This window comes from Hemiscyllium ocellatum, chromosome 24 (assembly GCF_020745735.1).
Source record: "Hemiscyllium ocellatum isolate sHemOce1 chromosome 24, sHemOce1.pat.X.cur, whole genome shotgun sequence".
Taxonomy (NCBI): domain Eukaryota; kingdom Metazoa; phylum Chordata; class Chondrichthyes; order Orectolobiformes; family Hemiscylliidae; genus Hemiscyllium; species Hemiscyllium ocellatum.
Genome location: NC_083424.1, coordinates 34,128,781 through 34,198,174, shown reverse-complemented (window position 1 = coordinate 34,198,174; position 69,394 = coordinate 34,128,781). Strand labels below are relative to the sequence as shown.

The following is a 69,394-nucleotide window of genomic DNA, read 5'->3' as shown; positions in this document are numbered from 1 at the left end:
CTTAAGTTCTTGGTCTAAAATTCACTTTTCTCTGGCATGACAGTTTCTGCGAGAAAGTGAGGACTGCAGATGCTGGAGATCAGAGCTGAAAATGTGTTGCTGGAAAAGCGCAGCAGGTCAGGCAGCATCCAAGGAGCAGTAGAATCGACGTTTCGGGCATGAGCCCTTCTTCAGGAATGAGCAGAGTGTGTCCAGCAGGCTAAGATAAAAGGTAGGGAGGAGGGACTTGGGGGAGGGGCGTTGGGAATACGTTAGGTGGAAAGAGGTTAAGGTGAGGGTGATGGGACGGAGTGGGGTGGGGCCGGAGAAGTCAGGAAGAAGATTGCAGGTTAGGAAGGTGGTGCTGAGTTCGAGGGTTGGGACTGAGACAAGGTGGGGGGAAGGGAAATGAGGAAACTGGAGAAATCTGAGTTCATCCCTTGTGGTTGGAGGGTTCCTAGGCAGAAGATGAGGCACTCTTCCGCCAGCCGTCGTGTTGCTATGGTCTGGCGATGGAGGAGTCCAAGGACCTGCATGTCCTTGGTGGAGTGGGAGGGGGAGTTGAAGTGTTGAGCCACAGGGTGGTTGGGTTGATTGGTCCAGATGTCCCAGAGGTGTTCTCTGAAACGTTCCGCAAGTAGGCAGCCTGTTTCCCCAGTATAGAGGAGGCCACATCGGGTGCAGCGGATGCAGTAAATGATGTGTGTGGAGGTGCAGGTGAATTTGTGGTAGATATAGAAGGATGCCTTGGGGCCTTGGAGGGAAGTAAGGGAGGAGGCGTGGGTGCAAGTTTTGCATTTCTTGCAGTTGCAGGGGAAGGTGCCGGGAGTGGAGGTTGGGTTGGTGGGGGGTGTGGACCTGACAAGGGAGTCACGGAGGGAGTGGTCTTTTCGGAACGCTGATAGGGAAGGGGAGAGAAATATATCCCTGGTGGTGGGGTCCATTTGGAGGTGGCGGAAAGAACGACGGATGATACGCTGTATACGGAGGTTGGTGGGGTGGTAGGTGAAGACCAGTGGGGTTCTGTCCTGGTGGTGATTGGAGGGGCGGGGCTCAAGGGCGGAGGAGCAAGAAGTGGAGAAGATGCGGTGGAGAGCATCGTCGATCACGCTTGGGGGAAATTGCAGTCTTTGAAAAAGGAGGCCATCTGGGTTGTTCGGTATTGGAACTGGTCCTCCTGGGAGCAGATGCAGCGGAGACGAAGGAATTGGGAATATGGGATGGCGTTTTTACAGGGGGCAGGGTGGGAGGAGTTGTAGTCCAGGTAGCTGTGTGAGTCGGTCGGTTTATATTAAAGTCCGTGTTGATTCGGTCGCCCGAGATGGAAATGGAGAGGTCTAGGAAGGGGAGGGAGGAGTCTGAGATGGTCCAGGTAAATTTGAGGTCGGGGGGTGGAAGGTGTTGATGAAGTGATGAACTGTTCAACCTCCTCGTGGGAGCACGAGGCAACGCTGATGCAGTCATCGATGTAGCGGAGAAAAAGGTGGGGGGTGGTGCCAGTGTAGCTGTGGAAGATGGACTGTTCCACATATCCTACAAAGAGGCAGGCATTGCTGGGGCACATGCGGGTGCCCATGGCTACTCCTTTGGTTTGGAGGAAGTGGGAGGATTGGAAAGAGAAGTTATTCAGGGTGAGGACCAGTTCAGTCAGTCGAAGGAGGGTGTCAGTGGGAAGGTACTGGTTGGTACGGCGGGAAAGGAAGAAGCTGAGGGCTTTGAGTCCTTCATGACAGGGGATGGAGGTGTACAGGGACTGGATGTCCATGGTGAAGATAAGGCGTTGGGGATGGTGGAAGCGAAAATCATGGAGGAGGTGGAGGGCATGGGTGGTGTCCTTGGTGGGGAGTTCTTGGACTAAGGGGGACAGGACTGTGTCGAGGTATGCAGAGATGAGTTCTGTGGGGTAGGAGCAGGCTGAGACAATGGGTCGGCCGGGGCAGTCAGGTGTGTGGATTTTGGGCAGGAGGTAGAAACGGGCAGTGCGGGGTTGTGGGACTATGAGGTTGGAGGCGGTGGATGGGAGATCCCCTGAGGTGATGAGGTTATGGATGGTCTGGGAGATGATGGTTTGGTGGTGGGAGGTGGGATCATGGTCAAGGGGGCAGTAGGAGAAGGTGTCTGCGAGCTGGCGTTTAGCCTCAGCTGTGTAAAGGTCGGTGCGCCAAACCACTACTGCGCCTCCCTTGTCTGCAGGTTTGATAGTGAGGTTGGGGTTGGAATGGAGGGAGTGGAGGACTGCACGTTCCGAGGGTGAGAGGTTGGGGTGGGTGAGAGGGGTGGAGAGGCAGTTAATGTCACGGCGGCAGTTAGCTATGAAGAGATCGAGGGCGGATAAGAGGCCAACAGGGGGTGTCCAGATGGATGGGGTGTGTTGGAGATGGGAGAAGGGGTCGTCAGAGGGTGGGCGAGAATCCTGGTTGAAGAAGTAGGTGTGGAGGCGCAGGCGGCGGAAGAATTGTTCGATGTCTCGCTGCATGACAATTTCTGCGACAATCTCAAGAGATTCCTTTGCATTTACTCTCTCCTGAATCCTACTGACTTGGTTACAGAGTCACAGAGTCACTGCAGTACTAAGGCCACCAATTTGGTCCATCTTGTCCATGCTGGCTCTCTGTGGAGCAAGCTTGTTTGTTCCAGTTCTTGATTCTAACCCAATTGCCCCTGCAAATTAATTTCTCTCAAGTGCCCGTATAATTTCCTTTTGTAATCACTGATCATCTCTGTTCTCACCACCATCATAGACAGTGAGTTCCAGGTTTTTACCACTCATAGGTTAAGTTAATCCTCACAGTCCACCTTATCTTTTGCCCTTTAAATCTGTGTTCCCTTATCCTTATATCATAACAACTTTTCTTTGTCTACTTCACTGCAAACCTGTATAACCTTGTACACCTATACCAAATCTCCCTTCAACTTCCTTTGCATTTCGGATACCTGTTGTATTATTCTACGACTTTATGACTTGACCAGTGAATAAATGTCCTGTATGTAATATGTATAATAAGTTCTTTATTAAAATTAGCCTTAAATGAATAATACTTGGATTTCTTTGTGGATTCATAAATATTGAATTACTAATTCCAACAACCTTCTGAGGAAACCTGCAAACAGCAAATATAAGAATAAGGATGAGCTGTTTATTTAAAAAGAGTTAGAATGACACCACTACTGCATAATCTTGCTTCACATCTATCAAGCTATTAAAAATCAACATGCAGACAGCAAAAAAAAGATTTACATCACACCAAATCAGACCACATTAAAACTCAAACATAAAGAAGAGCAATACCATCTTCTGAAACATTAACTTATAATAACCTCATCAAATATTTTGAAAATATCTGTAATTAGAGAGTCAGAGGAAAGACAGACCTACTGCCATGGAGCTCACCTTGCACTGGTCAAAAGCCCGTTGGATTTACAAAACTATCATAGATTCAGCTGTACATAATATTGATACCTTTGAGAGTGCCATGGTATTAATCACTGTTGTGAACAGTCTGAATACATTTAGGACCGAGATGAGGAGAAACTTCTTCACCCAGAGAGTGGTGGATGTGTGGAATGCTCTGCCCCAGAGGGCAGTGGAGGCCCAGTCTCTGGATTCAGTCTTCTGGATAGAGCTCTCAAAGATGGTGGAATCAAGGGTTATGGAGATAAGGCAGGGAGCGGATACTGATTAGGAATGATCAGCCATGATCATATTGAATGACGGTGCAGGCTTGAAGGGCAGAATGGCCCAATCCTGCACCTATTGTCTATTGTCTATTGATCTTTTTACTTTTAGTCCATACATATTGTGTTCGTTAGTATAATATTGAAACAATAGAGTAACCTGGGGATTTAACTACACTATTCCAATGCAATCAGGATCAGATATTCAGGCATTTTGTGCAGATGTTTCTTCAATCTCTCAAAAATCAGTCAGGATTAACAACAGATGAGGTGAAGTTTCATTCAAATCATGAGTTGCTATATTAAGGTGAAATGCACATAGCAATATGAACTGTCACTTAGTTCAATCAGTCCAACCTATAGTTATGTAACAATACTAAATAAAGAACACGCAATGTTATCCAAAGCAGCGGGTAGTCAGATCATATTAAACAGAACAGCGCTCTGTATTCTATCTGACAGTCCAAGGATTAAACCTTCTCCCTTTGAGGATTTTTTTCTGCTTGATTGCCTGCCTGTTTCTCAAAATGACATTGCCTTTGTTGGTGTCCATCCTCCACTTTGAAAAGCCTGTCATGTTCTTCCAAAAAGACTACCCTTATGGATTGACAAAGATTTCCAACTGCAATGGTAAGTCATTTTTAACATAACCCTGAAGAATCTTAGAGCAGCCCTTCTGAGTCATGTATGGACACGTCTTCCCAAATAGCACATGAATCATTTGTTTGACTCCGACCATCAGTGGAAAACAGTTAAGGCAACCAGATGTACTATTACCCTAAGCATGTTTAAATACAGATATTTTCAAAATATTTGATGAGGTTATTATAAGTTAATGTTTCAGAAGATGGCATTGCTCTTCTTTATGTTTGAGTTTTAATGTGGTCTGATTTGGTGTGATGTAAATCTTTTTCTTGCTATCTGCATGGATTGCAAGTGAAATCATTGTGAGTACACTCACCCCAGGTACTAATAAATGCAGAGTCTCAGCACAAGTGTAAATAATTTGTTATAAATAGCAAATTTAAAAGTTGATTATAGTGGGAATGAAAAACTCACAACCCAGTCCAAGGTGTAATTGTTGGTCTGAGGCTAAGACAAGTTATCAAAACCATTAACTTCTCTAATTATATAAAAAAGGAAAAGAGAATTTAGTCCTCTTAACAAATGAGGCTGGGAAATAATAATGGGGAACCAGTAAATTGCAGAAGAGTTGAATGAATAATTTGCCTCCCTCCTCATAGTAGAAGACCGGAATAGAATTTGAAAAAATATGAAATAGTCAAGGGGCAAAAGCGAAATGAAACAAATACAATAATTATCACTAGAGAAAATCTATGAGAGGGGAGAAAAGGCTAATAAGTTCCCTAGAACTAATGGGCTGCATCAAATGACATTAAAAATAGCTACAGAAATAGTTGAGGGACTGGTAATAAATCTTTAGATTCTGGAAATCTTAAATTCTGGTCATAATTGTTGACAAGATACTAATATTAGATAAGGGAAGTGACCATATTATTGTCAAGCTTGCAGATGACAAACAGGTGGAAAGGCAAGTGGCAAGAAGACACAAAGAGAGGTTGATTCTTCTTGTGTAGAACCAGTGGTCATGATTGCAGAGAAAGAAGACACACAGGAGAGAGAAATGTCTTCTCTCAGAGGGTTGTGAGCAATAGAGGCTGGGTCATTAAGACAGATTTTAATTGGTAACGAAATAAAAGGAAATGGGGGAAAAGTGGGAAGATAAAGCTGAGGATTATCAGATCAGCCATGATCTTATTGAATGGTCATGCAGGCTTGATGCACCAAATGGCCTACTTCTGCTCCTTTGCCTGATGGTCTTTTAGATAATATCAGTGGCTTTTGCATTGTGATGACTTGCAAGTTGCGTCATTAACATGTTTTTATTTCAACTCGTGGATCGTGGGCATCGCTGGTTGGCCATCATGCATTTCCAATCCCTATTTGCCCTTGAGAAGGTGATGGTGAGCTATCTTCTTGAACTGCTGCACTCCACGTTCTGTAGGTAGACCCACAATGCCACTGGATTTCCAGGATGTTAACCCAGCGATGGTGAAGGCACAGTGATATATTTCCAACTCAGGATGGTGAGTAGCGTGATGGGGAACTTTCAGGTGGTGGTGTTCCCATGTATCTGCTGTCCTTGTTCTTCCAGATGGAAATGGTTATGAGTTTAGAAGGTGCTGTCTCAGGATTTTAGGTGAATTTCTGCAGTGCATCTTGTAGGTAGTACTGCTACTGAGTGTTGGTGGTGGAGGGTGTGGATGTTTGTGAATGTGATGCCAATCAAGTGGGCTTTGTCCTGGATGGTGTCAAGCTTCTTGAGAGTTACTGGAGCTGCGCCCATCCAGGCAAGTGGGAATTTTCCATCCCACTCCTGACTTGTGCCCTATAGATGATGGATAGGCTTTGAAAAGTCAGCAGGTGAGTTACTCACTGCAGTATTCCCAGCCTCTGACTTACTCTTGTAGCCATTGTGTTTATGTGATGTGACCAGTTCAGTTCCTGGTCAATGGTAACCCCCATGATGTTGACAGCGGGGGATTCAGAGAAGGTGTTCTTCTGTGGACTCTTCAAGGAAGCCTTCTCCATAAGTTTGTTGGGAGGCCCTGTGTTGAATGTCAAAGGTCAGTAGTTAGATTGCCTCTTATTGGAGGCAGTCATTGCCTGGTATTTTTGTGGTGAGAATGTTACTTGCCACTTTTCTGCCCAAACCTGGAAATTGTTCAGATCTTGTTGCATTTGAACCTAGACTGCTTCAGCATCTCAGGAGTTGTGAATTGTGCTGAATATTGTCAAATCAGTGAACACTCTCACTTCTGATGTTATGGTGGAGGGAATGTCATTGGTGGAGCAGCTGAAGGTGGTTGGGACTTGGACACTACTCTGAAGAACTCCTGCAGAGATACCCTGCAGCTGAGATGACTGACCTCCAACTACCACGACCACCCTTCCATGTGCCAGGTATGACTACAGCCAGCGGAAAATTTGTCCCTCATACCCACTGATTCTAGTTTTGGTCAGGCTCCTTGATGCCACACTCAGCCAACCTTGATGTCAAGGGCTGACACTCTCACCTCACCTCTGGAATTCAGTTCTTTTGACAATGTTTAAACCAAGGCTGTATTGAGGTCAGAAGCTGGACATCACTGAGCAGGTTATTGCTGAGTAGGTACTGTTTGATAGCACTATTGATGACACCTTTGTCATTTTACTGATAATCGAGAGGAAACTGATGGGTGGTAATTGGCTTGGTTGGATTTGTCCTGCTTTGTGTGTACAGACCATACCAAGGCAGTTTTCTACATTGTTGGGTAGATGCCAATGTTGTAACTGTAATGAAACAGCCTGGCTAGGGGAGTGGCATGTTCTGGAGCACTAATTTTCAGTACTATTGTTGGAATGTTCTCAAGGTCCATAGCCTTCACAGTATAAAGTGTCTCCAACCATTTCTTGATATCACGTGGACTGAACTGAATTGGCTGAAGACTGGTTATCTGTAATGCTGGGGACCACTGGAGGAGACCGAGATGGATCATCCTCTGTGAAAATTGCTGCATTTGCTTCAGCAACAGATTTCAACATAAATGGATTTTCAGTCTGGATTTGGTTTAGGAGGAAAAAAGCAATCTCTTTACACTTGCCAGTTAACAGCCACAGGCTGGCTTGCATTGTACAAACAGAGAGGCAGGAGATATGTGAAAAATCATTTTTCAGTTTGTTCATACCTGCCCTTTTACAGTCAGTGGTGTTTAAAAAACAGGACTTATTCTGAAAACCTCATATTTTGTGCTTGGCTGCTGTCTTTGGATCACTGTGCTAAAGTCTGCCATGTTGCCAGTAGAGTCAGACATGTTTTCAGTGCAAAGTCCCAGTGCACTTCTTCCCCCCCACATTTGCAGCTTCAACTGGGGAAGTAGCCAGGTGAGCAGCAGGCTTTCATTGAACACATCAGAATCATTGGCCTCTCAAGTTGAAGAATATACTGATCTATTTGTCAGTTCTGTTATGGAATATGTGGTGCTATTGACCTTCTTGGAGGGTTTTATGGTTGCTTCTGGACTCTCCATGCTAGCCTCCTACATGCAAGCAAAATGAGCCTTGTCATCTGGTTGGTTAGCCTTCACCTTTCTGCTACTTATTCGAAGCATATTGCATTATTGTGGCATCTTTGATTCGAGCATGGTAGAAGCAGATGTCAGCGGCGAAGTTTCCAGGCTTCCTCCATCATAAAGACGGCTGTTAGAACAGTTGGGTTGTTCTCTTCTCTCTTATCAAAAACCTTGAATTTGACAATGAGGTGCCATTGATTGTTTTTTTAAATTCCTAATTGTCCCTAATCCATTAGCTGGAACTTCGCCAAGAACTTGTGGGGCAATGCCAGAATAATGTTTGAGGCTAGAATTATCCAGATACTTGGGGCAGTTGTCTGTTTTCTTCACTTTCCTCAGAAATGTTAGCACAGACTATGCAGTGAACTGCTTGAGAGGATTTGAACTAGTAAGGTGAGGGGGTGGGAGGTAGTGAGGAAAGAAATCAATCTGAGACTGGTACAGTTGAGAACAGAAGTGAGTCAAACAGTCAGGGCAGGCAGGGACAAGGTAGGACTAATAAATTAAACTGCATTTATTTCAATGCAAGAGGCCTAACAGGGAAGGCAGATGAACTCAGGGCATGGTTAGGAACATGGAACTGGGATATCATAGCAATTACAGAAACATGGCTCAGGGATGGGCAGGACTGGCAGCTTAATGTTCCAGGATAGAAATGCTACAGGAAGGATAGAAAGGGAGGCAAGAGAGGAGGGGAATGGCATTACAGCTGTGCTGGGGGAGGATAGTCCTGGAAATACTTCCAGGGAAGTTATTTGGTGGAACTGAGAAATAAGAAAGGGAGGATCACCTTATTGGGATTGTATTATAGGCCCCCCAATAGTCAGAGGGAAATTGAAAAACAAACTTGTAAGGAGATCTCAGCTATTTGTAAGAATAATAGGGTAATTATGGTAGGGGATTTTAACTTTTTAAACATCGACTGGGACTGCCATAGTGTTAAAGGTTTAGATGGAGAGGAATTTCAAGTGTGTACAAGACAATTTTCTGATTCAGTATGTGGATGTACCTACTAGAGAAGGTGCAAAACTTGATATACTCTTGGGAAATAAGGCAGGGCAGGTGACTGAGGTGTCAGTGGGGGAGCACTTTGGGTCCAGCAACCATAATTCTATTCGTTTTAAAATAATGATGGAAAAGGATAGACCAGGTCTAAAAGTTGAAGTTCTAAATTGGAGAAAGGCCACTTTTGACAGTATTAGGCAAGAACTTTCGAAAGCTGATTGGAGGCAGATGTTTGCAAGTAAAGGGATGGATGGAAAATGGGAAGTCTTCAGAAATGAGACAACGAGAATCCAGAGAAAGTATATTCCTGTCAGGGTGAAAGGAAATGCTGGTAGGTGTAGGGAATTCTGGATGACTAAAGAAACTGAGGGCTTGGTTAAGAAAAGGAAGGAAGCATATGTCAGGTATAGACAGGATAGATTGAGTGAATCCTTAGAAGAGTATAAAGGAAGTAGGAGTATACTTAAGAGGGAAATCAGGAGGGCAAAAAGGGGACATGAGTTATGTTTGGCAAATAGAATTAAGGATAATCCAAAGGGTTTTTACAAAAAAGTAGGGACAAAAGGGTAACTAGGGAGAGAATGGGGCCCCTTAAAGGTCAACAAGGTGGCCTTTGTGTGGAGCCACAGAAAATGGGGGAGTTACTAAATGAATATTTTGCATCAATATTTACTGTGGAAAAGGATAGGGAAGATATAGACTGTAGGGAAATAGATGGTGACATCTTGCAAATGTCCAGATTACAGAGGAGGAAGTGCTGGATGTCTTGTAACGGTTAAAGGTAGGATAATTCCCCAGGACCTGATCGGGTGTACCCGAGTACTCTGTGGGAAGTTAGAGAAGTGATTGCTGGGCCTCTTGCTGAGATATTTGTATCATTGATAGTCACAGGTGAGGTGCCGGAAGACTGGAGGTTGGCAAATGTGGTGCCACTGTTTGAGAAGGGAGGTAAAGATAAGCCAGGAAACTATAGACTGGTGAGCCTGACCGGCAAGTCAGGTTGTTCGAGGGAATCCTGAGGGACAGGATGTACATGTATTTGGAAAGGCAAGGACTGATTAGGGATAGTCAACATGGCTTTGTGCGTGGGAAATCATGTCTCACAAACTTGATTGACATTTTGGAAGAAGTAAATTGATGAGCAGTAGATGTGATCTAAATGGACTTCAGTAAGGTGTTCGACAAGGTTCCCCATGGGAGACTGATTATCAAGGCTAGATCTCATGGAATACAGGGAGAACTAGCCATTTGGATACAGAATTGGCTCAAAAATAGAAGACAGAGGGTGATGGTGGAGGGTTGTTTTTCAGACTGGAGGCCTGTGACCAGTGGAGTGCCACAAGGATTGGTGCTGGATCCTCTCCATTTTGTCATTTACATAAATGATTTGGATGCGAGCATAAGAGGTACAGTTAGTAAGTTTGCAGATGACACCAAAATTGGAGATTACCTTAGATTACAACAGGATCTGGAGTAGATGGGCCAATGGGCTGAGAAGTGGCAGATGTAGTTTAATTCAGATAAATGCAAGGTGCTGCATTTTGGGAAAGCAAATCTTAGCAGGACTTATACACTTAATGGTAAGGTCCTAGGGAGGGTTGGTGAACAAAGAGACCTTGGAGTGTAGGTTCATAGCTCCTTGAAAGTGGAGTCGCAGGTAGATAGGATAGTGAAGAAGTCGTTTGGTATGCTTTCCTTTATTGGTCAGAGTATTGAGTACAGGACTTTGGTTAGGTCACTGTTGGAATATTGCATGCAATTCTGGACTCCTTCCTATCGGAAAAATGTTGTGAAACTTGAAAAGGTTCAGAAAAGATTTACAAGGATGCTGCTTGGGTTGGAGGATCTGAGCTACAGGGAGAGGCTGAACAGGCTGGGGCTGTTTTCCCTGGAGCGTCAGAGGCTGAGGGGTGACCTTATAGAGGTTTACAAAATTACGAGGGGCATGGATAGGATAAATAGGCAAACTCTTTTCCCTGGAGTTGGGGAGTCCAGAACTAGAGGGGATAGGTTTAGGGTGAGAGGGAAAAGATATAAAAGAGACCTAAGGGGCAATGTTTTCACACAGAGGGTGGTACATGTATGGAATGAGCTGCCAGAGGATGTGGTGGAGGCTGGTGCAATTGTAACATTTAAGAGGCATTTGGATGGATGTATGAAGAGGAGGGGTTTGGAGGGATATGGGCCGGGTGCTGGCAGATGGAACTAGATTGGGTTGGGATGTCTGGTCAGCATGGATAAGTTGGACTGAAGGGTCTGTTTCCATGCTGTACATCTCTATGACTCTATGATGTTTTGGGCTCTTCCATCATTGAGGGTCGGGATATTTGCGGAGTGTCCTCCTCCAATGTGTTGTTTAATTGTCCATTACCATTCACAACTGGATGTGGCAGCACTGCAGAGCTTAAATCCGATTCTTTGATTATGGGTTGGCTTAGCTCTGTGTATCATAGCTGCTTATGTGTATGCAAGTAGTTCTGTTTGGTAGCTTTACCAAGTTGACACCTCATTTTTAGGTATGTCCGGTGCTGCATGCCCTCCTGTACTTTCCATTGAACCAGAGTTGATCCCTGAGACCTGATGGTAATAGTTGAGTGGGAGATATGCTGGGCCCTATGCTGGAGTACAATTCTGCTGCTGTTGGTGGCCTACAGCACCTCATGGATGCAAGTCTTGAGTTGCTAGATCTGTTCGAAGTCTGTACCACTTAGCATGGTGATTGTTCACACAACACAATAAAGGGCTTTGAAGGTGGGACTTTGTGTCCACAAGGACATATGATGGTCACTCTTACTGCCATGGATAGATGTATTTATAACTGGCAAATTGGTAAGGATGAAGTCAAGTATGCTTTTCCTTCTTGTTAGTTCCCTCACTACCCGCTGCAGACCCAGTCTAGCAGCTTTGTCCTTTCGGCCCTGACCAGCTCGATCAGTAGTACTGCTGCCAAGCCACTTTTAGTGGTGGACATTGAAATCCCCCAGCCAGAGTATGTTTTGAGCCCTCAGTGTTTCCCAAAGTGTCATTCAACATGGAGTAGTACTAATTCATCAGCTGAGGGAGGATGGTTATAATCAGCAGGAGGTTTCCTTGTTTAACCTGAACTCATGAGGCTTCATGGGGTCTGAGGTCAATGTTGAGGACTCCCAGGGCAACTCCCTCCTTACTGTCAACCACATTGCGGTGGATCTGGAGTCACATGTAGGCCAGACCAGGTGAGGTTGGCAGATTTCCTTCCCTAAAATATATTAGTGTGCCAGAATAGGTTCAAATGAAAAAAAAATCCTGGTTCAGTAATTCATCATCATAATTAGCTAACAAAAAGCAAACTTCAAATACTGATCCCTTGAACTTCAGCTGACCAAGTAGAACTACAAACAGGCAGTTTTGAGAGGAGTTTTTGAAGATTAAATTAAGGATAAGGATGTTGGCTTGTTTTCTGAAGATTTGAAGGCTGGGTCATTGTTATCTACATCTGCTGGAGGGTGCACTTTCAGCAATTAGATAGCCAATTTGATGTTGCTATCCTTCCTGTGCTGTCATTCACCTAGTTGTGGGTTTTACTTGAGTAAACATTACTGTGGACTTCATCAGTTTCCTCAATTCTCTCTCCCCCCCACCTTACCTCAGTTCCATCCTTCCAGCTCAGCACCGTCCCCATGACCTGTCCTACCTGACAATCTCCTTTCCTACCTAACCACTCCACCCTCCCCTCTGACCTGTCACCTCCATCCCCTCCCCCATTCACCTATTGTACTCTTCGCTCCCTTCTCCCACCCTCCTCTTTGACCTATCACCTCCATCCCCTCCCCCATTCACCCATTGTACTCTTTGCTACCTTCCCCCACCCTCCCCTCTGACCTATCACCTCCATCCCCACCCCCTGTCACCTATTGTACTCTTGGCTACCTTCTCCCCAGCACCCCCTTCCCTCTCCCCACCCCCCCCCCCCACCCCACCCCCTCCCCATTTATCTCTCCACCCTTGGAGGCTTCCTGCCTCTATTCCTCATGAGGGGCTTTTGCCCGAAACATTGATTTTCCTGCTCCTCGGAAGCTGCCTGACTGCTGTACTTTTCCAACACCACTCTGATCTGAAAACTAAAAAATTACTGTGTACACAATCTCTACTTTGTTCTCACAAAGCGACACCTAGTTATGAGTGGAGAGGCTGGTGAGAAAATTACTTTCATTGTTACCCTCTGATGACCACACTGGGGAACAACAAAGAGACACACCCATTGATACCACAGAAATCATAAAGTTATGTCAAACAGGTAAAAGCATTTTTGGGTTTTCTGGAATTCATGATCAACCTTTTGTATGTGCATGTTAATTATATGTAATATATATATTACTTTTGTAGGTAGTGTTGCCAACAGATTTCTTCAGATAAATTTCACAAATTTCTGGCCAAGAGATGTGTGGATGATTGATGCACCGACAGTACAGCCACATTGGTGTTCACATCTTAGTGCCAATATTATGGCCCGAACTTTCCCAGCTTACTGGAGGTGAGCTGACAGCTGGGAGAAATGGAAGTGTGATGGGGGAATGGGTGCATTGCACACCTGTCTCTACACACACTATGGCCACACTGAAAGGGCCACTGATGGGAGACTGGTAGGTAAACAAGGGGGCCTCCCAACAAACCCATAGAGAAGGCTTCCTTGAAGAGTCCACTGAAGAACACCCTCTCTGCACTCCCAACACCACCACTACCTTTCCAGCCTCACATTGATAATGGCCACCTCCATAACAACATTGACGACCTGGATTCCCTCAGGCTAACCTCTCTCTCCCTTCAATGCCATCTCAGTTTTAGGGCGTCCTCAACCTAACATCACAGCCTCAGCATTGGTCACTGGTAGCAGTGGGGCTGTGAAACTCCTGGCAGTGTTATTGGGCAGACAGCTCTTAGAGGTGTCTTTAATTGGTCGAATCTTAATATGTCACCCAGGGTCCTGTCACCCATTTAAGTGACATCAGCTTCCATTTTCAGCCCTGGATGCTGGACTTGCAGGTAAGCAGAAAAGTTCAGTACCATTAACTTCTTAAAAAAAAATCACTGGATCAAATCCTGGAACTTCCTTTCTGACAGCAGGTACCAGTGGTCCAAGATGGCGGCTCACTACCACCTTCTCAAGGACAGTTAGTAATGGGTGATAAATACCGGCTTTGCCAGCGACACCCACATTTCTTGAATGAATAGTAATAAAACAAAAGTGTACATTCAGTAAAATCTTCTCAATTCAATCCATTAAACAGTAAACAATGTTTCAATGGGTAAATCATTCAAAACATTTACAATTCAGTACAAAAGTTAAGTCACTATAGTCCCTACCAAACTATCAGGTTGCTGTCTGATTGCAGAGATGACTGGTAGTGGTTTACCCTGAGGGTCACTACACATCTGGTGAGGGGAGAGGTTGAGAAAGAGAGTCCTTCATAGTTGCCACAGCTAGTGTGAGAATTGAACCCACACCGTTGGCATCAACTCAGCATTGCAAACCAGCTGGCCACCCAACGGAGCTAACCAACCTCTAAGGTGCACTTCTAAGCTACAGTTTGAACATTGAATCCCAAACTGTACAAATTTATCAAGATTCTCTAAATGATGTTTTATTAAAATTATCATCAGATAGATGGGAAAGTATAGAAGGTAGAAAATAGATCACAAATCAACCCAAAATCACTCACAAAGGTTTACAGAAGCATACCAAGATACAATACGGAAGGCCTTTCCACGATCTTAACCATGGCAGCTCTATGCTTAGGCCTGCTACTTTATTCCCTAAAATCCCACACACTTTCACCCCTCAATTATTACTGAATTCCTTTTGGAACTGATTATTTTATCTGCTTCCACACACTAGGGCAATGCAGTATACAGCATTTCAGATAAGACGTCCCCATTGTTTTACAAAGGAGCCTAAAACCCGTCTCCTTTTGCTTCCCTACCCTTCTCCCGTTGAAAACAATTGATCGTTCCTTTATCGAAATCCTTTATGATTTGGACAACTGCACTAAAAAAATCCATCTCTGCACCGAGAGCAACCGCAGTTTTGTTTTTCTAGATTTACAACATAACTGAAGTTCTTGACTTTCTTCTTAATGAAGAGTACCTGCACTATACTATCCAGTTCGCTACGACTTACTGCAATTGATCATTCAGCAATACGACAGTACTGGAATTCTGCCATTAAACCAAATTTCTGTTGCAATTCACAGACACCTTAATGGGCGAGGATAAATATTATTGCAAATCCAAAATGACGCAGTATTCTATCTCGACTTCTTGTTAATTGTAAAGTCTTCAGCAACTTTACTCCAAAAAAAACAAATCGCTGGGAGGATTATAGAAAAGTTCCCTTTTGACTTACATCAGTTTGTCTTCGAATATGTTATCATAATAGTCTCCGAAAGAATGTGCCATTTCGTTCACTGGGCTTTTATAAAGGCGTGAAAGAAGAGTGATTGATATTCTGCAGAGTGGGGAATGAAAGCGCTGGCCCAGATACCGGGAATGTTGTGTCTGTTTCAGCCCGGGACCAGGTAACCATAGGGATGGGAAACCTCGTTACTTGGGCAACATGACCCATTTCCGAAACGCTCTCTCGTGGACAAAGGTATCGCTTAATGCAACTATGCGGTCAACAAGTAAAGTGCTGCTTGCAGTTCAAGGCTCACTTGTGTGTTGCGTAACCATTTATCAATCACTGTCTAACTTATGCAGTTCACTCAGTCTTCTCAAACTGGGCACTGCAGATGTCCCCTTGGAACAATCAATCGGGGGTGGGTATAACAGGAACATGGCTTAGACCTTTGGACCTGGAACTTTGCTCCTCCCCGTCTTTCTCCCAGTCTAGAATGGAAAAGCACTGCACAGCTGAGGAATGCAGTTTTCAGAATAGTTAAACATTGCGGGGAACCGCAAATTTTACATTAAAAATTAGGAAATGTTGCCAAGAGTCCCAGGGTAGATAGCATCTGATTAGGAACAGAACAGTCACCGTGCAAAAGGAGGCCATTAGGCCCATCGATTTTGTATCTACTCCTCAAATGAACGTCATTACATAACTGCCAATTTCCTGGTTTTTCTCTCTCCACACCCTTATACATTATCTCTTTCCTGTTGAATGTATCAATTGAATCTGCCTCCACCATACTTTCAGGCAGAGCATTCCACCACTCTTACTAAAACACTTTTTCTCACATCACATTTACTCCTTTTGCAAGTGACTTTAAGTTTATGCCCTTTGGATCCTGATACTCTTACCAGAGGGGACCGTTTCGCCCTATTTACTCTATCAAGCGTGAGTGTATGGGTCTGTAGGAGTGTGTGTGTGTGTGTGTGAGTCTATCTGTGAGTGTGCATCTGTCTGTGTGAGGGCGTCTGTTTGAGTGTGCGTGTGTGTGTGCAGTGGGGTCACCTGTAGTGTGACATGAACCCAAGGTCCCAGTTGAGGCCATCCCCATGGGTACCAAACTTGGCTATCAGCCTCTGCCCAGCCACTTTGCGTTGTTGCCTGTCCTGAAGTCTGCCTTGGAAGACAATCACCTGAAGGACCAAGGTCGAATGCCCCGGCCCGCTGAAGTGCTCTCCGACTGGGAGGGAACACTTCTGTCTGTTGATTGTTGTATGGTGTTCATTCATCTGTTGCCATAGCCTCTGCACAGTCTCACCAATGTACCATGCCTCAGGGCATTCTTGCCTGCAGCGTATAAGATAGACAATGTTGGCTGAGTCGCATGAGTACCTGCCACATACATGGTGGGAGGTGTTCCCACGTGTAATGATGGTATCCGCGTCGACACTCTGACATGTCTTGCAAGGTTGTATGCTGTTGTCCAGAAAGCTGGGCAGTTTGCAACAAACATGGCCAGAAGGAAGAGAAAAACAACAAAATTTGCAAATACTTACTTGCTCATCTTACACCCTTCAAAGTGGACCCCCAGTATAACCGGTCCATTCATTTCTATGTATTACTGAATTTTCTTTGCTGGTTTCTGACTCTGGGAGGGGACTATATTCACAGAAGATCGGATGAATGGCCTTCCTGGGAGGAAACAGTTTGTGACAATCAAGTGATTTCTGAGGTGATCCACAAAATACTGCTCAGTTAGAAAGTGAGGACTGCTGATGCTGGAGATCAGAGTCTAGATTAGAGTGGTGCTGGAAAAGCACAGCAGGTCAGGCAGCATTTGAGGAGCAGGAAAATCGACGTTTTGGGCAAAAGCCTTTCATCAGGAATGAAGCCTCATTCCTGATGATGGGCTTTTGCCCAAAAAGTCGATTTTCCTGCTTCACGAATGCTGCCGGACCTGCTGTGCTTTTCCAGCACCACTCTAATCTAGACTCTGGTTGCAGATAGAGTACAATGAAGGCTTACAATGGGGCTGTAGGACTGACATGTGAAGGAACATGGTTAGGATTATATTTATTGGCATTTATGAAAATGAAGGGGGGGGGGTCTCATCGAAACATAAAAGAACTGGGGAGAAGGGATCACTGCAAGAAGAATATTCCTGTTGACCACATAATCTAGAACCAGGGCTCATATTTTAAAGGCATGGGATAGGCCTTCTGGGAGTGAGATAAGGAGAAATCTCTTCACCTAGAGAATGGCGAACCTGTGGAATTCTCTGCCACAAGAAGCAGTTGAGGTCAAAACATTGAATGTTCTCAAGAAAAAGGTAGATATAGTTTTTAGGGAATGGAGAGAAAGTGGGAGCAGGGTACTAAGCTGATCAGCCATAATCATATTGAATAGTGGAGGAAGCTCATAAGGTGTACTCCTGCTCCTGTTTTCTGTGTTTCTGTGTATCTCCAATGATCCACCTTTTGGTGTAGCTGCAGTCACTGTCTTGCCAGGAAATTGACAGAGAAGTGTCAAGGTCATCCAGAATTGGAGTCTTAACAAAGTAAATGCAACTGCCAGTTTGTAACCTGCCTGGGAAAGACTGCCCCCTGAGGAGGTGCATGCTGGTTCAGTTCTGACCTCTTTTCCCACACTGCACCACAGGGCCAGGAAGATTCCGCGAACCAGGTTGCATGACGTTGGATGAAGTGCAGGTGGAAATCTCAAATATTTTTTGGTTGAAGAACCTGTTTTCAAACTGATCAGTAGTCACACAATCCCTTCATCCAGAATGAAAAAACCCAGTAAAACTTACAAATGCTGCATAACAGTTTAACCTGTATACATCAGAACAGTGCTACAGTATGACCAGTATTCTCATTTCCTAAGTATTACTGGTTTTATACTGGTTTTCACCAAACTCCAACAGTAACTTCCTAAATTATTTGTGCATTTATACGTAAGATTTATCAGTAGCCTATTAAAGTGATTTGCTTGAAATGATTCTGATGTACTGGATTTGGCTGTGAGTGTTAATGTGAAACCGTTTACTTTACCTAAGTAAAAAGTTGAATACTACACCAACATAAAAAAAAAGTCTTGGTCTTTTTAGAATGGGAAGAGGCTTGGTGGCTCCCGATTGGAAGGTTGATACTGTATTCTGTTGTGACCTGCCTATGCATCTCACCACCACCTTCTTAAGGGCAACTAGACATATGCAACAACAAACCCTGTTCCAGCTAAAGGTCACTAATCTGGGGTGTAGGTTTGCTCGCTGAGCTGTAGGTTTGATATCCAGATGTTTCATTATCTGGCTAGGTAACATCATCAGTGGTGACCGCCAAGTGAAGCAAAGCGGTTGTTTCCTGCTTTCTATTTATATCTTTCTCCTGGATGGGGTTCCTGGGGTTTGTGGTGATGTCATTTCCTGTTCATTTTCTGAGGCGTTGATAGATGGCATCTAGATCTATGCGTTTGTTTATGGCGTTGTGGTTGAAGTGCCAGGCCTCTAGGAATTCTCTGGCATGTCTTTGCTTAGCCTGTCCCAGGATAGATGTGTTGTCCCAGTCGAAATGGTGGTTTTTTTCATCCGTGTGTAGGCCTACGAGGGAGAGAGGGTCCTGTCTTTTTGTGGCTAGCTGGTGTTCGTGTATCCTGGTGGCTAACTTTCTTCCTGTTTGTCCTACGTAGTGTTTGTGGCAGTCCTTGCATGGAATTTTGTAGATGACGTTGGTTTTGTCCATGGGATGTACTGAGTCTTATAAGTTTGTTAGTTTTTGTTTGAGAGTATTGGTGGATTTGTGTGCTTCTAGGATTCCGAGGGGTCTTAGTAGTCTGGTTGTCATTTCTGAAACTTCTTTGATGTATGGTAAGGTGGTTAGGGTTTCTGGCTGTGTTTGGTCTGCTTGTCGTGGTTTGTTCTTGAGGAATCTGCGCACTGTATTATTTGAGTATCCGTTCTTCTTGAATATATTGTATAGGTGGTTCTCCTCTGTTTTCCGAAGTTCGTCTGTGCTGCAGTGTGACGTGGCTCGTTGGAATAGTGTTCTGATACAGCTTTGTTTGTATATGTTGGGATGGTTGCTGGTGTAGTTGAGTATTTGGTCAGTGTTTGTCGTTTTTCGATATACGCAGGTTTGTAATTCTCCCTTGTCCTTTTTTTCTACTGTGATGTCTAAAAATGTGAGTTTGTTGTCAGTTTCTTTCTCTTTGGTGAACTTTATGCCTGTGAGGGTGTTGTTGATGATGTTAAATGTCTCTTCTATCTTGTTTCGTTTTGTGATGACGAAGGTGTCATCTACGTGGCGGACCCAGATTTTTGGTTTGATGATTGGTAGGGCTGTTTGTTCTAGTCTTTGCATTACCACTTCTGCTATGAATCCTGATAGCGGAGATCCCATGGGTGTGCCATTGGTTTGTTTGTAGATTATGTTGTTGAAGGTGAAGTGGGTGGTGAGGCACAGGTCCACTAGCTTCATGATGTTTTTGTTGGTAATGTGATTGATGGTGGTTGGGGTGTGTGTGATGGTCTCTTCTAAACGTGTGGTAAGTGTTTCCTTTGCCAGGTCGATGTTGATGGAGGTGAACAGTGCTGTTACGTTGAATGAGATCATTGCTTCGTCTTCCTCTATTTTGGTGTTTTTGATGATTTTTAGGAATTCCTGGGTGGAGTGGATGGAGTGCTGTGACTCTTCTACTAGGTATTTCAGTCTTGTGTATAGTTCTTTGGCCAGTCTGTAAGTCGGTGTTCTGGGTAGTGAGACTATGGGTCTGAGGGGGGCTCCTGGTTTATGGATTTTTGGTAGTCTGTAGAATCATGGGGCGTTGGTCCCGTCGGGTTTCATTTTCTGGAATTCTGTCTTGTTTAATTGTCCGGAATTGTGTAATTTTCTTAGGAGATATGTAATTTTGTTTCCTAATTGTGGGGTCGGGTCTAGCGCCACCTTTTGGTAGGTGTTGATGTCTGCGAGTAGTGCATTGGCTTTCTCTATGTAGTCCCTTCCGTTCAGGGTGGCTGTGAGCCGACCTTTGTCTGCAGGTAATATAATGATGTTTTTTGTCTTTTTTGAGATTTTCTAGGGCTTTCTTTTCTTGTGTGTTCAGTTTGTTTCCTTCCCTTTTTCGGCTCAGAGTAGGTGCAACTGTCTGTCTGATCGTTTGTTATTTTTCTTCCGTGAGGTTGTTGTCCTTCAATGTGGTTTCTAATGCCGCTAGGAAATCCTTCTTGTCAGCGTCTCGGTAATTGAAATTTAGTCCTTTTACTAGTACTGCTTTTTCTGTGTCTGATAGGGTCCGGTCTGATAAGTTCTTTATCCATGCCCCTGTGTTATCAGTTTTGTCTTTTTTTGTGAGTTTGTCAAGTGTTTTCTTCAGGTCCCGATTTTTCTTTATCTGTGTTTATCGTTGTTTGGTGTTTATGGCTCGTTCTACCGCGTCTGTCCATTCTTGATTTGTTGCTTGTTTGAATAACGGTTTTTGGTGCGCAATTTCCCCGTTGTATTTTCGGAGTCTGTGGTGGGCGTCATTGATTAGTTCTCGGAGCATTCTGTGGCCGTTTTCTTCTGTTAAATTTCTGGCTTGAGGTGTTGTTATCGGCGGTTTATATTAGAGACATTTTGGCAGTACCTGTTTTCTCAAACATTCATGCAGGAAGTACAGTTGTTCATGGATGGAACTCTCTCGGATGGCATTCCTTTCCCATCTTCGGGCCAGTTGTAGCATGTTGCGCCCATAGGTTTTCACAAGGTTTGTGAAGGTTTGTAGTTCAGTTTGAGGTTTAGGGTGTATGTTTGCTCGCTGAGCTGTAGGTTTGATATCCAGACGTTTTATTACCTGGCTAGGTAACATCATCAGTGGCGACCTTCAAGTGAAGCGAAGCTGTTGTCTCCTGCTTTCTATTTATGTCTTTCTCCTGGATGGGGTTCCTGGGGTTTGTGGTGATGTCATTTCCTGTTTGTTTTCTGAGGGGTCAGTAACCTGGTACTCTGTATGTGGTATTTCTGTCATTGCTACGCTGTCCATTACCATGGCAGCGGCTTTAGTCTGGGTCAGGTGACAGGCCCTGCCTTTTTTCATTTATTTACTCATGGGATGTGGGCAGAGTTTGTTGCAAATGTTTATTTGCCCTTAAGAAGGTAGTGATGAGATGCCTTCTTGAACTGCTGCAGTCCATGTGCTGTAGGTAGACCCACACTTCCGTTAGGGAAGGAATTCCAGGATTTTGATGCAATGACCCTGAAGGAACAGCGATATATTTCCAAGTCAGGAAATTTGGACTTGCCTCCATTCTCAGCGAAGGAAGCTTGGTTTGATTGTCAATCCCTGGCCCTTGGTCAAGGCTGACTTGGTGATTCCATTTACTGCCCAATAGCAGCAAGTCCTGAGAGTCCAGCTTTGGGATCTTTGTGAATCTATCAGATTCTATCAGTCCAAGACTCTTAAGTATTATTATGATTTTTTTTGCCAGATCCAGCAGGAGAAAAACAAAGAAACATGAATAAAAATAAATAACAAAAAAATTAAAATCTTAAGGGAAGCATTGTGTCTAAATGCTGAGAGACTGCAGATTATACAAGAAATTGAAAACTGCTGGTTTACAGCAAAAAATTAGGAACACTAATTTATTATTAATTATTACAAAGGGAATTGAATATGGAAGTAGCGGTGTTACGCTTTAGTTATACAAGGCATTGCTGAGACTTCATCTGGAATATAGTGCATAGTTAGAGTCATATAGTCATAGAGATGTACAACACGGAAACAGACCCTTCTGTCCAACTCATCCATGCCAACCAATATCTTAACCTAAGCTAGTCCCATTTGCCAGCACTTGGCCCACATCCCTCTAAATCCTTCCTATACATATGTCCATGCAGATGCCTTTTAAATGCTGTAATTGTACCAGCCTCCACCACTTCCTCTGGCAGCTCATTCCATACACGCACCATCCTCTGTGTGAAAAAGTTTCCTGTTAGGTCCCTTTTACATCTTTCCCCTCTCATCCTAAACCTACATCCTCTAGTTCTGGCCTCCCTCAACCCTGGGAAAAGACTGTGTCTATTTATCCTATCCATGCCTTTCATGATTTTATCAACCTCTATAAAGTCACCCCTCAGCCTCTGACTCTGAGGGGAAAACAGCCCCAGCCTATTCAGCCTCTCCCTCCCAGCTCAAATCCTCCAGCCCTGGCATACTTTTAAAGAAAACATGTAAATATGTTGGAAGCAATTCAGAGAAGTATTACCAGACAGTACCTGAAATGCTTGTTTCATAATAAAGGAGAGGCTAAGCTTGTGCCACGGGAATGTAGCAAAGTAAAAAGTGATTTGCTTGAAACAGATAAGATTCCAAGGAGTATTGACAGGGTGAGTATGGCAGGGATCTTACAGGATAACCTCAAACTATCGGGTCAGTGTTTAAAACTTAGTTGTTGCACTTTTAAAAAAAGAGATTAAGTGTTTTTTTTTCTCAAAGAAGGTTGTCAGTGTTTGGAACTCCCTTCATGGAAAGGTGGGAGAGACAGAGTTCTTGTTTGTTTTTAATGCAGACACTTGTTAAGCATGGAGGGTGTGCCGTGGGTGATACCTGCTTAACAGGGGTAGATGGGAATGTAGGTTTAGAATTACAATCATATCTGCCAGAATCTTATTACATAGCGGAGCATGCTCACGGGTGTCACATGGCTTCCTCCTGCTCATTGTCCATAACTGATTGCTTATTGTGTCCAACCATGCAATGCACTAGGCTCCTGGGGTTGACACTGAGTCTCACAGTATTTGACGTCTCAGCAGTGTCACTCAAGTGAAAGAAGAAAACAAAAAATAACAGTTAACCGTGTATGTCCCACCCCCACCATCTCAGCAAGTTACCTTGCTCATATTATCGTGTGGAACCCTGGAAATACTCTACAGACCCCCAAGGATCCTCAGATTCCAGTTTGAGAACCATCAGTCCAACATCTTCCAGTTCTGTCAACTTGAGAACTATTCCATTGTTTGTGCTTCCCATACATCCACATGATGTTAGTGGGAAGCTAATGCAAAGCAGTGTCAGATGTTGCTCAGCTGTAAAATCTCTGCAGATTGGAGTGTGAATCTAAGCCAGTCAGCACTACTTAGTCAGGACTTGGCGCTAGATACGTTTTTAAAAGTGAGTTTAACCTGAGAAAGATCCAAGCTCCGGCCTCCAAGATTTACTAATGTATCACTGGAGACCTTCATGTAGGAGATAAATAGGAGAGAGATCCACTTTCCACAGGGGACCTGGAGATTCTCCAGGCAGATACTGTGAAGTTAGTCAGAGCTGTCAGGACCAAAGTCAACAGTGTAGGCACAAGGACTGGGGTTATAGTGCTGCAAGAAATTCAATCATTGACACTTATGGTCCATGTCTGTGAATATACTTTCAAATTTCAGTTTATCGCCAAGTGAACTAATCGCCTCAGACATTGCTCAGTTCACCATTCCTCATCACTCACAAGCTGCACGAATCACAATTCGGAGCTCACATTCATTGTTCACCCTCACATCCATTCACTTGCATTCCCCAAAACATATTGAACCACATCAAGTAACACACTTTGCTGTCTCTTACAGAACCACAAGCAGCAGCAGTTACCAGGCAGAAGACTGGCCTTGCTACAGGCCCTCACCCTGACAGATGAACCATTGGAATGGACATGACTGAGGCTGTAACCAGCAGTGGGGCTGACCCTATGATGGGAACAGCACCCTGATATCTACTCCTCACACTACATCTCCCTTATCCCACAATCTTTCCTGATTTACATACTTCAGGGAGTTGTTAGTTTTCTTACCTCTTGCCTTCCTCTCCCAGTTTTCCTGACACCCCAACCTTCGTGCCTTAAACATCTCAGTCAACCAAGAAGCGCAAACAACAAAAACAAGAAAAAGAGGCAATTGATGATGAAAGACATCGGTTTGCTCTGACATGTTTGAGATACTGACACGGCACCACTTTCTTTCATGGACAAAGTAGAGCTGATATCTGCACGTGATGAAACACATGGGAGTGGGAATAGATAATTCAGCTCAAAGAACCTGCCCTGCTATTCAAACTGGTCATGGTTGGGCATCTACCTATACCCCTGGCACAAGTGGCCTGCAGTGGAGGAAGGTCACATGAATTCTGCTCCAGAGAACTCAGATGGGAACTTTGGGGCAGAGTACAGAAGGGCAGCCAATGGGCGTGCATGGAGAAATAGATTGCATTGGCAGGCAAACCTACTTGGCAGTTGAGGGACATGGAGGATTCTGACACTCAACTTGGCACAGGGCTGTGTGCAGAGCTTAGAGCCCCTCTTTTCCAACATGGAATTTGTGCTGAACTCCAGTACAACCCTCATGAACCTGACTACCATGCAATGTCTGATATCACAGTTTCCAGCCAGCATAAGCAGAAGCCAACTAATGTCTGAACGCTACATTGGAACTCCAGAATTAGGTCATACAGAAGCAGTTTCTTGATGAAGGGCTTATGCCCAAAACATTAATTCTCCTGCTCCTCAGATGCTGCCTGACCTACTGTTCTTTTCCAGCACCACACTCTCCAGCATCTGCAGTACTCACTTGCTCCTAGACACAGCTTGTTGCCACAAATTTGCTGCCATTATGGCAGCAGATACAGGGATTCAAAGGAGCTTGCAGGCTGTCATGACAGCACAGCAATTTGGTGGATTGGTAGGATTTCTGCACTATTGTCCCAATGGAGTGACAGTGGCACTGAGTTGCAGGTCCCTCCTGACCTCTCTCTCTCTGGAGATGACAATATTCATTTGCCCGGCAGTGTCGCTCTATCAGAAAGCTTGTTTTTGCCTGCCAACTGGCCCAGTCAGACTGCCTCTGCCCTTGCTCATGGTGCAGTCTAAAGCCAGGCCTTTGGTCAGGACTGCATGGGCCAATACTGCAAAACCATCTACAGATCCACCCCCAATGGAATCCAGTGAACTCTGTCACCCAGGAATGTAGGTTTCGAGTTATAGAGAAAGGATGAATAGTCTGGGACTTTTTTCGCTGGAGCATAGGAGGTTGCGGGGTGACCTTACAGAGGTTGTTAAAATCACGAGGAATATAGGTAAGGTGTATTTTCCGTAGGGTAGGGGACTGAAGACTAGGGGGCAATCACAGCATTGCTTAAACATCCTAGTGGCTTGCTCAATGCTATTTTAATGTGTTTATCCCAGCAGTGAGTACACATAGTTAACAAGAAAGAAGGTAAGAAACTCAATGAATTTAAACAAAAACAAAGTGAAGCAGGTTAGAAATATCTTGACTGTTTGCAGCATCTTCAGAATGGATGAAACATCTCCATATCTCAACAAAATTAGGCAATATTTGTTTTTGAGCTGTTAGATTGGAGATGTCACAATGTAAGATAAAACAAGAGAAATTCCAGTTTCAGGTACTTGTTCTGTGTTGAGCAGTTAATCTCAACCGGGCAACGTTTTAGGATACAAGAATCAGTTTTAGCTCCTCTGGATCAATGACAGATAATTACACATCCTGACACCAATCCCATGCTAAAAATGTGCACTTATTACTACCAAGTCAGGACAGGAATGAATACAATTAGAATACCCCACTCCCCCACTCTTGGTTTTGATGAAAAATGAAAGAGCTGCCAGTCTTTGCATATGGAGAATTAAGAAGTTTGAGAAAGGAAAGTGGAAAGTGGCAGAAATGTAACAATGCAGCAAAATGGAAAAATACCATCCAAGTGAAAGATGCTATTCTGAGGTTCAGCCTATGACATAGACGACAAACGTGAGTCTTGCTCTAATTGCATTGTGCCTGATCCAGAAATAGTTGCTGGTGGTGTTGGGAATCTGAAATGGAGATTTAAGTGCCAATATTCTGTACCTTCATGAGAAGCAAATTAATTTTAAAGGAAGAAAAACAAATAAATAATCTACTTATAAAAGACTGATCAGGCAAAGCCTCCTTTCTCTAGAACATTAACAATCTTGTTAATGTTGCTCTTGCTTTGCGCACCTCCTGTGCAGCTGTAACCAGTATGACTCACTCTGTCCAAGCACTCTATGATGGTATGTCCTTGCTTAATATGATCTGCCCGTACTACTCGCAAACAAAGCTTTTCATTGTACTTAGGTACACGTGACAATAAATCAAATCAAATTAAAAATTGACCTGTTAGAGATCTCAAAAATTCTGCAGAGGTTTGATTGGGTAAATGTGGAGAAAATATTTCTATTTGTGGGATCAGGGTTGAATCTAAAACTAATGGTCTTAAACAGTCCCCCTAATAAACCCAGTAAGAAATTCTGTGTAAAAATCTCTGTCCTGAGAGTAGTAAGGATGTGGAACTTGCTGCTGCATAGTGATGAAGCAAATAACATGGGTATATTTAAACGCTGGGTAGACATAAGGTTGGAGAAAGGAATAGAAGGACATTTTGATTAGATTAGATGTAATAAGGTAGGAAAAGACGCAAGTGAAGCACAAACGTTAGAAGTGATGTGTTGGAATAAGTGCCCTATTTCTGTGTTTACTGAAGGAAGTGTGGTTTAAAAATTAGCTGAAACTAGCATTTAGATTCTGAGCTTTTGTCTACCATTACAACATAATGTATGTTTTGCATCTTGTAAAAAAAGTGTTGGAAGATTTCAAAAGAAAGGGAACATCTTAAAATAGTCTCCCACTTCTTCCAAATAAAAGCGACCTATCCATAATTCAGGAATAAATTCAAGGTTCCAAAAGATCTCAAAAATGTATATTTTAATTAGTTTTTGAATTAAAATTTGTACACTTTCTTTAAAAATACATCACAAACATCAATCACAAAAAATCAACACCACACTGTCAAGACCTCAACTGTAAACAGATTATGAAGTAATTCAAGATCTATTGAGCATCTGATGCAGTAAATCATCTCCTAAACTGGATTATAAAATATGCAGAATACAGCATCAGTCACATAAGCAGCTTCCATTCAAATGTAATTTTCTTTAAAAATAAATCTCAACATATTGCAGCACCAAATCTTGTTTTCAACATCAGCCAATTTGTGGCTTTAATTTTCATTGGTCTAGTTTTCTGATGACAATTCATATTGATTAGTCATTAGTTGTCTTTTTATCTAATGGGATGTATGATTTATATAAAACATCCACTAAAAAAGGGAACATTTCAAGGAATTAGTGAAAGTGTAAGTCATTTGTGGTAGATGCTTGACAACACACACTAATATGTATTCCAAATCATACCCCATGAGTGTTACTGGACATTTTAAATTATTTTAATACCATTCAGTGGCTTTTAAATGAACAATACATTTTCTTCCCTGTTGTCAAGCTTTAATAGAATATATAGGCATGTAAAAAACAACAATATTGTCCCATTGGAGGTGATAAATGGCAACATACTGTAAAATGTTAACAGAAAATATCATTTGTGCTTTGACTCAGCAGTAGTCTATCTTTGTATCAATATAAGCACCTGAAAATTGACACGTCAGAATGTTAGAAAAAGTGGAATTAATCCAGCATTATAATTACTGACAACAGAACTGGGATATTCTCAAATGACAAACTATTTTGTGATTCTGTAAATGGCGGTTAAAGTGCAACCTGCTACTATACATCTAGTAAACACCAATATTTCCATGAGGATGGTTACATTTTAGTTGAAGGCTAACGTTTGAGAAAAAACACTGATGATTAATTTTAATCTGTGCGGGATTTATGTCCAATTGGAATACAAGGATCCAAGAAATCCACGAGATCATCATTGTAAAGTGGAGATTTTAAGTGGCAGCATAATCCTAGATTCCATGTAGCGGATCAAGGGAACTGTAAAAATTGAGACACAAGGATGGAGTTAACCATTTCATCACAAACATCACTTATCCTTTGTCACTCAATGTAATGGGTCCATGTTAAATGAGATAAACTCTTGTATAATTTACGTTAAGACTTTAATCATGGATAAATAGGTTCACTTTGCTTGTCATCACAAAACGCATCAGTTAATAACACCAATAACTTGCATTTATGTTGGTTTTCTAACATGGAAAATTATCCTAATGTGCTTCATAGAGTTGTAAGGAAGAAGATTAAATAATGAACCAATAGACAAAATCCAAGAATGGTGACCAAAAACGTGGTCAAAGTCATGAGTTTTGTTTGGCCTACTTTGGTTCCAGGTGCCTCAATGCCTCAAATTTAAAGTTTCCACCCTCAATTCAAATTCCTCCATGCCCTCTCCATTCCCTTCGTCTGTGTCCTCCTCCAACAGAACAAGTCTGAAGTCTCAATCTTCCCTTCACACCACCATTTAACTTCAGGCATCCAGGCCACAAGCTCTGGAATTCTTGCCCTAAAATTCTTCTCCTTTAAGACCCTCTTCATTAAAACTGAAACTATTGGCAGGTTATCACTCCTAATACTGCCTCCTTTGACCTGGCATCGATCATTTGCTTTCGAGTATTGTCAAGATACTTTCTAGAGTCATACAGCATGGACACAGACCCTTGAGTCCTACTTATCATTGCTGACCAGACATCCCTGTCTGACCTAGTCCCATTTGTCAGCATGTGACCAATCTCCCTCTAAACCAGTCCTGTTCATATGCACATCCAGATGCATTTCAAATGCTGTAATTGTACTCGCTGTTACAGATATGTTGTTTTCTTCCAGGACTTTAAAGTAAACGGAAGTAGGAAGAATTCGAAAATATGAGGCCTAGGCAAAGGAAGGTGTGCCAATGGAAGGAGGAAAGGCACAAGAGAATGGAGTCAGAGGAAGAGGGTCAAGGCTGGAATGATTGGACATAAGGGCAAATACTGAAGACATGTCAAGGTAGGCTTTAAACAGAAAGATAAAACTTGCTTGATTCATGGAACAGGACCTTGAGAGTTAGTATATGTCATTCCTGAAGAAGGGCTCATGGCTGAAATGTCGATTCTCCTGCTCCTTGGATATTGCCTGATCTGCTGCGCTTTTCCAGCAACACATTTTCAGCTCTGATCTCCAGCATCTGCAGTCCTCACTTTCTCCTAGTTAGTGTATGTCAGCAAGATTTCATATGTAAGGATCAATAAGACTGAAGTCGGGAGGAAGACAGTTGTCTTGAGTCATACATAAAACAAAGGATGATGGTTATGGTTGTGGAAGTCAATCACCTCCATCCTTGGAGGTGGTCAGGGTAGTGTCCTTGACGTTCAATGGCATTATCATTGCTGGATCCCTCACTTTCAACATCCTGTTTCTTACCAAACATTAACTAGAAACTGAGCTGGACCAGCCACATAAATACTGTCAGGGGCATCAGAATCCCGCACGCAAGTAACTCACTTCCTGACTTTGCAAAGTCTGTCCATCATCTACAAGGTACAAAACAGGTGAGTGATGGTATATTCCCCATTCCTCTATTTCTTTGTTGTTCATAGAATCACAAAATTCCTACAGTGTGGAAGCAAGTTATTTATTCCATCGAGTCCACCCTGACCCACTGAACAGTATCCTACTCACCCTATCCTTCTAATCTTGAATTTACCATGGCTAACCCACCTGGTCTGCACATCCCTGGACATTAGGGGCAACTTAGCATTGCCAATCCACCCTAACCTGCACATCTTTGGACTGTGGGAGGAAACCCACACATACACTGGGAGAACATGCAAACTCCACAAATTCGCCCAACAGTGGAATTGAACCTGAGCGCTGTGAGGAAGCAGTGCTAACCACTGAGCCACCATGCTGCCTCATTTACAGTCACAATCCTAATACTCCCTTTCTAGTAACACTGTAGATATCCATATCCTAAAGAAGACATCATCACCTCAAGGGAAATTAGGGATGGGTAATAAATGTTAGCTTAGTCAGGACATCTTGTGACTGAATTCAAAATCTTTTCTTTCTAGTTGTTGTTTTGTATCCAGAATGAAATGTCATTGAGGACAAAAAACATGAATCATAGCAATGGCTTAGATGAATCCTGATGAGACCTTTATCCAAGAGTAACTTTACTGCACATTTATACTGGAGCAGAACTGTTGTCCATCATTGCTTAGTTTAGTGCATTATTTAATTAGCATGAAGCACCATTAGAATAGAAATTCCACAGAAATGCTGCAATTATCCCTCCTCCACCCAGGCAATCTTACAAGAAAAAAGCAGATTGTCCTATTTGAAAGTATTGTACCAGATTATATAGGGCAACAATATACAGCAGCATAGCTAGAAACATAGCATATATTGTAAATGTGTTTCTGATTCTGGCTGTCAGAGTTATAGACATGTATTTAACAGTAAGTGTATGCTGCGGGAATAGATTTTAAATATAAGGTGCTTAATTGAAAGCAAGCTTTTGACTTTTAAAATATGATATCTCAATGGACTTCTTTTATCTCCGCTGTTTCATCTTCATCTTATTAAAAGATCTGCTGCCACTTTATTGAGACTTGCGATTGTTTTTGTGTTTATTGTGGAAATTCTCAGTGCTTAGTAGATAGTCTGTGGGTTACCTGTATAATAGACACACTCATCCCATCCGGACTTTTGCCAGGCTGCATCCCGTGTTTCCTGTCTGGATGCAAGGTCTTTGTAAGCTAGAGTTGATTGGGGACATAAAAGGAAAAATAAAATAAAGCATTTTTATTACTTGTCAATTCTGATTGGTGTTGGTTGGCTAAGGAAGGAGAACCTATTTTCATCAGATGTTGGTAAACAGAAGATGCACATTTAAGTTTATTACTAAAAGAACCAGAGGGAAATAAGAACACATTTTGTTTTAATAAGGCAAATTCATAACACAGGAAATGCACCAACTAAAATGCTGTTGGATGTAGGTTTATTATTAACTTTCAAAAGAAAATTGGATATATTCCCGAGAAGGAAAGACACAATATGATAAATTATATACCACAGAAGGAAGCTATTCTATGAATTTATTCCAACTTTCCAAGGCTTAGCAATGAACAAATAAAGCCTTGTGAATTCTATCATGTCAATAAATCATATAATACTTTAATAATTAAAGTCAGCTTGTGTGACAAAGATAATTCTCTACAATCCAAACAGTTAAAATCAATAATTGCACAAACTAGGGTCATTAGATTAGATTAGACTTACAGTGTGGAAACAGGCCCTTCGGCCCAACAAGTCCACACCGACCCGCCGAAGCGAAACCCACCCATACCCCTACATTTATCCCTTACCTAACACTACGGGCAATTTAGCATGGCCAATTCACCTGATCCGCACATCTTTGGACTGTGGGAGGAAACCGGAGCACCCGGAGGAAACCCACGCAGACACGGGGAGAACGTGCAAACTCCACACACAGTCAGTCACCTGAGTTGGGAATTGGACCCAGGTCTCAGGTGCTGTGAGGCAGCAGTGCTAACCACTGTGCCACCGTGCCGCCCACGATATTCATTTCTTGAAAGAAGTTTGAGAAATTAAATATCTGATTCAATCAGAGCCATAACAATCCATTATGAAACTGTTTCCCACATGGATGGATACCGTTTTCAATTTATTGCTCCAGTGTTAAAAACAATTTGATGTTTTTTCAACTGATCCACAACTCCAAGTTATGTGCTGGGGTGGCCAATTTAAAACCTACCCCAAATTCACAAAGATTTTTGAGAAACATCATTTTATTTAACTTACCCCAAAGGTGATGCACCACGTAAAGGTCACCAACCAGTGAAAAGAATCCACCGACAGCTTCATTGTTTTCCTGACGGAATCGAATTGCTCGGGCCCTGAGGACAGTCAGAAAATTTAAATAGTTTCAAAAACAACTAAAAGTTGCATTATCTATCGTCCTGGTCAGGTATGAGACAAAGTAAATGCAGGAAGGATTTCCTGATGGTAGTGAATCTCGAGCCAGGGCTCACAGTCTATGGATACAGGGTAAAGCATTTCGAACTGAGAGGAAGAGAAATTTATTTCACCAAGAGAGTGGTGAATTTGTCAAATTCTGTGTCACAGAAAGCTGTTGAGGCCACGACACTGAATGTTTTCAAGATGATGTTAGATACAGCTCTTGTGGCGAAAGGGATCAAAGGGCAAGGGGACAAAGTGGGAATCGGGCAATCAGCCATAATTATATTGAATGGCTAAGCAGACTCGAAGGGCTGAATGGCTACTCCTAATCTTATTTTCTATGTTTCTACAAAATGATTGTTGACATATCATATTGTGAAGGAAAGGGGATGATGTGTTTCTTATTAATTATTTCCAATTACACTTTATTCATAATGTGCTCATGTCATTTCCCATCTACAATCTCTTCCTGCTCTAGTGCAAAAAAAAATTATGATTTAGAAAGGAATTGCAAATGAATAATGTCAGTGTTTGGACAAAATGACAACTAATGAACAACTAAATATACAGCCAGGCAGTAGAGAACAACGTTTCCAGAGATTGTGCCAGTGAAAGACATGCACTAGTAAAACCACATTTGCAGCAGTATTTAGAACTGGCCATCTTGTTGCAAAAATCATATATAAATATTGGAAAGAGTGCAGAGACAAACAATATGTCAAATGCATAAAGGATGGGCTAGGATGAAACATGAGAGAAGATCAAACCAAACCCATCAGCATGGATTTTAACAATGTCGCACATGGCAGCTGAGAATTATAGATTTATGAGATCCAAGGGAAAGTGGCATGTTAAATCCAAAATTGGCCAGTGTCAGGAAACAAGAGGATTATGGTCAATGGGTGGTTTTGTGACTAGAGGCTATTTCCAGTGGGATTCTACAGGGTGATGTACTGGGTAAAAAATGAGCATTTCAAACTAAGCTGGGGAAGGAAGGTTGGTGAACATAAATTTAAATGGAAAGAAGAAATACCACAATATTTCTGGACTCATGTTACATGAGATACTAAATCACAAATGAGATTCAAAGTGGATGGTGAAATAGGAGGCTGATGTTATTAAAAGAACAGGGACTGATATGCTGAATCATCTTTTCCTGCTTCATTTTTAAGTTGTTGAAGAACTGGCTTGTGGAGGCCCTGGTTTTGGTTAAGGGAGGAAGAGGGATAGCAAAGCAAAGAGGGGAAAGAAATTATATGTGATTGAGCATTTAAAATTTAATTTTGTTAATATTCATTCACGGTTGTTGGTGAACATCCCTAGTGGCTCTTGAGGATGTGGTCAAGAGCAACCATCTTGAACTGCTGCAGTCCATGCGGTTCCAGTATTCCCACAGCACTGTTAGCAAGGAGGCTTCAGGATTCTGATCCCATGACAAATATCACCCTCACCTTGACCTCCTTCCACCTATCCCACCTCCATCGCCCCTCCCCCTAGTCCCTCCTCCCTACCTTTTATCTTAGCCTGCTTGGCTACTCTCTCTTATTCCTGATGAAGGGCTTATGCTCGAAACGTCGAATTCTCTATTCCTGAGATGCTGCCTGGCCTGCTGTGCTTTGACCAGCAACACATTTGCAGAAAGGCAATATAACTCCATATCCAGGACACTGTGACTTGGAAGGGAACCTGTAGGTGGAGCTGTTTTCACTTGTCTGTTGCCCTTGTCCCTCTCAGTTGTAAAGGTCAAAACAACCTTTTGGACCAGAGCTGTCATGATGCATGGTGAAGCGTGAATGTTTTAGGACGGTGGATAGGTTCTAGCAGGCTGCTTTGAATGGACAGTGTTCAGCTTCCTGATTGTGGCACTCATCCAGGCAATTAATACAAGTACAAATCAAAGAATTGCAGATGCTGGAAATCTAAAACAAAAACAGAAATTGCTGAAGAAAACTCAGCATCCCTGGCAGCACCCACGGAGAGAGAAACAAGAGTTAACATTTCGAATCCAGTGATCCTTCTTCAGAATTAGTACAAGTATATTGCCAAATGTTCCACAACTGGGTTGGAGGGATTCAAAGGAAAATTTGAAGGCACAGAAATGCCATTTCAGAAGAAGGTTTCAAGATAGATTTTGAGGGGCTTAGGGAAAAAAAGTTTTCTGCTATTCTCGGAGAGAGATCTTCAGTTTCACATGAGCCTGAACATCATAACAAGTGAGTCAGCGTGCAATTTTAAATGAGTCCTCTAAATAATTCACAGACACCTGGAGATTGATTAATGAGTGGGTGAACATATTACAATGAACAGCCTCAACAACTGAGAACGTTGAATATTATCAAACCAAAATAATTAACTTATGTCTTTTTCTATAAATCTCATTAGGTAATACTGATCACATGACTGTACAAACAGTAACAGTTACACAATCTCATTAGCCAGCTTTTGTCACGTGACTATTTATACAATTGTTTGCACGACCTCATTGGTTGTTACCAAGGCCTTGCCTGATATGATTGTTCCAATAGCTATGGAGTAATGCGGTTACAGGCAGGCCAGACAGGTTTAGAATTTTTGTGGCTTTTGTTTCCATCGTTTTGGCAGCTGACTCATTTATAAACATGAACAGGAATTTAAGCTTCACAGAGAATTTAAAATAGAGACACTCCCAAAGTGACCTTTCACTTCAGGACTGGACTTTGGCCTAGCTCAATCTCTGCAGCACCGTGCAAATAGAAAGACCTGTCTGAGCTGAACAATCCAGGCAGCAGCTTGCTGTGTTTCATTCAGCTACAGCTGCTTTGCTCCCTTTCCCTTCGACTCTTGAACTCAGTCAGGGAAGTTGACAAATGGGACTGTAGACAGTACGTGCGTTGCTTTCTAGCATGACTTGGAATTTTAAACAGACTCACAAGCCAGCTCAAAGAAAGCCACTGACTCAGTTGATGTTCTGATTTGTTCAATAAATCAGCCGCTGTGACTTTGGCATTCAGCAAGTGTCCTCCACTAGTTGGAAAACAGCATTCTGAAATAGGTTTTCGACTTGACAGATCATTTGTTCCACTTTTGGCGATGAGAAAACTTCAGGCAACACAGAATCCCTACAGTGTGGGAGCAGGCCATTCAGTGGTCCCAGCCAGACCATCCTATCCCTGTAATCCTGTATTTCCTATGACTAATCCACCCAATCTACACATCCCTAGGCACTCTGGGCCATTCCACTTAACCTGCACATCACCGGACTGTGGGAAGAAACCAGAGCACCCGGAGGAAACCCACACAGATAAAGGAAGAATATCTGGGGATTATCTGTCTATTCACCCAGCAGCAAACACATGACATGTTTCTTCAGAAACACACCTGGATCCTGCTGGAATTCTGGCAAGAAACTGATGGAATTCCTTCTGGAACTTCAGCCCCACTGTTTCAAATCAAACTCTGTGAGGATATAATGCAAAAGGCTCTTTGCATTGTGCCCACGAACGGAAACAGTTATGAGGAAACAACAACAAAAAGAAATTTATTTATTTACTTGGTGTGGCTGAGGGGCAGAGGTTCAGTGTAATTGATTCATAATGAATCTATGAATTTAATATGACCATTGGAAGTCCTCTAATTCCAGGAAAAGGAAATGATTGGTCTTTATAAGAGATACGAAACAGTATTTGAGTAACAAAGATTTCCAGTCTCTACACGTTGTATGAAATATTGCGTAAAGAGGCATTTCGTGTTCCAAGCCTTGCTTACTCCTCAAGTTCACTGAAAATTAACTTACATGGCGTGGTTCAATTTTTTTCCTTATAGCCATAGAATATGTGCTGAGCCTATTCACAAAAATTACGTATATGTATGTATGTACATAATCCATAGTGTTATAGGATTAAAATGCATGAAGCAATGCATTCTTTTGCAGGAGGGACTGTCTTATGGAGGAGGGGGTGAGCAGTTTGGGCCTGTACTCATTGGAATTTGAAAGAACGAGAAATGAAACATACACGATACTTAGAGGCCTTGACAGGATCGATGCAAAAAAGGTTTCCCCTGAAAGAGAGTGTGGGACACAGGGCAAAATCTCAGGGAATGGGGTCACATGTGTAAGATCGAGATGGCGATGAGTTTCTTCTCTCAGGGATAGTGAATCAGTGGAATCCTTTACTACTGAGGGCTGTCTGGGATGGATTGTTAAATATATTCGAGGCAGAGATAAACAGATTTTTAATCAGTAGAGGAGTCAAGGATTATGGGAAAAGACAGGAAAGTGAACAGTTGATCAGATCAGCCATGGACTCACTGAAACGGCTCTGCAGACCTGGTGAGCTAAATGGGTCTATTTCTGTTCTTCTGTCATTTGGAGATATACAATTAGGATCTGTTTAATGAATTTACACATTTTTCAATAGGTTATAGTGGGATAATAAAAATGGCATTCATACAATTAAGATCAGAGATTTCATCATTTGAAAACTGAAGTGAAAATGTACAGAATTTCCTTGCCCTTCAAGACTTTCCTCTTTCAATGTTTCAAAAACTGATTTAAGAACTGCAGCGCACCAGTGTAACTTCAAACAACTGTAAGAAACTGAGTAACACTGACTGAAAGCAGCTTTAAATTTGACAGACATGCTGAAAGGATTGATAGACTGGGGAGATTACCCGCAGACAAACCCAGGGATAATGGTTATGTTGCTGGCAGAGAAATGGACAATGGTAGGAAACTTAAATTCCAATTCCAAGATGGCATCTGGAGGTTGTAACTTAAAATGTTAACAACTAAATCTGAAATAAATGCTAATGTCAGTAATTCTGGATGGAATTTTGTGCCCTGTGATAGTTTTGATGGCAGGAAGGTAGGCAGGTAGTGATTCTGCTACCTTCCCACTTCCATCCCAAATAAGTCCTGGGACAGGAATACTCATAGATGGCCTTCCAGGCCCACTAGCCACCTGAGACCTTAAAGTGTCTTTAAGGCCTAATTATGGACTTCATCTTGCTATCGCTGTTAATAAACTAGTGGTGAGCAGTGGATCTCGCCAGTCAGGATTTATACCTGATTGAAGGGCCTGGTATGAGGAAGGGTTTTACTGAGAGACACCCACCCTTGCTGCCAACCTCCCCATGCCTCCCATCACCACTCGCCTCTGGCCTGAGATCCAATGCTGATCCTCGGATTTGGGTTGGTGCTGTACCAGCAGCAGCCACCAGCTCCTTGCCCATGCGACAGTTTAATGGAATTCATGGCAGAGAGACATACACCCCCTACCCTTCATACTGGAAAAGGCCAGTCACTGTGACTTGTCTGAGTGACAAAAATGCAGCATGGAGCTCCTGCGAGCTATTCTGTTGGCAGCCGAGACCTAGTCACCTTCACAAGATTCAGCCCAGTGACCACAAGTCTGCTGGATTGTCAGAAAATATCATGTGATTCCCTCATGTCCTTCAGGGAAGAAAGATTGCCATCCCCATCTAGTCTGGCCTACACATGACTCTATATCTAGAGTAATGCAGATAAACCTTAACTGGCCGCTGAAATAGCTGAGCATATCAGTCTATTATATAAAACAATCACAGAAAGTCTAGTAAGAATAAAGCTGTATGGGAAGCAGTGCTGGTGTCCCTACCTTTGGGTCAGCAGGTCTGGGTTCAAGTCCCACATGCCTTGGAAGTGTGTCATAATACTATCAAACAATTTAATTTAAAATAAAAAATGAATGGAACAGCTGGTCTTGATGCAAGCATTGATCACATCAAAGGAATATTCTCCTCCACCAAGTCAGTCCTACAATATAAACCTCAATAACAGCTGGGGAAATGGGGCAAAGTTAGGTGGGCTGTCCCACAAATTAGTCACGGAATAACCTAACACAGTCATACATTCAGAATTATATTTCAGCCAGAAGCCTAATTCCTCTCACACTTGCCATGGCAACGTCTGTTGGCACTGATGTTAGCACAGTGGTCTACCACCAAGGAAGGAATTACCCTGTGTAGCTTCAATATTGAAACCTAAATCCTAATTTGGAGATGCTGGTGTTGGACTGGGGCGTACAAAGTTAAAATTCACACAACATCAGGTTATAGTTCAACAGGTTTATATGGGAGAACTGATGAAGGAGTAGCGTTCCGAAAGCTAGTGCTTCCAAATAAACCTGTTGGACTATACCCTAAATCCTATGAATTCTCATGGGCAAAGAAACCCTTCATTCAGCTGGTGAATCATAGCTCATCCATTTTGAACACTATTTGGGCCCAAAAGGTCCTCTGGTTGGTACATCTCAATGTTACTAATTAAGAATAGCTCAGCAGCAACACTACTGTCTTTTGCTGAAGACATACGAGATCAGAGAAATAGGAAAAGAATTAGGCCACTCAGCCTATTGAATCTGCGCTGCCATTTGATCACGGCTGATATGTCTCTCAACACCATTCATCTGCCTTCTCCCTGGAACATTTGTTCTCGTTACTAATCAAGAACCAATCAATCTTAAATACATTCAATTACTTGGCCTCTACAGCCCTCTGTGGCAGAGAGTTCCACACACTCACCACCCTCTGGAGAAATTCCTCGTCACCTCAATTCCAGAAGGATATCCCTTCACTCTGACTGTGTGTCCTTGAGTCCTAGTCTCTCCTACCAGCAGAAACATCTTCTCTATGTCCACGCTATCCAAGCCTCTCAGTATTTTGTAAGTTTCAGTGACAGACCCCTAATCCTTCTCAATTCCATTGTCCATGCTATACTCTATGACTCTATGAGCAAGGACCCAGGATAGGCCAACGAAATGTGATGACAGAACCAAAATGAGAGAAAGTCCTGCTTAACATCACCTTCACCAATCTATCTGATCCAGAAGCAACCATCTGTGAAATTACTGAAAATAATGAACCGGTGCACAATCCTTGTAGAAATCCTTACACTGAGCATACCTCACATTGCATTGTGTAACAGTAAAGCCTCCATAGTCCTAACAACCATATGGCTGCTCTCTCATTTGAGAAAGATGGCTGGTGATGGTTTAACCTGGGAGTCACCAAGCCTTGGGCAGGGAGTGAGATTGAGAAGGAGAGTCTTTCATGGTAACCTCAGCCAGTGTAGGAATTGGATGCATGTTGTTGGCATGACTCAACATCGCAAACCAGCCATCCAGCCAACTGAGTTAACCAACCCCCTCTGTAACAGTACCACCACACTAAGTGAAATAAACTTAAAAGGTACTACAGACCAATGATTAGAACTGTATTCCACACAACCTATCACCGTATAACCTGGCATAGTCTTCTTTTATGACTACTCTTAAGCCAGAGGATGAACCTTGATGTGACAAGGAGCATAGAGGAGCATGGCAATAACAGCACCAGGCATATTTTATAATGGGGCAACACTTTGTTGAAACTACAACACAGGACTGCACGAGTAGCAATAGCTCTGTATAAAGTGATCCCAATCAGACCAAAGCTCAGCAGTCCATGCTCATCCAGAGGAGGATGGTTGTGGAGAATCAAACAACTAATTGGAGGAAGAGGTTCCTCAAATATTCCTAACGTCAATGCTGGCAATGCCAACAGCATGAGTTCAAAGGATAAGACGACTATGTTTGCTTATTCATTTACAATTGAAACTGTGTTGAAATATTCGTTTGCAATCATCTTCATCCAGAAATGCTCAACGGATGTTCATCAATACTAGCTTACAATCAATTCAAGTCACCCTATGGGATATCAAGAAACGACTGAGGGCACTGGATACAGCAAAAGCTGTAAGTTTGAAAAAGTTCTGGTTGAAGACTTGTATTTCAAAACTGGACACACCCCTAAACAAGCGATTCCAGCGCAGTTACAACATTGGCTCCATCTGACAATGTGGAAAGTTGTCCACACATGCCCTGTCCATAAAAAGCAGAGGAAATACCATCCCATCCAGTCTCCTCTCAATCATCAGCAAAATGATGCTTGGTGTTGTCATAAATTTTACCAAGTTGCAATAACTCACCGATATTCTGATTGGGTTTCACCAGGGCCACTTGCTCCAGATCACATCATTGCGTTGATGAAGACATTGATGAAGAGGTTGAATTTTACAGGTAGGCTGCAAGTCCTTGACATCAATACAGTATTTGGCCAAGTGTGGTAAAGAGTTCTAGTATTGGGGAATGTTCTTGGGGTCTGCTTTCCATTGACTGCATAAATACATTGAACTTGTGGTTGCTGGAGGCTAATCTTCCCAGTTCCAGGAGTTCCTCACAATAGCACCTTTGGCCCCTCAACAATCGTTGGGTGCTTCATTGGTGATCTTCTCTCCATCATGAATGGAGATGTTAGCTCTAGATTGCAATGTTCTCTTTTGTGATTAATTCATAAACCATGCCCACATACAGACAGAGTTGAACCATATTCAGACTTGGGCTGATTAGTGACACCTAACATTTGTGTCACACAAGTGGCAGGCAATGATCACCTCAAAACAAGAGAGAATTTAACCACCCAATAATGGTATTCAACAGCATTGCTATTGTGGAATCCACTGATCATGAATATTCTGAAAGTTATGATTGCCAAGAACTTAACCGGACCAGCTCTATAAATACTGTGGCCCAAACAGGCCAAAGGGTGGGAATTTTGCAGCAAGTAACTCACTCCCTAACACTACCAACCACAAAAGCCTAAGTCTGCTGTGATCTCAAATATTTCCTACTTGTGTAGAAGAGTGTGGTTCAGACAGAACTCAAGAAGCTCAACACTATCCAGGATAACCTGGCTCCCATATTTAGAATTGGGTGTCCAGCATTTTGTTTTGTACTCCAACTTTATCATTCACACCATTCTACCAGTGCTAAACTATAGAGGAGTGTGAATCATATTCAAGATGCAAGGTAGAACCCACCAAGACAGCTTTGACTGCTCCTTCCAAACCTCTAACCTCTACCACCTACAGTGGGAAGGACACTGGGTGCATGGGAATATTACCAAATCCTCTCCAAGTCACACAATATCCTGAATTGGAATCCTGTTGTCATTTCTTCATTGTTGCTCGATCAAAATCCTGAAATATCTTATTTAACATCAGCATAGCTGTACCTCGAGTGATCACAGCTGTCCCAGAAGGTGTGTCATGATCACTTTCTTAAGCGTAGTAAAGGACAAGTAAGAAATGTTGACCTTTGCAGTAACACCATCGTTTCAAGAATTAATTTTCACAATCTTCAATGACCACAGGGTGTTAGCTTTTATTGGTATAGGGATTGAGTTTTTGAACCATGAGATCATGCTCCAGTTGTTAAAAACTCTGGTGTGGCCACATTTGCAGTATTGCGTACAGTTCTGGTCACTGCATTATAGGAAGGATGTGGAAGCTTTAGAAAGGGTTCAGAGGAGATTTACATGGTGTTGCCTGGTACGGTGGGGGGGGGGGGGGGGGGGGGGGGGGGGGGGGGGGGGGAGGGGTGCGGGGCGGGGTGGGGAGGGCAAGATCTTACGAGGAAAGGCTAAGGGACTTGAGGCTGTTTTTGTTATAGCGAAGAAGGCGCCTTCAAAGGCGCCTTCACTGAGACTTAAGATAGGGTGGACAGTAAGAGCCTTTTTTCTTGGAAGGTGATGGCTAGCACAAAGGGACCTAGCTTTAAATTGAGGGGTGATAGATATAGGAGAGATGTCAAAGGTAGTTTTTTTACTCAGAGAAGTAGGTGCATGGAATACACTGCTTGCACCAGTAGACTTGCCAACTTTAAGGGCATTTAAATGGTCATTGGACAAGAATGGAATAGTGTAGGTTAGCTTCCATAATTGGTCCCATAGGTCAGCACGACATTGAGGGCCGAAGGGCCTATACTACACTGTAATGATCTATGTTCTATTCTATGTTCACCTGTTTACAAATCATTTTGATGAACTGAAAAATGTTCCAATTTTCAATGCTACCAAACTGATTGTTCAGGCCTATGACTCACTTTTGCATCAGTTTGGAACAAGTTGCTGGTGTTGCAATTAGATTTGTCAAATTTCATGCATACCTCCCATATTCCAATAATGTCAAATAACACTTACAATTCATTCAAGTTTAATAGAGCAAACAGTCACTTACCAGTTGTTACCCCATTCAATCATGGTCCCTGGCTAAAAAAAAAGGGAAAAATAAATCATAGTTCACATTAGATTCACTGAACAACTGGCTGTTGCTAGAATAAAGTAAATCACTTTAATCATTTTAAACAACTAATGTACTGCGTTCTAGTAATAAAAGTAAAATCTATTTGCTCCAAACTCATAAATTAGAAAGGTATCACTGAAATTTACAGCTAAGAATTAGCACATACATTAAGCTTGTCAAACTCCTAATAAATACTGTTTTTTTGATGGTTTGCTTTGTACATACAAGCGTATCAATGCTCAAAATACACAAGGTTGTTATGCAAGTATCGTACGTTCTCCTTTTCGCAGTTTCAAAATGAAGTAATGGTTCGTTGTTAAAAATACTTCCCCTTCACCCTCCTAAACCCTATCACTAAGATTTCTTGTTAAAATGCTGCAGCATTTCTGATTCACCTTTTAAAACCTGTGACATGAGAGAGTGATCAGGAGAAAGTGTTTCCAAGTTCCCCACGTGCTGATTTCTTCCAGTGGGAGAGACTGAGTGCAGAGTTACTGCTTCTCAAACAAAAATGGGACAAAAAAGCGCCCCAAGTCAGTGTCGTAGTGAGGCAGGCGGGGACTAACATCCAGATGTGTGTGTTATTAGATACAGATTGAGATGGAGAAAGCAAATATTGCTTTAAAGGGAAGTAGCCAACTTAGCTCCATAACCCGACTGAAATCCCATCTCAAATTTACAGTTTAGTGGTGCACCTCTAACAAAATACAACTGTATTTGTGGAAATGTCACGTAAATTGCACCACAATGTGTTCTATGAAGTAAAATTTCAGTCGAAGGATATTGTTTCATTTTCAGGTAGTTTATTATAATTGGTTGGTGACAGGACATTCAGGAAATTCCCAGGCACAGAATATGACAGTTCTCTGTAATAGTTCTCTACAGCTATCCATTCCGTTTGCTTTAAATCCAGTGCTAATATTAACCAGATATGGAACAGTACATTCTCTCTTAGAGTGATCTACCTTTAAGTAATATGTCCTGAGTTCATAAATATTAGGTCCCGGTCTTGGTAATGGTTCATTCCAAAAACTGAATTCCAAGAGCAACTGGTTTTTACGAGACAACAACATCTTGCTCCTCTCCTTTCGATATTCCAAATATTCCTGGAATATATGGAAACAATCATCCAAAGTCATAAAACTGGACACTAATAATCAGTGGGATTAAATGGGAATTATGTGAGAGACAATCTCAAAACTACCAATAAATTGATAAAAATAAAACAGTAGTTTTACATAACAGCAACTTGTATTTATTTAAGTAGCATTTCCAACTTAACAAAACATCCCAAAGCAGACCAGTGAAGTGAAATGAGACATCAGGTGGTGCGAGTGGCTGGATGGCTGGTTTGCGATGCACAGTGATACCTACAGCATGAGTTCAATCCTGGCACCGGCTAATGTAACCATGCAGATCCCACATGGTCAACCTCACTACTAACCAGAGATGTGGTGACCCTCAGGTTAAACCGCTGCCAGCCATTTCTCTCTCTCTAATGTGAGAGCAGTCCTCTGGGATAATGGCAGGCAGGGATAGTAGCCAAATTAGGCAAGCTGATCAGAGAACGGGGTATCTGTGGAGTTTTGAGGGAGGCAACAAGACAGCCGAGTTTTAGGAAAAGTATCGTGGTGTTAAGGCCAAAGTGGCTGGAGAGGAACAATGGGATAATTATACACCAGTGCACTGGCTGGTTTGTAAATGCAGGCAGACGACTTCTACCACCTACCCAACCTATCTGACGTTTCTTGGGGTGTGGGGAAGGTGCTGGGCGGCCCATCTGCTTTTAGACCCATTGAGGCCACTAGTAGTGCATTCACTGCTATTTAAAGGCCGCATCTCGCCACTGATTGGATATTTTAGTCACAATGGGAGGGGGAGGAGGCAAGGTAGACCCGTGACAGGCAGGATGTCCAATTCCAGGCTCTCTGGACGCTTCAAAAATGGGATGCTTGCACTCCCGGTAGTGGCCACTGCTCCCAGTTGCCGCTGGTGTGACTACAGAGCTGTCGACCAATCCAAATGGGGTGAGCAATGCTCTAAGGCAGGACTTCCTTGTGAAAAAGCTGTGGAAGACCAGCCTTAAAACAATTAATGCTACACCCTGTAATAAATCACTGCACGACAGCCGTCAGGGTTTGAGGAGGGCTGGTGAGGTAAGGGGTGAGATGACGTTTCTATAGAATCCAGAATAATGTTTCAGATAATCATCAGGCCTGTGCTGGCACTTAAGCAGGATTCCAGAGGATGGGAAGGATAAGGTCACGGACAAAAAAACCTGAATGAGGGAATGGATTTGAGTGTTGGGGCGATCAAATGGAAGTTGTGAAGGACAAGTGCACATAAGGAGATCAAGATTTCCTGGGATAGTATTGGAATGGTTCAGTCTAATACAGATGGATTTTACAGATGAGAATTTTACTGATGAATAACAGCTGAGGAGAGGGTAGTGGCGAGATGGGGGTCAGGGGAGGAGTAAGTGTGGTGGATGGTGAAGAGGGGATAGCAATCAACAAATCTTGATGGTTGAGATGTGGAGTTTGAAGTTCAGGTAAGAATAAAACAACTGTCAATAATGAAGCCCGAGTGATCAGTCAAAGAGAGCAATGAAACCAAAGACCTTAAGTGCCCTCCAATGTTTTGGTATTTAGCAATGGAAAGTTCATTCATGACTGAATATGCTACAGCAGTTGGACAGCACACTGATGGAATTAAGGATAGTAATACAGAAATAGAGTTGATGGTCAATATACAAATGGTGACTGACCCCATATGTAATGGATGTCATCACAAATGGGCAGCATGTATAGGACGAATTGTGGCCAAAAGCGAAACATTGGACATGCCTGAGGAGAAGCCATTGTAGACCAGAAGCAGATATGCCTTCTGCATTAGAGCAGGGCACTGGGAAGCAAGCTGAGAACAATCATGAAGATGAAATGATGGAGGGCAATGGAGTTCTCACTTGTATCAATTGATGCAGTGAGGTTCAGGAGGATAAAGCTGTCCTCAGCAGCAGTGATGTCTGGTTGTCTGAAATTTGTTTAAAAGCGGCAGTCATTTCTAACCTTTACATTATATAATCTTATATCTTACAGTTATAGAAGATATACAAAACACAGGTCACATTAGCATAAGTATATTTGTCTGAACCTAATCTTCTTCCAAATACCCAGATGCTCAATTATACACCACTGAGTAGAAAAATATAAGCACGTGTACAGACTAATGTTGGCTGTGTAAAATGAAACTAAATTTAACTGTCTGAGGCTGGATGACTTAGGGATTGGCTTTCATCTATTACCTTATTCTGTAATAGCTTCTCCATAGCATCTGTCAAAGCAGGATAACCACCAGAAAACCGCCACAAATGCACTGTGCAAAATAAAAATGACAAATTTGCCGTGTACACAAAAAAAAGGTGTTACAGTATGAAAGAAAAAAATTGGTAATACTTAGTAATAAATTATATGCCACGGGCATTTTGAGGACTTCCTTCACAACAATGAATTTTGCTGAGGCAGAGTAGCAGACTGCTCATGTCACTGTGTTAGTAATCCAGAGGTCTGGACTACCCATGTGGAGAACTGAGTTCAAATCCCACCGTAGCAGCTAGGGAATTTAAATTCTATTAATTAAATACAGTTGGAATAAAACAATTTATATTCATAATGGGGATCATGAAATGGCTAGACTGTCATAAAAACCTGGTTCACCATGCCTTTTATGACAGCCCAGTGAAAGAACAGCCTGACACAGTCATACTCACCACATTTTACCTTAAACTAATGTCCCAGAATCCTGGCTCTCCTAATAAATACCCTGTCCACCTTAGCTCATCAGCAGGATAGATCCATTAGAGATGGTAGCAAGCTGTTATATAGCCTGGAGGGAATGACCTTGGGAGTCCTCTACATTGACTACTCCACCTGATGGTCTCTTATGATATTAGGTAAAGCTCTGGTGTTGAAACCGCCTGTGAATTCTCAGCTATTTCCTTCCTCAGCTGATGAATCAGTACTCACCTATGTTGAACGCCACTTCAAAGAAGTTATAAGGGTGGCAAGGGCAGTGAATGTGTTGTGTGTGGGGACTTCACATCCATCACCAATTGGGACTCAGTAGCACAACTGCTGACTGTGCCCTGAAGACCATATTTACAGACAGACCCAATGGCAGTTGGAGAGACAACTAATACAAGGGGAAAATCTACTCAACTTTGTCCTCAGGAAGCTCCCTTTTGCTGCTACACACCTCATGTCAGCACTGGAGGTAATAGTCAGTGCACAAATGTACAAGGAACAAGAGTAGGCCTCCAGGTCCTGCTCCACTATTCCAACAGATCATGGTTGGTCTGATGTTAACCTCAACTCTACATTCCTATTTATTCCCCATAATCTTTCACCTCTTAGCAATCAAGAATCAATCCAAACCTGCCTTAAAAATATTTAATATTTTCAGAAAGGAAATTCCAAAGACTTATACCTTCTGAGAGAATTTTTTGCATCAGCTGTTTTAAATGATTTTCCCAAAACGGGAAAAATCCTTTTGACCTTCACTCATCAAGTCCCCCCAGGGATTTATATACTTCAATTAAGTAACCTCCGACACTTCTAAACTCCAGAGGATACAAGCCCAGCCTGTCTGCTTTATGAGGAAAGGCTAACCTGTTCATTCCAGGTATAGCCTAGTAAGCACAGACCTCAGAGACTTCACACTGAGGACACAAGCCATCGTGTGACTTTTGTGCTAAATGGAATATATTCAAAACAGAGCTGGCTGTTCAAAATTGGGCGTGTTTTAGATACTACAGGTCATAACCAACAGTGTGCCACATTGCTACAGAAGGCTGTGGAGGCCAGGTCATTGTGTATATTTAAGACCGGGACAGATAAGGTTCTTGAGTATCATGGGATCAGGGTGGGAGAATGGGGTTGAGAAACTTATTAGCCATGGTTGGATAGCAGAGCACATATGATGGGCTAAATGGCCTAATTTCTGCTCTTATGTCTTATGGTCTTTGAACTGAACTCAAACAGAAATTGTAACCTCATAACTTCGCACTTCCATCAGCAGACCAACCCTGGTTCAATGAGTGCAAGAGACAGTATCCATTATTGCAGGAGTTCCTCACAACAATGCTATAGATTCAACTATTTTCAGCCATTTTATCAATGACTTTCTCTCCATCATAACGTCATAAGTGAGGGGTACTTGCCAATGATTGAGTAATGTTCAATACCAATTACATCTCTTGAGATAATGGAGCATGCTGCATTGGCACAAAGCCAGACATAGACAACACCTAAACTTGGGCTGACAGTGGCAAATCACGTTCACATCCAAAAAGTGCCAGATAGTAATCTTCACCAAGAAAGGACAATATAAATATCTCCTCTTCATGTTCAACAGTATTAGCATCAGTTAATTCCTCACCATCTACAGCCTGGGAGTCACCATTAACGAAAAATTTAACTGGACAAGCCATATCAATATTGTCGCAAAGTGTGGTGCTGGAAAACACAGTGGGTCAGGCAGCATGTGAGCAATAGGAGAGCCAATGTTTTGGGCATAAGCCCCTCACCAGGTATGTGGAGTGGAGATAAATAGGAGGGTGAGGATGGGGATGGGGCTGGGAGAAAGGTAGCTGGGCAGGCTATAGGTAGGTAGAGGTGGGGCGTGATTGTGATAGGTCGGTGGGGAGGGTGGAGTGGATAGGTGGGAAGGAAGATGAACAGGTAGGATAGGTCAGGAGGGCAGTGCCGAGTTGGATCTGGGATGAGGTGGGGAGGGGAAATGGGGAAACTGGTGAAATTGATGTTGATGCCGTGTGGTTGGAGGGTCCCAAGGTGGAAGATGAGGCGTTCTTCCTTCAGGCGTGGGGTGGCTAGGTGGCCCAGGACTTACATATCCTTGGTGAAGTGGGAGGGGGAGTTGAAGTGGTTTGCCACAGGACGGCGGTGTTGTTTGGTGCGTGTGTCCCAGAAATGTTCCCTGAAACATTCCGCGAGTTCATAGAAGAATCATAGAATCCCTCCAGGCCCTTTGGCTCAACAAGTCCACAGCGACCCTCTGAAGAGTAACCCACCCAGACCCATTCTCCTACCCTACATGTATCCCTGACGAATGCACTTAACCTATACATTCCTGAACACTATGATCAATTTAGCTTGGCTAATTCACCTAACCAGCATATCTTTGGATTGTGGGAAGAAACTGGAGCACCTGGAGGAAACCACCCAGACACAGGGAGAATGGACCACACAGACAGTCTCTAAAATTGAATCCGGGTCCCTGGCGCTGTGAGGCAACAAAGCTAATCACTGAGCCACATGCCGCCCCGTTGGCATCCTGTCTCCTCAATGTACAGGAGACCACATCCAGAGCAATGGACAGTAGATGAAGTGTTTGGATGTGCAGGGACCTTCCCTCCATCCTCCTATTTATCTCTCAGCCACCTTCCTCCCGCCCCACATTCCTGATGAAGGGCTTGTGCCCAAAATGTTGACTCTCCTGCTCCTTGGATGCTGCCCGACCCACACCACACCTTCCAACTCTGACTATCCGGCATCTGCAGTCCTCATTTTCTCCATAATCAATACTGTGGCTACAAGAGAGGCTCAAAGCCTGGGAATTTTGCAATGAGTAACTCAACTTCTGACTCTTCAAAGTCTGACCATTATATACAAGGCATAAAAATCAGACATGTAATGGAAGGCTCGCCACTTGCCTGGATGAGTGCAGCTTAAAAAGCACCCAAGAAGCTTGACACCATCTGGGACAGAGCAGCCCACTTGATCGGTACCACATCCACCACCTTAAACTTCACTCTCTCCACCAACTGTCCACATCCACAAGATGCACTGCAACTACACACCAAAGCTTCTTCAACCGTGCCTTCTAAACCAAAGGTTACCACCATAAAGAGGCTTGGCAACACCACTGCCTGCAAGCCGCTCACCACCCTGACTTGGAAATAGATCGCTGTTCCTTAAGCATCCATGATCTTGAGCTCCCTCCCTAACAGCACCATGGGACTGCAGCATTTCAAGCTGCTCATCAGCATTTTCTCAAAGGCAGTTCGGAATTGACAAAAATGCCTGACAGGTATAAAAATACAATGTTAAAGGCAAAAAATATTGATGTAAAAATAAGATCAGAAAATGCTGGAAATACTTGGTTGGTCAGTTGATCCATGCAGAAAGGTAAATAGCATCAATAGAAAGAAGTTTGGCACACAGCTGTTGGAAACATAGGAGGCTCCTGAGCAGGAATCCTGGGCTGTGAGACGATGGCACTACCCAGGCACCTCAGGGGCTGCAAGGTTGCCTCAAGTGAGAGGCTGCTGTTGGCCTACACATGATTAATTCCAATGCCAGAGTAGATAGCAAGAGGTGATTTAGGATTTGGGGGGGGGGGGGGGCGGGGGGTGGGAAGCTGTCTGCTGGATGGCTGTATTTTTTAATGCAGTGCTCTCTTCACAGCATATAGCCTCTAGTTCAGATTACCCTTGGGCCTGTTGCATTGGAACCGCTGGCCTCCCAGTTGGCAGAATGGTGGTGACATCGCAAAACCTCCCCTAACTGCAGTCTTAACCTTGCAGGCTGGCTTGGAGCGAGCAGCCAACCCTTTTCCCAATGGCAACATTCCGGATGTCTGATTGTGACGCCTCTTTATTTTTCTGCCCCCATTACTTACTGACAGGGAAGGGAAATTTCGGCCCAATGTTTCAGTTCTTTGAGCCTTGGGTTAACACTACTTCGCTCTGTCTGACCTGCAGAGTACTTCCAGCATTTTCAGTTTCTCATTCATACAATGCAATCTTCAAACGGTTTTCATGCCAGTGCAATTTCAATTAGAGTTGGCAACTGGTAGTTTATTATCTGATGATACGTCATTATTCCTTTCACAGTATGTGTACATCACTAACATTTATTGCCCTTCCCTATGAAACTCAAGAAGGTGGCAGTGAGTTGCCATGTGGTGTCGGTACCCAACGGTGCTGTTCAAAAGGGACTCACTAAAAGCACATGCACGTTAATGACCCATTCAAGGGTGACAGCTCAGAGGCTTCTAGAGTTTTAAAAGGCCCATTTAGTCTAAAGGTAAAAAGAAAGCAGGAAAAGAGGAAAGTCTCAGGGAACAATGAGCAAAAGTTTCAACAAGGTAAAGAAATGTAAAAAAAATGCTGTGACAGAGAAGGAAGGTTGTTGCTTCGAGCCAAGTGGAAACATTGATTCCACACCAACACATCTTTAATGTCAGCTGAAATGGAAATTGGACAGTTGCTGTAACTGGCAGCGAATTCACAAAGGCAGGGTCCGGCTTGAGTGGGTCTACCACAGGGAGGCCAAGAATGATGACAATCGAAGAAAGACAATAGTTGGAGCTATTAAAGGTCAGAGGGAAAAATGAAGAAATATTAAACAGGGAACAATTTGATTCAAGGCTAAATGACAGACTTACCTGCTTGATCTTGTTCACCGTACAAGGTATTCCAACTCCCTACGATCTCACATGGGTAGTCAGGATCATTGTGGAGTTTTTGCAATATTTGTTCCCTGTGGTCATTAACAAAGGTTTTTTTTTCATCAAACGACAAACAATCTAGACACATCAAATGGATCCTTAAGTGGAACTAAATATCAATAGTGACAACCAACCACTTTAATATTTTATAAAAATGAAGAGGTCAGTTCCAAACTGCATTAAGCCCCATACTCTTGTTTCAATATGGGTAGGGCTCCAGCTTAATCATCAATTAGTTTGGGACTGTAGAAGTAGAGCAGGGCTTCCCAAAGTGGGGGTCAGGACCCCAAGTGGGATTGCAGGCTATCTATTCGGGTTACAACGGCTACAGTGGAGCCAGGAACAAGTTAGAGCAACTGTATCGCCGTTGAAACAGGCTCCAACTCCCACAGTCCTCACTGAGAGGTTGTGACAATTTTCAAATGTCGCAGTGGGGAAAAATGTTTGGAAGGCACTGAAACAGGAATAGCACCAAATATTGCCACTAATATTTGAACAGAAAATGAAACAATGTGAATGCTAGCAAGCTTGTTGTGCAAAGATGTACTCATAGATAACTTTCTAGGGTGTTAAGCTTTAGATGCTCCATAGCATAAAGTTCAGAGCACATTACTGTGAAGAAATCACGCTACATTTTTTTGAATGAAATAATGGATTACATTACTGAAGCGTGGCAAGGCAGATGGTAAATTTTCTTTGTTACAAACAAGCATATCCTGAAACACAAGAAGCTGACATCAAAGTAACTTATACAAATTCAAACAGACAAGCCTCCATCCGGATTATAATGCCTTTCTTTACTGAATCATGTTGACAAAGCATAAAAAAAATCCTTGACTGTTTTGAAATGGATCATGCTGAATGCACAGTGGGTTTCTACAGAACCTCAATATTCTTTTCTCTGCTAGTTGCTCCAAAGAAGCCACAATAACTTATCCCCTTATGAACCTGCTGGAATAAGTCCAGTAAAAAAGATTAGACAAAATGCCCACATCCCAAGCACATGGAGGAAAGGCAAAGGTTACTGGGAACTGCTGGGACAATAGCCTAGTGACCCAATGATTGCGTAATTTCCAGCAAAACAAGTTCTGAAAATTAATCATTTATGGGCTATCTTCCAAAAGTGTGGTAAAATTCCAACTGCTTTTACCATGTTTATTTTTTTACCTGCCACAACATGTTCCCCAAGTTTCACAACGTGTGATTGATTTGTGAAGACGCCTAGAACAAAGCGACTAGAAAAGCTATAAAACAGCTGTTCAAAAAGTACAGGGGGAAAAGAAAGCTGCCCACACGTTATGCTAGATCTTTTCTCCATCTTGACTGGGTCAAGTCCTCGGAGGTCTCTACTGCCAATGGTTGTAGAGTCAACATCAGAACAAAGACTTCACTGGTTCAAGAAAGACAACTAGAGATGAGCATGAAATATTACTTTGTCGTCATGATTCACACTTGAAGATCAACTATTAGAGTATTTGGAGTGGGAGCACACAAGGGGTAACTGAACACGTGTTAATGGGAGAAGAGGTATGGTGGAGATATGTTAGTGGGCTATAAAATATTTTTAATATTTTCATAATTGGAACACAATTAGTAGTTACATGTAAACATTCCTATAATGGAAGTCTAAAATACAAGATACTTAAAACAACATGTAGAACTGACCATATGCATACATGTGACAAGGTGATAGTAAACTATATCTAGATTAGTGGTGCTGGAAAAGCACAGCAGGTCAGGCAGCATCCGAGGAGCAGAAAGATCTTTTGCCCGAAACGTCGATTTTCCTGCTCCTCGGATGCTGCCTGACTTGCTGTGCTTTTCCAGCACCACTCTAATCTGGACTCTGCTTTCCAGCATCTGCAGTCCTCGTTTTTACCTAGTAAGCTATATCTAGCTGATCAAAGACCTTATTTATCTTTCTACTTTATGAATATTACAATGAATAGTGTTACAGAAATTGAAATAAAAAGATGTACTTCCTATTTCTGTTAAGTGTTGTGTCCTTATTGGGTCCTTATAGTTGGATAACTGTTGTAATTTTGTTTATAAGCTTTTCCCCATTTATAGGATGTCGCCGGGACTCCAGGGTTTGAGCTATAGGGAAAAGCCGAATAGCTGGAAAAATTTTCCCTGGAGCATCGGAGGCTGAGGGGTGACCTAATACAGGTTTATAAAATCATGAGGGGCATGGATAGGATGAACAGCCAAAGTATATTTCCTAGGATGGGGGAACTCAAAACTAGAGGACCTTGGTTGAAAGTGAGAGGGGAAAGATTTAAAAGGGACCTAAGGGATAACGTTTCCATGCAAAAAGTGGTGCGTGCTGCCAGAGGAAATAGTCAATGGAGGTACAATTACAACATTTAAATCTGGATGGGGATATGAATAGGAAAAGTTTAGAGAGATATGGGCCAAAGTCAGATTGGGATGTCTAGTCAGCATGGATGAGTTGGATCAAAGCGTCTGTCTCTGTGCTGTATGATTCTCTGACTATAAATCAGATTTGAGAAATTTGACAATCTATTATGTTAATAAATCCAACTTCTCTACATGACAAAGAACTGGATTTGTGATTCTGCGAGTGGAATAAGGTAAATGAATTTACATGTGAACAATTAGAGCTGGTTAATAGCAGTTTATAATCTGATCATAACAAGCTCCATAAAGCATCTTTCATTTAACTATTCCTGAGGTTTTTTAAATAATCCAGAGATGCCAGAAGTATTTTTGGCCAAAAAAAATGGACTTTACATTTAAAAATTCTAATCTGATTAAAATAAGAAAATCAGCAACCCTGGGGAATGTGGTGGTACGGAAGAATTCATCTTGGATAACACACAAAATGTTGCATTGTACTTGCTTTAGAGACAGTGACCACTGTATAAATACAATCACGTTAAGACGTAAAAAACTTACGATAAGTTGTTGTATGCGTCCAGACATTCTGGCTTCACATTATGAACTAAGACAAAAATTTGAAAAAAAAATTCAGCTTGAGTTGAACAATCAGTTGATTTTTAATACAGTGATAAAGTTTAGTTTGAGTGGTTTGTACCTACACTGCATTTTATACAAGCTGCTGGTCTCCTTTTTGGAAAGAAGATTGGAGTGAGCATCTTTTCTCTGATTAACTTTGTGGACAAATAATGATCTAAACCATCCTTTGTCCTGTTCCTCTCCTTTGCTATTTGCTCTGAAAAAAAACAGACAGAGGTTCATGTGTGTTTATATGGAAACAGAGAAGAGTAATTAATGGTTACTTCTGCCCTGCACTGAAATGGAAAATACTTCAGACAAAAAGCATGCTGCTCCAAACACTACACGGTGACAGAATCACATTTCTAGACTTCAGCTGAAGAATGAAAAGTTTGAATTTTCGCCAAATTTGGCATTATCCTTAAACCCCAGCTGCACATCATTTCAACTGCTTTACAGTTTGGTGTGAGTTAGCCAATGCGGTGTCCATGGTCTGAAGGAACATGCCACAATGCCTCAAGTAGGTTAATGACCTGTGCTCCGCAAGGGTAACATAAACACCTTCTCTCTGCTACTCAAACTCTACCATTGCTTCCACTTCCCATCAAGTCTCATGGTCTACCATTCTAACTACTGCACTCAGCTCCTTCCCTCGATAGTTCCCTCTGTCTCCATGGTTCCGTCCCCTACTAACCCTTCCTGCCCTCTGCACTTTTAACTTACTCACTTGTGACACTTCAATACATGTTGTGACTGAGACTGTGAGCATCCAAATGAGTGCAGAGTGATCACAGAGAAAGCAAGCCAGCAGCCCTGAGGTACACCCTGTTATGGTGTATGTCAGGGATGCGGGTGGGGGGGCAGGACCTGTACCTGAACACAGAGCAGCAGGGCAGTAGCAATGTTATGTAGAATGCCCAGGAGCTCCAAAGCACAATACTGAAAGGTTGAATTACAATATAATGGATTCCCAACTGTGCTGTGATTATGAGGTGGAGCTAATCTTTTGCCAATGGGAACCTCCATGGACAGGGGGTGTGGGTGGTTGCAATCCATGGAGTGTGCCCTGAGGTGTTGGGGAATACTGACCAAAGTGGTCACCTGGAGATGGCACTAGTGAGCGGCAGCCACCTGGTACCAATTCAGGCTTTTATGTTGGGAATTGTCACTGTCTAGTTTCTCTCCACTATTTGGGAAAATAGCAAACGCATATGAATAAGGTGAGAACTTGTTTTATTCATTCAGAGGGTGTGGGCTTTGATGGCCAGGGCAGCATTAATTGCCCATCCCTAGTTGCTCTTGAGAAGGTGGTAGTGAGCTGCTTTCTTGAACCGCTGATATCTATTAGGTGTAGGAATCCCAGAATACTGTAGGGGGTTCTGGGTTTTTAACTCTGTGACGCTGAAAGACTGGCAATATATTTCCAAGTCAGGATGATGAGGGGCTTGGAGCGAAACTTGCTGGTGGTGATGTTCCCATAAATCTGTTTACTTTGTGAGTGTGGGTTTGGAAGGTACTGTCTGGGGAGTTTTGGTGAATTTCTGCAGTGCATCTTGTAGATAGTACACACAACTGTGGCTGAATATCGTAGTGGAGGGAGTGATTTTATTTGTGGACATGGTGCTAATTAAGCTAATATGCTTTGTCTTGGGTGGTGCCAAACTTCAATGTTGTTGGAGCTGCATTCATCTGGACAAGTGGGGAATATTCCATCACATGTCTGACATGTGCTTTGTAGATGGCGGACAGGCTTTAGAGAGTCAGGAGGGGAGTTATTTGCTGCAGAATTCTTAGCCTCTGACCTGCTCTTGTAGCCACAGTATACGAATGGTTGTTCAGTTCAGTTTCTGGTCAGGGGTAAGCCCCAGATGTTGATACTGGAGGATTCAGTGACGGTAATGCCATTGAATGTCAAGGGATGGCGGTTAGATTCTCTCATTTTGGAGAAAGTCACTGCCTGACATGAGTGTGGCATGAATGTTCCTTGTCAGCCCAAACTTGGATCTTATCCATGCCTTGCTGAACTGCTGAGGATATATGCATTTTGCTGAAGATTGTGCAATCATTAGCAAACATCCACACTTCTGACCTTACAATGGAGGGAAGGTCATTGATGACACAGCTGAAGATGGTTGGGCCCAGGACATTATCCATTCTGCAGAAATATCCTGCAGCCGAGATGACTGGCCTCAAACAATCACTCTGATCTTCCTTTGTATCTGGTATGGACTCCCAACCAGCAGAAAGATTTGCCCGATTCTAGTTTTACGAGAACTCCTGCTGCCCCACTCATTCAAATATCAATAGCAGTCACTCTCATCTCTGGAGTTAAGCTCTACTGTCCATGCCTCAACCGAAGTTGTAATGATGTCAGCAGCTCAGTGGTCCTCAAACCGGGTATTACTGAGCAGATTCTGTTTTTATTCATTTGTAAGACATGAGCATTGCTGGCTAGGCTGTAGTCATCCTCAGAAGGTGGTGGTGAGCTGCCTTCTTGAACTGCTGCAGTCCATGTGCTGTAGGTAGACCTGCATTACCATTAGGGAGGGATTTCCAGGATTCTGACCCAGCGACAATAAAGGAACAGTGATATATTTCCAAGTCAAGATGGTGAGTGGCTTGGAGGGGAACTTGAAGGTGGTGGAGTTCCATGTATCTGCTGTCCTTGTCCTTCTAGATAGAAGTGATTGGACATGTAAAAGGTGCCGTTCAAGTATTTTTGCTGAATTTCTGCAGTCCATCTTGTAGATTGTACACACTGTTGCTACTGAGCGTTGGTGGTGGAAGGAGTGGTTGTTTGTGGAGGTGGTGCCAATTAAGCTGCTTTGTCCTGGGTGGTTTTGAGCTTCTTGAGTAGAGTATTGTTGGAGCTGCACCCATCCAGGCAAGTGGAAAGTATTCCATCACACTCCTGACTTGTGCCTTATAGGTGATGGATTGGCTTTGGGGAGTCAGGAGGTGAGTTACTTGCCGCAGTATTCCTAGCCTCTGACCTGCTCTTGCAGTCATTGCATTTATGTGGCAATTCCAGTTGAGTTTCTGGTCAATGTTAACTCCAAGGATGTTGATAATGGGGGATTCTGTGAAGCTAATGCCTTTGAATGTCAAGGAATGGTGGTTAGATTGTCTTTTATTGGAGATGATTATTGCCTGGCGTTTGTGTGTGGCATGAAGGTTGCTTGCCACTTGTCAGCACAAGTTTGGACATCATCAAGATCTTCTTGCATTTGAACTTGGACTGCTTCAGTATCTGAGGAGTCACAAACATTGCACAATCATTGCCAAATATCCACACTTCTACACTTATGACGGTTGTAAGATCATTGAAGAAGCAGCTGAAGATGGCTGGCCTTAGGACACTACCCTGAAGAACTCCTGTAGAGACACCTTGGAACTGAGGTGACTGACCTTCAACAACCATGACCATCTTCCTATGTGCCAAGGATGACTCCAAGGCTCTGTCTGATAGCACTGTTGATGACACCTTCTAACACTTTACTGATGATGGAGTAAAGACTGATGGGACAGTGATTGGCTGGGGTGGATTGGTCTTGCTTTTTCTGTACAGGGCATACCTGTGATAATTTTTCACATTGTCAGATGGATTCCTGTGTTGCAGCTGTACTGAAATAGCTGGTGCAGCAAGTTCGCGAGCACATGTCATCAATTCTATCACCGAAATGTTGCCAGGGCCCATTGCCTTTGCAGTATTGAGTGCCTCCAGCCATTTCTTGATATCACATGGAGTGAATCGAATGGTCTGAAAACTAGTGATGCTGGGGACCACTGGAGGTGGCAGAAATGGATCATCCACTGGGCACTGCATCAGCCTTATCTTTGATACTGATGTGCTGGGGTCCTCCATGAATGAGGATGGGGAAGTTAAAGTGAGTTGTTTAATTCCACCACCATTTGGGACTGGTTGTGGCCTCACAGCAGAGCTTCAATCTGGTCCATTGGCTTTGGATTCCCTTTTGGATTCCCTTAGAATATGTAATAATGAGATGTGAATGCAGGCACATAGGCCTCCCACCAATTCCCTAAGAGATTCTTTTCCGGCCATTAAAATCTTGGATGAAAGTCGAACTTGTTTTCACAATATCAGGAAGCTCAATGTTTCATGTGATCCTAATTGATTCACCACTGCATGTGTTGTTCAGGGTCCCGAAAAACTCCACGCATACAGACAGGAGAAAGTGAGGACTGCAGATGCTGGAGATCAGCGTCGAGAGTGTGGTGCTGGAAAAGCACAGCAGGTCAGGCAGTATCCGAGGAGCAGGAGAGTCAACATTTTGAGTATAAACCCTTATGTCTGAAACGTCGATTTTCCTGCTACTCAGATGCTACCTGACCTGCTGTGCTATTCCAGCACCACAATCATGCATACAGACAGCAAGTATGAGATCAGACAGATTCAATCTCCTCCCCACCTTGCCTACTTTTACATGTGGGGGCCAGGAATAGGATAGGAGGATCAGTGCAGCAATGTTCACATCGTATTTATTCAATTGCTTGTGCGACATTAATTTGGTTGCATTAAACAAGAAAAAATTGCGTCCTCTTAAAAATTTGCCACATTTTCCTGGACAATATTAAAGATGCACTGAAGTAGTTTCATTCTTTTCAGAAATGTCTACAATACCAGGATTGTGATCTGGGCAAATACTTGGAAAGATGAGAACAAATAGGTCGCAAGGAGGTTAGATGTCTGGTTTGAATAAGATAGTGCAGGTAAACGCATCAAAGGTTGATTAGTATCCTTGGTTTGACATATTTGGACTCAGTGATCCAAAGGCATTCTCCTTGTATCTATTCTCTTGTACAAAACACAACTATTTAATAAAGTTGCAAATATGTTGGAATAGTTCACAATGCAACACAAAGCTTCCACACATTTACCTCAATTGAGATTTTATAAAAATCTATTTAGTAAATGCAAACTACATAATTTTTTTGTGGAACTTAGGCTTACCTACAGTTGAATTCATACCTTAAATTACCAATCTCACCAAATGCTAGGCACAGTTAGAGGACTCATTATCCTGTAGAGTGATTTCAATCTGATAGTATCCAAGAACAAGTAACATGTGTGCTCTGAAACACATTCGGTGCTTTGTCCTTCTGGAGAGTTAATTTAATGTTGGGATATTAAGATAAAAGCATTTGCTCTACCCGAACATTATAAAGGGTTATTTTAGTAACAGTGTGCTATCTTTTTCACAAAAATTAATGGGTCCCTGTCTGTGGGCTACATTTACGAGCTTTAAAAGCATGTGATTTTAAGATATCGCCCTCAAAACTACTTACAGCAAACGCATGTTCAGAAACTGCCTTCTTTTCATGCAGCTTTATTTGGTGACTATCAGAAAAAAAAGCTAATAATTGATTAATATCAGAAACGTGTTTGAAGTTACACAAAGTATAGAAACAATTATGTCAATAGGCCTCAGAATCATTCAATCAGTGTAGCTTCATCTGAGGCTCTTGTCAGAAACCAACCAGCTATTCAATCAGATCATGGGTGTGTAGGGGGTAGTAGTGGCTTAACGTTTTTGTTAGATGCAAAACAGAATGTTAAACAAAGCTGGCACATGATGCAAGCTGGGCAATGAGTCATGAAAATATGAAATTATGTAACAGAAGAAGAATATTAAAAATATGTGCTGCAAACATTGTATAATTGCTGAAGTTCTTCAGCAACTGAGACTTGTTCCCTTGTCTATGCTGGAATAAAATCTTTGCTTACTCTACCCCTATAGATTCAAGAGTGGTCTTTCCAATTCAACAACTGATCCAATTTTAACACCATTTTCCTGCTTGCACCAATAGCTTTGCCTGCCCTGTGAACATTCTCTGAACTGCTTCCAATGCAGGAACCTATCTTCATAAATAAGAACAGAACTGCATGCAGGATTTCAGGTGTGATCTCACCAAGAGCCAGTACAGTAAATGCAAGAGTTCACAACATTTACACGAACAGCCCCTTGCAATAAAAGCTAACGCTCTATTCTCCTTCTTAATTAATTGCTGTGCCTACAGGCTAAATTACTGTCATTCATGTACAAGCGCACTCTCATCCCCCTGAACACAGCATTCTGCAGTCGAAATGTGTGGTGCTGGAAAAGCACAGCCGGTCAGGCAGCATCTGAGGAGCAGGAGAATCGATCTTTCGAGCATAAGCTCTTCATCAGGAATGAGGAGGTGGCCCGAGGGGGCTCAGAGAAAAATGGGAGAGGGCTGGGGCTGGGAGGAAGGTAGCTGGGAATGCGATAGATAGATGGAAGTGAGGGGTGATGGTGATTGGTTAGAAAGGAGGGTGGACGGGATAGGTGGGAAAGAAGATGGACAGGTGGGACAGTTCAAGAGGGTGGTGCTGAATTGGAAGGTTGGATCTGGGATAAGGTGGGGGGAGAGGAAATGAAAAAACTGGTGAAATCTACATTGATCCCATGTAGTTGGAGGGTCCCAAGGTGGAAGATGAGGCATTCTTCCTTCAGGCGTCAGGTGGCTAGAGTTTGGTGATGGAGGAGGCCCAGAACTTGCATGTCTTTGGTGGAGTGGGAGGGGGAGTTAAAGTATTCAGTCACAGGGTGGTGGGGTTGTTTAGTGCGCATGTCCCAGAGATATTCTCTGAAATGTTCCGCAAGTTGGCGTCCTGTCTCCCCAATGTAGAGGAGACCACTCTGACAGCAATGGACACAGCAGATGACATGTCTGGAAGTACAGGTAAATCTCTGATGGATGTGGAAGGATCCTTTGGGGCTTTGGGTAGAGGTGAGGGTGGAGGTGTGGGTGCAGGTTTTGCACTTCTTGTAGTAGCAAGGGAAGGTGCTGGAAGTGAAGGGTGGGTTGGTGGGGGTCATGGACCTAAAAAGTAAGTCACGGAGGGAATGGTCTCTGTGGAATGCAAATAGGGATGCGGAGAAAAATGTATCCCCGGGGGTGGAGTCTGTTTGTAAGTGGCGGAAATGGCAAAGGATGATGCATTGTACTAAGATGTTGGTGGGGCGGAAGGTGAGGACTGAAGAGTTCTGCCCTTGTTGCGATTGAAGGGCTGGGGTTCAAGGGCAGAGGTGTGGGAAGTGGAGGAGATGTGCTGGAGAGCATCGTCGACCAGGTGGTAGGGGAAATGGCGGTCCTTGAGGAAAGAGGCTATCTGGGATGTTCTATGGTGGAATTGCTCCTTCCGGGAGCAGATGCAGTGGAGATGGAGGAATTGAGAGTAAGGAATAGTGTTTTTATAAGAGGCAGGATGGGAGGAGGTGTTAGAGGAGGCAGGGTGGGAGGTGGTGTTACAACATTCTGCAATCTCACTTCAATGAAATAATATTCTCTTTTATATTGTTTCTGCCAATATAGACAACCTCACATTTATCCACATAATACTCTACCTGTTAACATCCTCCCTCAAACTTTTCATGTATTTTTCAGAATTTGGTTTCTTTCCTATCTCGGTCTCATCAAAACACTTTGTTCCGTCAACTAATAACTAATACAGCTTGTAAATAGTTGAGGTCCAGCACTGATTCCCGTGGCACCCCACTAGTTTTTAAAAAAAAATTAAACAATACACAGTTTACAAAACGATTAACATTAACAGCTGTACACAGAAACAGCAATTTTACAAGGGAGGGGAGTGGCAAAGCCAGGCCCCAAATCCAACCGTTCAACCAGTTTTCAGGCAAATGAGGACAAACCCCAAATCCCACCCCACGAGTTTTAATTTGCTATTATGCAAATTACCCATTCACCCCAATTCTGTTTGCTGTTTGCTAAACAAGCCTCTGTTGATGCTAATCAATTACTCTCAATCCCAGAATTCTTATTTTGTGAAGAAACCCTTTATGTGGCACCCTACTCAATGTTTCTTTGAAACACTGTATCTACTGGAATCCTATATCCATCTCCCCATGACAGCCTCAAAGAGCTCTCATAAATTTGGCAAACACAAGTTCCTTTTCATAACACCATGTTGCCCCTACTTGACTGGAGGCTCAGTGATTAGCAATGCTGCCTCACAGCGCCAGGGACCTGTGTTCGATTCTAGCCTCAGGCAACTGTCTGTGTGGAGTTTGCACATTCTGCCTGTGTCTGAGTGGGTTTCCTCTGGGTGCTGCAGTTTACACCCACAGTTCAAAGATGGCACATTAGGCGAACTGACCATGCTAAACTGCCCAGAGTGTCGAGGGATGTGTAGGCTAGATGCATTAGTCAGGGGAAATGTAGAGCAATTGGGTCAGGTAATGGGTCCATGTGGGATATTCATCAGAGAGTCGGTGTGGACGTGTTGAGCCAAATAGAATCTCTACAGTGTGGAAACAGGCTACGTTAAACATCCAGCAATTAATCCTTAATGGTTGGCTCTAGCGTTTGGATTAACTGGCCTATGGTTTCTAGCTTCCTTGCTTAAATTGTGATGTTACACTTGTGGTTTTCCAATTCACTGGGATCTTTCCAGAATCCTGAGAATTTCAGAAGGTAACAACTGATGTATTCACTATCTCTGCAGCCACTTCTTTTAAAGACCCTAGGATGCAGGCCAGCAGATCCAGGGGACTTGTCAGTCCACCTACCCTAGACTTAGCTTTAGTGATTACTCTAAGTTCCTCCATCCCTCTTGCTCCACAGATTTTATACAATTCTTAGATGACTTTTGTGCCTTGTAACATAGAGACAAGTATAAAATACTTGTTCAAAGTCTCTGTTTGTATTGTATTACTAATTTCGTAGTCTTGTTGTGTAGGGAATTAAAGTTTACATTAGCTACTTTTATCTTTTTAAATACTTGTAAAAACTTTGGTTGCTCATTTCTAAAAGGTTTGCAAAGATTTTCGCATTCTAATTTCTCCTTTCTTTTACTCATCCTTTGACAGTTTCTAAAATTTTCCAATACCTGGTGCACCACTAATCTTTACACAATTTCACATATTTTCAATAATTTGATTTTTTTTATCTTCCTTAGTTCGCCACATATAGATCATCCTTCTTGTAGAATTTTTTGTTCTCAATGGAATATATTTTTTGTTGAGAGTTGTGGAATATCTCCTTAAATGTTTGCCACTGCTTCTTCACTGTCTTGCCATTTAACCCATTCCACTTTAACCAGCTTGGTTGTCTTCCCCATCTAATTGCTTTTACTTCAGTTTAAGCCACTCGTTTTAGACTCTGATTTCTCACCATCAAACTGAATGTGAAATTCTGTTGTATTATTATCACTCTTACCTACAGGGCCCCTTGCTAGGCGATCACTAATTCATCTCTTATTACACAATATCAGGACTAAAATAGATTGTTCACTGGTGGGTTCCAGAATGGATTGTTCTACGATGCTGGCCCACAGTACAGTCTTTGAACTCATGCTCCAGGCTATCTTTGCCAATTTTAATTGTCCAATCACTATAAAGATACTTCTCCTGCTTCTCCTCCTGATATTCCTCAAAATGAAGAGGATGTCACAATGAAGAAAAGGATTGCTCACAATTATTGTACTTCCTTTCTTACAACACCCATTATTTCTTCAAATATACTCATGCCTTACAGTGTTGTTAGAGAATCCATAACCTACTCCCATGCTGACTTCTTCCTCTTGCTATTTCTTATATCCTATTTCCACCCATATGCATTGTATTCCTGCTCATTTGTGTAAAGATGACTTTTCATGATTATGCAATCTCATTCTTTAGTAACAGAGCTACCTTGCGTCCTTTGTATTTCTCCCCATTCTTCCGAAATACTAAATACCCTTGGATTATCAGTTAGTTTAGGTCACACCGCAACCACATCTCCGTGAACCTCCTTTAAGCTGAGGATGTTACCAAAACCTGGAAACCTACAGTTAACAGCAGAATGGCTATTTAAATGAACATACTATTTCATTTAAATTGTTAAATGACCATTCAGCTCTATTACCCAAATTGGTTGTCCAACTCTTGTCTCATTTCCATTAATATTTGAAGTAGTCAGCTTCAGGATGGGTTTCTTTCCTGTTCCAGCCTTTCTACATTTTGATCCCCGACATGAATCCAATATGCTCATTTTTGAAAGTTATCCAGTCAGTATATTAAAGGGCTTGCGGGATATAAAGATTACACATTTTCAATAAACCAACTGGTACTCTTTTTATGCTGATTGAAAGAACACTGTAGACAGTAACATCAAATAATTTCAAGACAGTAATCAGAAGGAACTATCATTTATCTGAAATGTCTTCAAAGGACTGCCACTGAAAAAAGCTAAACTAAGAAGTTGATTATTTAACTCTTACATGAACGGAATTTCCTAAACACAAAGCTGTCAAGCATAGTTTGCTGCTCTAAGTCATCTACATGTTTATCAGTTTAGTCTGGTACTTAAGTCATTGCTGCAACCAAGATTAATCATCCTCTTAACATTTGAATATTCTTTCATGGGAGTATTTGATGCCAATCCCTAATTGAAAAGGTGATTGTGATAATGAGCCAACTTCTTAATATGATGAGGACACTCACTGACATTATCAAGTGAATATTTGGAGGTGAATGTATAGATCATGGTCTTCCCATGCATTTACAACCCTTGTATTTCTAGGTGGTAGAAGCTGCAGGTTGGGAAGGTGCCATCAAAGGATCCTTGATACAGTGCTAGAGCACATCCTGTTGTGCAGGAAGTGAATATTTAGATTGGCGATAGGATGCCGATCTTGATGCACTCATCCTGCAGATTTGAGACGACAAAGAATTCCCCTGTCTTTTGGAATATGATGATTGGAACTAACTTCAAGAAGTGGGAGAAATCACAGCGTGGACACTTTTGAGGTACTTCCCTGTTGTCCATACCTGGAGAAATCTTGGCACATTCTTCTGAATCACCTACTTCCTGTAGCTGAAGAAATCCTCCAAGAGACACAATGTGGCTTTAGATTATTTGTACGAACTTTTGAAGTGGTGTTTGTGTCCAGACTAATCCAGAAGAAAAAGTCGAGAGAACATCAAGAACACTTTACTGGAATCATTGACCCAACTGAAGCATTTAAAACAGCAAATCATAAGGCTCTATGGTTCGTGCTCCAAAGATTTGGTTGTCCAATTCCTGCACTGTTTTAGCAATGATGTGACTAAAACTGTCTTGAATGGGAGAACTGAAACAAATGGCTTCAAAATCCAACTGGCATCAAGCAAGGCTATGTAAGAGCCTCCATATTATTTACAATCTTCCTGACAATGTCATTCACCTCAAAGATAAACTGCCCTCTGGTGTGAGTATTAAATACAGCCTAAATAGAAAATTATTTTACCTCTGTTGCCTCTGTGCCAAAATTAAACTGACCACCACAGACAGTAGTGACTTGCAGTATGCTGATGACTGCAGTGTCACTGTTCATTCTGCAACAGGTTTGCAAGTTACCAATGATCTCTTCTATTCTGCAAACAAGAAATTTGACCTGTTTTTAAATTTTGCCAAAATACTCATACATCCAACCTGGTTAGTCAAATATTCCACCTCCCATATACGCTGAAGGAAAGATTCTGGAATATATTGAACATTTCTAATAATTATGTAGCCAGCTCTTGCTATATCGAAGAGATTCAACTGCAGTTTTGTGTCAGCTCAACCTTCCACAAAAACGATAATGACTGTCTGACAATAAAAGATCTTCACAAGTTAACAGAAGTCCAAGGCACAGCTGCTGTCGTCTTCAGTGTCTTTCTTCTTCCGGCTGAGGATCTCCCTGGGTCATATTCTTTCTTTTTACTGCATATGAAAAGGTACCTTTGATAGAGAGTGTTTGCTAATTTCTTGGGACTCTCTCCTGATGGCAGTTGTTCTCTCTCCAATTTTCAAAATGTCTGCATTTTTATACTCCCTACATTGGATTGTGTCATAGGTTCAATGTTGGCAAAACAATAAATTCAGACTTGCTTGGGTTTTAGTATCCTGGGACATAATTTAAACGAATTGGTTAAATTCAAATTGTTGTCAAAACAGCAAACAAAACTCAGGCATCCATTTCACAGCCAAACGTTACATATTTTCAATTTTCCAGTGCACTCTGGTACTGCCATCTAGTCATATACACAGATGTTTGTAAATTCTCAGTTCAGAACAGCATTTACTCTCTCAAAAATATAGTACATGCCTTCAACTTCATAACAGACCAAAATTCTATAGGTGAGGATTTGTCCTGTTAATCATATGAAGCCCAAGGCAGAAACTTGCAACTCTGAGTCAACATTATTTTTGAATCAAAGGACAGCCAACGACGATGGACTGGTGATCAAGTTGACTATTTGCTGCACGATATACATCCATGCACGTAGGCAGTATTCCATCACACTGACTTGTGTCTTATAGATGATGGAACGTCTCTGGTGAATCAGGAGACTAGGTGCTCATTTCAGAATTCCCAGCCTCTGACCTGTTCTCGTAGTCACTGGTTTTTATACAATTGGCCAGTTTGGTATCTTGTCAATTGTAACCCCAGGATCTTGATAGAGAGAATGCCACTGAATATCAAGGAGACATAGTTAGATTGTCTCAGCCTTGATATTGTCATTGTTTGCCACTTATGTGACACTAATGTCACTTGTCACTTATTAGCTCAAACCAGAACACTGTCCATATCTTGCTGCATATGGACTGCTTCAGTATGAGGTAGGGTGCTGAATATTTTGCAGTCATTAGCAATGATCATATAATGAAGGGAAGGCCATTGAAGAAGCAGCTGAAGATGGCTGAACATATGACATTATCCTGAGTAACATCTGCAGCAGTGTCCTGGCATTGAGATGACTGGGCTTCAAAACCACAACCATCTTTCTTAGTTGAACATATGACTCTAACCAGCAGTAGGTTTCCCTCAATTTCCACTGAGTTCAGCTTTGCCAGTCATAACAAGCCCGTCTCTCTCCTCACCTCTTAATTATGCTTCAAATGGATATGATTGAACTGTGTGTTCCTCAAAAATAAATGACTATGTAATCTGGATCACTCTTCACACAAAATGTTCTTTCAGTTAAAGCATCTGAAGAAGCCCAAAATATAACAGAGTTTAATGGATTTTCTTCAGAACATTTAAAATTGGCTTGGCACTGAACTGTTGTTCAAAACTATTGTTCAGTTAGTTTCTGAAATTTTCAGAAACCTTGCATTGTTTAACTAGACTTAGGTGTCAGGCCATGATCTCATACCTGAGCTGAAGTACCTGTTCTTTGACAATCATCCAATACCATACACTTTAATGGCCTATCCATTTCCCATTTTCTCTGGCCTGTAACATCAGTGTGCATTTGAAAACAGATTCCTACCTAATCAAAACAAAACTGGGTCACGGCGTAAACTGACTCCCAAACTAGTTCACCTGCCTTCTGGATGGGTTCTCACTCTATATTGTTCCAGTGTTAGTTTGAGCCATGTGGGCGGATTCAGGTTGCATTTGCACTTTAACTGATGGTGGGGTGAAACAAATCTCCTCCACAAATACCACAGATATAGTCCGAATGTTCCCTCAGGGAGAGACAATAACAATGATCAAGCTACTTAAACAGAAAAGCAGGACAATTTTTTTGAACATCATACTGGAAAGGAGGCAATGTTTTCATGGTCTGTTCACCACAATTTAAAAACAAAATGCAGGTGTGAATTTAGTCAAATCTGGTTCAGAATTAAATTAAAATTCAGGAAATAAATTTGGTAACATTTATGGGGGGGGGGGGGGAGGTGGATTATAATTCAAATACTCCAATGCATATTGAAGTTGTTTGGCTGAGAACAAAATGTTGAGTAAATATAACTGACGAAGTAAGGACCTTGTTAGAACTACGGGCATCTGTGTAAATCATCACAGGATTCAAATGTTTACAATTTGACAGCATTTTGAAGGAGAATGGTTTGTGTTGGTCATTGAATGAGATGTATTAAACACGCCGATAAACATCCCTCACAGAGAAAGACCATGCCCTTCAAGCACTGGCAGCTGTACCGCAGGAGCTCGCGGTGAACAGAGTGAGCTCAGGGACAGAGGCGCTGGCTACCAAGCCCCGCATTACCTGCTGAAAGTCAATGCCACCGAACTTCGCGTTAACAGTGTCGGCGATCTCCACATCCGAACAGGCCACATCGCCGCCATCTTCTTGTTTTTTTTCCCCCCTCTTTTCTCCCCCCCTCCACCTCCTCCTCCCCTCTCTCTCTCTCTGGCTAGAAAGGTCGGCGTTTTGTGTGTTTTTCCACCAAGGTCTGCCAAAGTCCTCTCGGCGAATGTCGTTCAGCAAGGGAACGTGAGCGCCACATCAGTGCACATAGGCAGGAAATGGAAAATGCGCTGGCCCTGTTCCTGTCTTAATTGTGTTTAATGAGTATCTTTTAGTGTTTTTGAAATAATGTCCAAATAGTACAGCAACTCCAATGTAGTGTGCATGAGGTCTACCTGCAATGAATCTGTGACAATAACATTTTCATCAGATATTTATGTTTTAAAAATTACATTGTGAATAAAGTGTATTTGAAATATTTATTTTTGCACACATTTTTGAGGATAAAATTAAATATCTCGTTCTCCTTTGGGTTGGTTTTTACACTGAAATCGGTCAAACTGACTTTCTTTAAAGCATTTTGGCTAGTTCCTCAGGATAGTTTGCATGAATACCAGATCAAGGGTAAAGGTTCTACCAATTAAAGTCCACTTAAAGGCATTGCCTTTGCGTGTAGTGTAAGTCTTTTCCCATGAACTGGCATTCTTCCAAACTGTCAAGATGAAAAGCCTCACAAAATGCGCATTTTTTATAGCAATGTTCAAATTTTGTATTTCCAAAGGACCATCGGCAAAGATAATATGGCTTACCATTACTTTTGTGTGATTGGTACAACAGATTTGGGTAATGGGCAACATAGTTAAACATGAATATCCAAACGTTGATATCCTATTGTTGTAATATTAACCATTGGTTTTGTAAATGAGAATCTTTGGAGTACTTGCAATCATGTGCAATAATTAGTACAAAGTTATTGGACGTGTATGGTAGAGCCATGGCAATTCAATAGTGTAGCCTGACATTATTGCTGAAAAATGATACACGCAGTTAAAGCTCTATGTCTTTCATTTATCAGGATAAATGCAAAAAATGGCAAATTTTTAAAATTTATACTTTAGGATACTTTGTTCTGATCCCACCTCTTGTTTGACAGTGCTCGCCAATGCGATTTTCATGGGAAGGTGGCAATGAACAAACCAGAGTCAGAGCCACCACCTCTGCAAACGTGTCTGAGCTGGGAACAGAGATAGCCAGATGCCAAAGGTGAGAGATGAGAAGGCCCACATTCATTCATTGGAATAGAGGTTAATTCTATAATAGAATGTATGGCACCCTTCATCACTCATGTTCCGTCTAAGCCCCATCAAACTTCCTATATGCCCTCCATGATCCCATTCTCTCCTATGTCTCTCAAGCCCATCAAACCAGCCTTGCTAATTTATGCCCTCCACCCTCACCCAGTATTCACCGTGGAAAGAACTCTTGACCAATTGAATAGCAATAGGTCATCTTTGCTTATTTAGTTATATCATGAGCATTCAATTAATCATCAATTCAAATTTCACTTAAAAAGAATTACTTCCCCTAAAAATTCATACACCATCAATCAATTGCACAGTCAGTCAAAGATCCCAGAAAACCCCACCTTTTAACTGCTCCAAAATCTGTGAAATAAACAAAGCCACTTAAAAAGCTCTTTAAAATACTTTAATGTTTTTAACTACACATAAAACCATCAACCAAAGCTCACCGTCCTCTTCGGAACTATGGAAACAATGC

At 42.4% G+C, this 69,394-nt stretch overlaps 1 protein-coding gene across 1 annotated transcript; it reads right to left on the bottom strand.

Annotated features, from left to right (window-relative positions):
- Positions 1-26,889: 26,889 nt before the first annotated feature.
- On the bottom strand, positions 26,890-67,737 carry nipsnap1 (nipsnap homolog 1 (C. elegans)). Its single transcript, XM_060844013.1, has 10 exons — positions 67,634-67,737; positions 53,693-53,826; positions 53,550-53,595; positions 50,568-50,662; positions 45,406-45,476; positions 43,067-43,207; positions 42,036-42,067; positions 31,805-31,899; positions 30,655-30,738; positions 26,890-27,979 (listed from the first exon to the last, which is right to left on the bottom strand). The coding sequence occupies exons 1-10, from the start codon at positions 67,711-67,713 to the stop codon at positions 27,915-27,917; spliced, it is 843 nt and encodes a 280-aa protein (XP_060699996.1). The 5' UTR covers positions 67,714-67,737; the 3' UTR covers positions 26,890-27,914.
- Between the last annotated feature and the right edge of the window lie 1,657 nt (positions 67,738-69,394).

Coding starts and splice junctions, on each gene's coding strand:
- nipsnap1 (XM_060844013.1), bottom strand. CDS start 67,713: ATGGCGGCGATGTGGCCTGTTCGGATGTGGAGATCGCCGACACTGTTA. Junction 50,663..53,549: donor GACGCATACAACAACTTATC/GTAAGTTTTTTA, acceptor TAATGACCACAG/GGAACAAATATTGCAAAAAC. Junction 30,739..31,804: donor CGTGGTGCATCACCTTTGGG/GTAAGTTAAATA, acceptor AATCAACTCTAG/CTTACAAAGACCTTGCATCC.